The sequence below is a fragment of the Lygodium microphyllum genome, chromosome 8 (genome assembly GCF_053477565.2).
Source record: "Lygodium microphyllum isolate KBCC chromosome 8, Lygodium_microphyllum_v1.1.10, whole genome shotgun sequence".
In the NCBI taxonomy this organism is placed as follows: Eukaryota; Viridiplantae; Streptophyta; class Polypodiopsida; order Schizaeales; family Lygodiaceae; genus Lygodium; species Lygodium microphyllum.
Window position 1 is genome coordinate 139,860,441 of NC_141142.1, and position 72,089 is coordinate 139,932,529.

Here is a 72,089-nt window from a genome sequence, read left to right on the forward strand (position 1 = left end):
TAACATGTAGGCATTCAATACGTAGACAATCATTATGAATTCTTGACGTTTAAACTTTGCTACAACAAAGAACCCTGCAAATGTTGAGCTATTCAAGCTCTAATTGATCCAAGAAGCTTACCCAACAACATGGAGCATTAAAAACATATCACAAGCATCATATGAGCCATAGGCATTCAAATGTACATTGCCCACAAAGTATTACAACATGTCTCTCCTGAATCATAGTCAATGGCAAGGTGTTCAACCTCAAACCTGCAAATGGAGCTCGAGATGGAGTTGGAGAAGCCAAGAAAAACCCTGAAATGCTGGGCAACAAACAAGAGGAATGCCATAGTAGTAGGTTGATGTTGTGAGTACAAGTATAGTCCCTAAAATTGTGCTATAATTTGCAGGCTACTATCATGGGATTGTTGTAATGGTGATCACAAGCTCAACTGCCAAGACCCATGGACCGCTTATTGTTCAAGCGTTTCAAGGGAGCACTAATGGTTAGCTCTCACATAGCTGATGCACTATCCCTCTCTACGAGTGTAGTGAGCTTACCTTGATGCCCGATTGAGTTGCTTCCTCTCTCAAGCACTCCGATAGCTCCACGATTTGTAATGCGAGCTCAAGCATCCTCAAGCCTCTCCCTCCAACCTCCATCCTCCATAGCCATGCGCGAGACAAGAGAGGAGAAGAGAATAGAAGAAGAAGAGAGGAGAAGGTGGAGAGCTTCATCTCCAACATCCCTCACTCTCACAAGCTCACTCCCTCACTCCTTCACACTCCCTCCCTCAAGCACTCACAAGCAAGCAAGAGAAGAGAAGGAGAGAAGAAGAAGAGTCCACTTTGCCACACACCAAAAGAATGAGCTCTCATTCACTTTTTGAACTTTATATACAAGCTCTAAATCTCATTTGGGCGGTCATCCCCTTTTTACATGGCTGGTCATAGCCTAGGTCCTTTTTTCCATTGTCCTCCTATCTTCCTAGCTTCCTTCTTACTGCCCATCTACATTTACAATTTGCACAGATCAAAGCCCGACGCTTTTAAAATATATCATGATGTGCTTTGCACTATTTTACAGAAGTATTGGCTTGCACTTTTTCTTGAGCACCTCTCCTCGATTTAGGACTTTTTCACACTTCTTGTGATTCCTGATTTTTCTTGGTGTGCCTTCATTCTCCATTGCGCTTTTGCCTTGGCTTTGTCTTCTACTTTAGATTTTATGGATTTTCCACCTTGTTCATTTGAGGGTTAACATGACCCCCCTCCTAGTTGAGTGCCAGTCCCATGGCACTCGATGGGTGATGAGTTGAACTCTATTGTTGGAGTAGCCAAGTGGCTTTTTGAGTTTGTGTATGAGCCATGTTGGAAGGTGTGTTGGAGGGATTAATGGAACTGTGAGGCCCTTGAGTTGGAGATGATCCCTTGTCTTGGAGGGATTTATGGAACTGAAAGGCCCTTGAGTTGGAGATGATCCCTTGTCTTGGAGGGATTTATGGAATTGAAAGACCCTTGAGTTTGGACTAAGCCCTTGTCCTAGAGAGAGACTGGGACGGATCTGTTGTTGAAATTGAATATTGTGTTGGATGGATCTGTCACCTGGCCCTCCGCGGTGACCTTCTTATGCACTGTTTGAAATGAGCTTCTTCATTCGCATTTCGATTGGGGTTGTTGTGTCTGCCCCTTGGTTTGGTGGGCCGGCATGGTAGGGTGATTCATAAGATAGGGAGCACATTGCATGGATGATGGGGTCACTAGTGGTGGGGCCTTTAGTTGTACCTGGGAAGAAAAGAAAGGTGCATTACGTGTGGGTGTGTGCCATTGTCGTGTGGTTCATGTGCACATGCTAGTGGAATGGAGCTTAGGGTGACAAGTCTCTAACCATAGGTGAGCGTTACCTCCCTGGGTGTGTCCTGCCCTTGATGTGCCCTAAGCGAGAAGTGTGGGATCAAAATGAGGCTAGGGGGTTAGGAATAGAGCCGACCGACTGGGGCCACCGGGTGCACCTAGCTTGAGAACCCCTAGGTATAGTGACAATGATCGATGTGTAGCTTGCTTTTTTTTTTTTGAATAAACAGTTTCTTGAATTTGGAGAAGTAATACAAGATGACAGATTCATTTTCTGGATTCTTGGGCGTGGGATGGGGAAGTTGGGGGCTTTAATGATTTGTTAAGGAAGTGCCTACTTAGCATATACCTTTTTTGGCCTATTCTAACATGGAGAGGTGTGGTGGATAAGAATGGATGTCTACATTTGGTAAATTGACTATCGTTCATGTCCTCAAGAAGGGCCATGCAAAAGGATTGGAGTAAAGTAGTGCGCAGCATTAGCCGAGTCATGGTGCACCCATCTATTCCCACATTAATGTTAAAAAAGAGCTGCGAAAGATGGCATTCTACCAGTGCAGGGGGCTGCTGGAGGAGACTCCTAAGCAATCTAATATAGTTACATGTTATTACAAAGGCGGGGTCTGGGCAAGAGGAGAATTCCACTAGGAAATGGGTCATGGAGTCCCATAGATCTTGTTCTGAGAAGGCGAGCGCCTCCTCTAGTTTTGTGGCATTGACATTGTAGATTCTCGGGAAGTCATATCGACCATGGATGTCTGGGTTAAAATCTACTCCCACCCTTCGAGGATATGGTAGATAGATCGGGTCATTCTGTTCAAAGAGCAGGGAGCCAAAAAACGACATCCACGCGTCCGTGTTGCCGTTCCAGACTCTTCTCCTCCACTTAGGTTGGGATTCGTGGCCTTTCACCGTATGGGGTACCTCCTCAACCTTGTTTTCCCAATAATCTGGGGACTCTGTTGCCCAAGCTGTTGGATTTTTCTCTCTTTCAAAGAGCCACCTTTCACCAAGCCTTTTTCCCATGGTGATTACCTTTGTTACTACTTTGGTGGATAATACTTTGCTCAAACCCGTTGGATATCGAAAGGCGAAGTCGAAGAGTTGGCGACAATTCTCCCACTGCTCCTATACTAACAGCATTGTATTCTAGCTCATGGGTAAGCAATCCCTTTCTAGTGGGATGGGTGGCTATGGAACTACAAGTGGTTGTGCTTGAGCTCTTTTGCGTGCTTGATCTAACATTCTAGCCCTCTTCTTTTTTGCTTATGCCTTCCTTCTTGCTGTGGCACCCTCTTCTTGAGGGGGCTCTGGTTGTGGTGAGAGGGGTGGTGGGATCCACTCCTCATCTTGTTGCTTTCCTTCATGGCTTGACCCTACCCCTACCTCTTGGGGTTACCATTCTTGAAGTTCCAAGGTGTCAATCTCCACCGGTTTCAAGCCTGCTCCTAATCGTTTCTCTTCCTGATCTTGACTGATCGAGTCGAGGCTTGCATCTTGGATCTAGGAGCACAACCCTTATTTTATCGCCTTCCGGGCTATTTCTAGTTTTCTTTTAAGCACATCAATTGCCTCCTCCTCCTCAGAGAGTGTGACGTCTAAGATTGTGCTGAGGAAGGCATGTCGTTGGATTTCGAGGCTAGCTTGAGCAGCGCATGCCCTACCTTTTGCTAATATTCGACCTCCCTCTGCCAGGGCCAAGCGGCTCGCTAGATCCTTCACTTGCTTCTCACTCTTGGCTTCCCATTCCCTTGGCTTCTTTCTCATTTCTTCCAGGCCCTCGCTTTGCCTTTGTGACAGCACCGCTATCACCGGCTCTTGCCTTTTCCATTTTTGTATAAGGTCCTCTTTTTCTTTTGTTAGGCGCCCAATCTTCTCCTCTAGTGTTGCTCGTTCTTTCCCTTTGTCGTTGCATTCCACGTTCTACTTCTTATCTCTCTCTTTTCCATTCTTCATGCTCTTGTGCTCTCTTTGCTTCCAGCATAGTGAGCTCTTTCATGCCCTCTTGAAGTTTTTTCACATGTGCTTCGAGCTCAGTTTGCTATAGAACCAGGAGCTTGTATTCCCTTTGCATTGCGACCAACTCCTAGTTCTCTTCCTCTAGTTTTTTTCGCCACTATTTTTCGTCGCCTTCCTTGGCCCTTAGCTCTGCATTCAACGCTTAGATTTCTTTGTGTTACAAGGCCACTTGGCAGGTCTTTTCTAGTTGGGAGGCATTTGCCATTTCCATTTCTATTTCTAGCATCGCCACTGCCGCTCTCTTCTCCTCCTTTGCCCTTTCCAACTAAGCGTAAAGCTCCCTGGCATGCTCGTCCTGGTCTACGGCATGTAGCTCCGAGGTGGTAGCATCTACCTTTGGTCACTTGGGTCCCTGTTGAGACTCGGCATCTGCAAGGGCTAATCTTTTCACTCTTGTGGTTGGGGTTCCCGCATTAGAGGTGGCATTGGGGTATGTGCATGATTGACTAAGAACTGCACCCATGCCATGAGGTTACTGGCATCCGCTATGCCTAGGGTGCTTAGCGTTGCTATAATGGTTGGGGTAGTGGACAAGAGGGTAGGCGGGGTCGAGTAGAGTGCGACTTTGCCCTTTCCTTTAGAGATGGGTGGAGGCAAGTCTTCTGCCACTTGGGCACTGGTTTCCGGCCTATCTTGCCTAGTAGGCGGGCTCATTGCTGCTAGTTCCTTCTGCCTACATTGTTGTTCAATGGACATGTGTACAGCTTGTGCCAGGTTCTCCTCTTCTTTCCTTCTCAACTCCTCTTCTTGTTCCGCAGCTCTTTTTTACTCAGTCTTGGCTTTAAGTAAGTCTGCTTCTTCTTTTTTCTTTATCTCTTCCTCCGCTTCTTCTTTGTTGCCTTCTTTTAAGGCGTCTTCACCTTCCATTTGTTGCTGGATTGAGCTTCTTGCTCTTCCTCTTCTTCATTAATCGTCCTCTCACTTGATGGTTCTTTGTCTTGACGAGGAGATGACTTCTCAGGTGTTTCATCTGATCCCTCTTCTCCATCTTGTGCCTCTTTTATAGCCTCTCGGATAAGGGCAGTCAAGACTCCTCCATACCCTATGAATGTGGCCTTGGCCGAGGGCTTCTTCCTATCAGTTCCCTTTGATGCTGGGAATTCTCCACCTGTCGGTCTACTTCCGAGGTTGAGCGTCTTGGCTAATTGGTCTATGGTTTTCCTAACATAGCCGTTCCAATCCACTTCATGCAACAAATGAGCTACCACGTTCTCCAACATGGGCACGCTAATTCTATGCATGAGCAAATTGTACCTTAGGCTAGAGAAGAGGGTGTGGATCACCTTTGGTTGCAATCTAATCTCCGCGTCGGGGATTTCATGGATGCTTATGCCATCATTCGTTAAGATATTTTCCTTCTTTATCCCTAGCATGGCATAGACGTCTCTTTTTTGTGCCTCTTCTCCACCTTTGGTTCCAATCCCAGTGCCCTTTCCATTAAGGTCTTGCTAAGCAGGACCGACACCTACTTAGTTCCTTCCCTGCTTGCCAAGGACAGTGTACCACTCTCCTTGTCAAGGTCATACATCCTCAGGAATTCCACACACCTAGTGTGGCCATGCTCTTGTCCTAACTTTTCGATATACGTGGTGAGGTTGCATTGATCCACAATTTTCCTGATAGCTTCTTCGTTGGTCACCATTCCTTCGATATTGTGGATGCTCCTAAACTTGAGCTGGTTGTGCACCCGATTTTCAAGGGATAGGCCGTACTTTGCTCTTTCCTCTTCCATAAAAGGCAAGTGGTGGGCTCGGTCTTGCTGCGACATCTTCAACTCCTATCATAAGTCATGGTTTGCCATTAGTGCTTTTCCACCTAGCTTTACCAAAAGACAAGATTTCATGCTGGGCAGATAAACCTATTTCTAGTACATGATTAGACTTTTTCCTTCAACAGTCTAAGTCCATTACTTTCAAGTTTTATTGTCAATTCCTCAGTCATAAGTTACTTCATCCTACCATTGAGGTCCCTCATGTCCTGCATGTGTTATTTTCCTTTATGGTTCTTGTTATATATTTTGGTTTGTTTTACCATACCTCCCCCTCTTTGAATTGAGAAGAATCCTTCCTAGGATTAAAGGGTTAGAGGATGACGGCCATTTAACACCTAATGTGAGAGTATTACCTTCACATGAGCCAGGCATAGAAATTCGGATTATACTCGAGATTAGCATAGTTGTCCATGTCGAAAGGGCGAATGCCTACGTGCATGTTAACCCCAAGTCAAGATGGCGGAAAATGGCGGAAAATGAAGGAAAAAGCGGAAAAAGCATGGAAGAATAGCAAAGACACGCAGGCGACCTCTAAAAGCTAAGCCGAGACCAAAGGAGCAATTTTAAATGAAAGGCGCCTCAAAAAACTTGGAAAACTCTTGTAAAAGAGTGCTAGGCTCCCTCCTGTGCCAATTGTAAAATATTAGACGGGCATAGGCTAGAGGCATAAGACTAATGGGGCCGATGAAGTCAATCCCCCATTTCTCGAAAGGTTATCGTGAGATAATTGGGGTTAGCTTCATGTGATCTTTACGGATAGGTACTTTAGCTCATTGGCACTCATCACAATGCTTCATGAATCATGTTGCATCTCAGAAGAGGGTAGGCCACCACAGCTAGGACTGCAATACTTTGTGGACTGTTGTGCCTCTGTTGAAATGTCCTCCTATGACTCTGCCGTGTGCCTCTATCAGTATGTCATGCATCTCATGCTCACACACGCATTTGTGCAGTAACCCGTCTTGTCCCAGCTTGTAAAGTTGGCCAACTATCAACCGATAAGGTTGGATTTTCAAGACAAGTCGCCTAATTCGAGCCTCTTCTATCGGTCATTCTGGTAGTCTGTGTTTAAGCACTTGAACTATGTCATCTACCCAATAAAGTGTCATGTCAACTCTAAACAAATCTTTTTCGCTAGACAAGCGTAATAGATGCACGTCTGGTGATTAATCCACAATGCCTTGTCCAACCGGTTCTCCTGTGGGGATGCGAGATAGATGGTCAGCCATGTAATGCTCGTTCCCCTTACGCACCGTCATAGAGAAATCAAATTCCAAGAGCACAAGAAGCCATCTGGCAATGCGTCCTATGGCACATGGTTTATTGACCATATACAACAAGGCTTGATGGTCAACAAAGAAAGTAAAAGGCATAGCCAAAAGATAGTGCCGAAATTTCTTTATAGCAAACACCATGGCCAAGCCCTCTCTCTTCGTTGTCGAGTAATTTGTTTCAGTCTTAATGAGTTGTCTGCTAGCAAAGCTCACTGGATAATCGAGGTTCTGCTCACCAGGTTGGCACAATATAGCTCCTACGGCAAATTTCGAAGCATCGATGTGCACGTGGAACATGAGTGTCCAATCTGGGGCTCCTACTATCGGAGCAGTGGTTAGAGCCTTTTTTAGTTCCTCATACGTGCATTAGCATTCCGCAGACCATTCGAATACGATCAATAGGTTGTATATAGGCCGAGCAATCAATGCATAGTTTAATACAAATCGTCGGTAGTACCCCGTATGTCCTAAGAAGCACTAAACACCCTTGTAATCAGCTGGGGATGGAAGATCAACAATGACCTTGATCTTTGAGAAATCTGTGGCCATGCCATTCTTTGACACCGCGTGTCCTAAGATACATCCATGCTTCACCTAGAACTAGCATTTCAAGGGGTTCAATGAGAGGCGGTATAGCCGACATCGTTCAAAGACGGCTTGGAGCCTATCTAAGTGTTCGCGCCAAGCAAACTGAACACAAAAGTCGTCCATGAAGTCTTCTAACTCCTTTATCATCATATCTTTGAATATTGTACACATCAGTCATTGGAAAGTGGCTAGTGCATTAGTCAATCCAAAAGGCATGACGATGTAGGCAAAGACTCCCCGTTTAGTGGCGAATACCATCTTATGCCTATTGTTAGGATACACTTGCACCTGATTATACCCAGAGAACCCGTCCAGAAAATTGTAGGCCTCCTTGTCATCTACTCTCTCAAGCATGTGCTATGTGTACAATAGTGGGTAATTATCTCTCTTCGTAGCTACGTTTACCTTCTTGTAATTGACACACACTTTCATCTTTCCATTCTTCTTTAATATGATGACTATGGGGGAAAGGTTGCATCAGGTGTCATGGGTATGTTGTAGGTCACCGCATTAGGGTCCACCCCCTTAAGTTCTTCTAGGGGCCAAGCAAACATGTCTATATACTCTTGCAAGAGATTAATGAGACTTGCCTCATCTTACTTAGCCAAATCATTGGCTATAAAGAAGGTTGTGGGATTTCCCCCTCCCTAGCTAAGTTGACCTCCTTGACCTTGGCGAGTCCCTCAATTGGTTCGCTTGCTTGCCCCTACCGTTTGACTCCCAGCAAGATCACCACCCTATCTCCCTTCTTGAACTTTGTGAATCATTTCGGTAGGTCTTGCTATTTTCGTTGTTCATCTATCCGCATTTCTTTGCTCAATGCATGTCGTTCCTCCTTTAACCGTCGGCGTCATAGGTGGACGGGTAGGTCCCCCTTAGTGCATCTAGTCTTGGAAGGCCGAGGTATTTCCGAGTCACTATCTGAGCTGACTTCTGATTTGGAATCGAACTTTCCGTCTTCGCTAGAAGAGGGGCTCTCCCCTGGCGGTCGTAGCTCAGAAGGTGACTCCATTCGCAGCAGTGGTGCATCATGCGGTGGAGCTAGGCCTGCCTCTGCTCGTAGTCAATTGCACCCATGTGCTCTAACCAAGTTTGATCACAACCCTTGTGTCTAACTCCTTTCTCCTCTCTAAATGCACTCTTATTGCATGGTCTGGGGTCTACTTGTATTTGTTCAATGATATACCCCCTACTGTCATACTCTAGGGTATCGACTTCCTTTTCGCTCTTGTCATTGAAGGAACAACAGTCCTCATATTTGTTATATGAGCTGTCTCTGTCTGGTCGCTCATTAGCCTAGCCTGAGAATTACCTTCTCGTTGGTCAAGAAGTAAGGCCCAATTATACTTCAAGTTCAAATTGTGCACCTTGGACCATCGCCATTCAGGCTCATCCAAGAGACCTTGGAGTGGCTTGAGGTTCATCATTGGATCGCCAATCAACTTATTGGTTAAGTATCTTAGGATCTCTTGGAGCTTGTGTCTATTACTCGGGACTCAGAATGCATCCTGAGTGGATTTTCCACATAGACTCTTGGTCATCATGTAGACTGGCACTGAAGGCATGTCCTTGAACCTGTCAGTTGCCTTGACGGTGTGTTTGTACTCCTCAATATTTGAGAACAATAGGTCGATGGTAGCAAGAACGTGCATCCAGTCTAGCTTGTTCTCAGTGCACGGGATATACTTGGTGAGAGCTCCATAGGATCCCCTGGTCTATCCATCGCCCTTCAGCATGGTGGAGATGGCGTCTAGGTTGACTGGCATAGTCTTCCAAGTGTCCATCTCTACTCTCACACCTTCTATTCGATTGCCTAAGAAGATAAGTCCATTGCCCCAGTCTTCTATGACTCTCGCATTGCATATCTAGGGTCGGCCTAGGAGGATGTCATAGTCTACTCCCTTCATAACTATGAAATCTATAGAGAACTGAATCCCTACAATCTTCACTGGCCAATTTTTCAACACTCCGAACGGCTTCACCTTCATCCCATTTGCCAATGTGACATTAAATCTAGCAGTCTTGAGTGGGTTACCCCAAGTTTGGACTACCGCATGACTTAGCACACTCACTCCTGCCCCTGTGTCCAAGATTCCCCTCTTGGTGATGTCCCCCAGTGCTAAGACTGATAGGACTGAATGCATTTCCGTGCCTTCCCAAAAGGCGTTAACGTGTAGGGATTTGGGCATGGAGTGTAGTGCCAGACTTGGTATTTGAGTTTCTGCATCATGCTCAAGTAAATCCGTGGCAACTAGCTCATTTGGTTCTTTGACCCATTGCTTAAGCTCCTGCCATAGTGTTGGGTGCTACCTAAGCAAGTCACTTAGGCTCAGAGTTACTGGAGTGATCACTAGTATATTGAGGAGGTTGCTAAATAGTCACTCGCCTCTCTTCTAGGTCTGTGGTTCTTGGCCAATGGCCCTAATTAATTTGCCAGCTTGGGGTAGTTAGATTTTGTCTAGGTGGCCCAGCTTCTGGTTTCCTCGTCTCTTTTGGTTTTGCTTGTGGAAGAGAGACTAGGGTACCTAAGCTTGAGAGATCGTCAATCTCGTCCTCCAGTATGGGCTCAGCATCTTTTAGGTGCTTATGGGCCTCCCTCACCCATTCTTTCACCTTCTTGATGGCTTCGAGTTGGCACTTCAGGTTGGGGTACTCCCCAACCTTAGCACTTCCCTTTTCAACCCTTTTCAATCGTCTAAGGCGCCGACGTCTCTTCTTCTATGTCAATGGCTTTCCCTCCAACCGAGAGAGTCGTGGCGCTTTCGGTTTTGAGGGGACCTTAGCATCTTGTCTCTTCTTCTTTCGTCTCCGACTCTTTTTTCCAACTAAGGTTGCGTCAAGGTTGCTAGGCCCTGACAATGATATGATAGTTTGCTTCGTTTGTGCATGGATCATGACATGCAAAGGGATACTCAACACTGAACAATCCCAATGGAATCGATGGCTCATTTGCTGAATTAGAGGATGGTCTCCGCCTAGGGCAGTCGACAAAGAGATGAGTAATTCCACACTCAACGCATCTCAAGTCAAACTTATCTCTGTTTGCATGCTCCCTCTCAAGGTAACACGAAGAAATATGTCTTGGGTGACTGTAAGTCCAATACATGATTGGCTCTTGGGCTTGCCCTCTTAGGCCCCTGCATCTCCCTTGTCCCAAGGCCATCACTAGCATTAGTCTATAGTCCATGAGGATAGCATTGCCTTCCTCATTGTATGACACTTATGGGCTTACATACTGCTTCATCATTGCTTGGCTCGTTCGCATAGTGGACTAGAGTATCACTCGGTGGATGGGTCACGTAGGGTCCAGGCGGTCTAGGGATACGTGTAGGATTTATTTCCATCCTAGGATGGTCAGTTTAGCATCATTCGATGCTGGAAGAGCGAATGGGGCTCCCCTTCCAAAGAAGTTCAGTGGCCTGTTAGCAAGGTGGGGTTGACCGTAAGGCTGCTAGTATGAGAGCCTCCGAGGTAATCGACAATGCATGGTATCATGGCCAAACCTATCACAATTAGCACAAGGTCGTGACCTAGGGTCCTAGCACTCAATTGACAAGCAGTTTTCACCACATGCACACATTGGACATGTGGATGCGTTGGCCATCTCATCAACTCTTGTAGTTTGGCTATGTCCATTCTAATCTCAGCTAGCTCTTGTCCCGACTCAGTGCCCTTCCCTTGTCCTGAGTGCTTGAGTCTGCTCTCTCACTCGGTGCTAAGGCTCTCTCAGAGCTCCTGACACTGAACTTTTCTTGATTTGAGCCTCTAGAGCTTCTTTCCTTGAGCTGGTCATCCACTCTAATAGCTTCTTCAAAGACCCTTGCTAGTGCATCTCATTGTAAGCTTGAGTTGCCGGCCAAGGCTTTGTAGAGCTCCTCACTTCATATTCCATTGATAAATACAGTGGATATCGCCCTTTTGGTTGGTCTCTCACCCATGGGGATTCTCTTGAAGAGGCTCCTCATATGGGTCATGTAATCTCGAATATCCTCTTTCTCTTTTTGCTTGACATTCATAAATCGCACTAACAGGTTATCGAAGTGTCCAGATTCAAAAAATCTCTTAATTAAGAGATTTTTCAAGCCATTGAAATCGGTACGATGTGCAGCGTCTGGACTCGTGTATCAAGTTTGACCCTTGTCATCTAAGCATAGTTCGAAGGCTTGGGAACGCTGAGTAGGATCAATGAGGTTGTTGGCCTTGCAAACCTGCTGGAACTGTTCCACGAAGCTATATGGGTCATTGGTAGCTTTGTATTTGTCCAGCTATTTTTCTACCACATGGATTTTTGATTGGCTCTTAGAGCCTTGGTTGACCCCTAACCCTGTCAGTAGCGATGCTGCCAATGCTGCAACACTTCATTCTGCAGTCGTGTTATCTAGCAGCTGCTTTGTCAAGAGCTTGCTTAGTGTGAGATCTTCTTCTAGCGCTCTCTCTCTCTGACCGATTCTTGCCTGCTAGGGCTAGCACTCTCTAGATCTCTCGCATTTCTAAATTCTGGCATAAGTTCCTAGTTTGTTGGTCCTGGTTGTACATGGCTAGGCCTTGCAAAGCCCTGCGGGCCAGCTTTCTCTCCTCCTCTAGGTCTGCTATGATGTCCTCTACTGATCTACCACAATGTTCTAGCCAGATTTGAGCGTCGTATTTGTTTACTAAATGTTGCATAACCTCAGGAAAGTCTCCTAGGTTAAGCTCCTCGTCGCTTCTATGGCCTGAGCTGCCTCCTTCCATGTCTAGGACCTCCCGTTTTGCCAAGTTGTCGATCAAGTTGATAAGGTCGGGTAGATCCACTTCCGCGATATTGCCTACCCTTGTTGCGTTCAGATTATAGGCTGTGTCCTTCACTTGGCCCTACTCTTTGGGGACTCAATCCCCTTTCTATATCCTTGGATCTTCTCCTACTGGTGGGTTTTTTCGAGCATTTAAGTCTGGGTGTGTTCCTTGTTACTTACAACCAATCCTCATTTTACCCTCACTCTGTGCATGTGTGCATGTGTGTGCTCTTTTCTGTGCATTGTGCGAAATCAGGCTTTTAGCTTTTCTCCATCGTGCTTTGTGGGCTAGAATTCATAGTGAGTGAGAAGACAAGTGCCTAAATGACTCTATCGCTCTTGTCGTGGGTTTAGCCTAATAGGCTTGTATGTCCAGTTTTTGGCGTCCCTGCTGATTTGTAGGGTTCTTGCTAGTCTCCCCTCCCAATCACAATTCGATAGTACTTTTAGACTCCACTCTATGCTACTATCAAGCAGAATCACTAGATGGTCGGCTAGTGTTGCCTCTATGCTTGAGTCTCGCCGATCTCCTTGTTCGTTGTGCCGGACTTTTTGACACTTCTTGTGATTCTCGATTTTTCTTGGCATGCCTTCGTTCTCCATTCCGCTTTTGCCTTGGCTTTGTCTTCTACTTTAAAATTTCTGGATTTTCTGCCTTGTTCGTTTGAGTGTTAACAATTATCCTATCGGGAGGGGCATGATCAATGGTGAAATGGTTTGAGCTAAGTGAAGAGACAATGAGACTGATGCATACATTGGTGTGTGGCCAGTGTGAAAGCTTAAGGTCAAGCTCTTCTTCCCGAGCTAAATGCAATGTTAAAGAAGCTCTTTAAATGCCATTCTGATACCAATTGAAAGGTGGAGCAGGAGCAAAAGCAAGAGAGAAGCGAGAGCTATGGAGCTTCAAGTAAGAGAGAGCAAGATGGTGTGTGGAAACTCCAAAAAGTCATAATACATGACCTACTGTCCCTTAGTCTATTGTCACGGAAAGAATAAAGAATAAAGTGATGGTGACAAAAGGCCGCCATTTGCACCATTTTCAATGTACATGTGCGAGTGTAGTAGGTAAATCTAGGCAGTTTGGCACAAGCAGCCTTCCCCCCCTTAAATAAATTATTTTGTATTAAATATCTAGCTTTGTAACGTAACTTATGCATTGTCTAATGACTCTATAGAAGCTAGTGTACCATGGACCAATTTTAAAGCTATCATGTTGAGAAAAAGGGCAAACTTAACCATCACCCAATGCAAATAAGAGAGGATGGGAGGGAAGGAAGCAAACCCATAAGTCATGTTAGAAAGTGAGACCCCTAGGAAAACAAGATAAAGGTTTATTCAATTAAAGGTATTACAAACAATGCATTTCAACTCTCTTAAAGACCTAGTATTGATTTTGTGAGTCCAAGCTTATTTTATCTCAAATTTAGTTCACCTAAATTACATAATTTACATGATGTATATTATTTAGATTGCATTCTCCCTGGACCTAACCTAGCTCTAGGTTCACGAATGTTTTGGTCTACTAATGGTACTTGAACCACACAAGCTACATTTACAAAGTCTCTCTCCCAACTAACTCTATCTAAAGTTCAACTATGTTTTGGAGGCACCATTTCACCTCGTGCAATGATGGGTGAGATTGTGCTCAACATGGAGCAAGTAGATGATCTAGTGGTTGCACTTTCACAATAGGAATGGCAATAGAAGATTGTACATAGCAAGCATTAACACCAATTCATCATTGCTCTCCTCAATCAAAGACTCAAGGATGATTGTGAGGGCATTGAAGGACAAGTTGGACTCTCTGAATCAAAGAGCATAAGCCCTTTTGATGAAGTAGATTCGAATAGCCGTTCCAATATCAATGGTCCTAGAGAGAGCTTTGTGGGGCCAAATAGAAGACTATGATACCAATGCATTCTAGAATGCACAAACACCATGTTAAATACATGTGGACTTGGTGCTACATTGTTGACAAATGAGTGGGACCTTCTCGTGAAACCAACACGAGAGCATTAATAAGATGGACTTGCTTTAGGTTCTAGAATTAGACATTATGTTTATGGTTAGAGATTCCATGCTACACCCTAGCTCTTTGTTGACCCTCTTGTAAATTGATCTAGGTGATGGGAGGAAGTAAATCATACTTGAATACTTGAATAAGCACTTTGACGATCACATTGAGTTGGAGGCCCTACCTCTAGAATGAAATAAGTATCTTCATTGTCAAGGAATTCCCAAATAGAATGTTTTATTGTTTACCTTTTATCAATTTTTCAAACATCCATAGTATCTTGGAGCTAACTTAATCTTAGGATGCATTTGAATATTTCAAGTATTCTCTTATTAACATGTAACTAGACAAAATTTTATTCTTAAAATTGCATGGGTGGTTATCTGTAACATAATATCCCCCCCATTTTAATAAAAATTTTAAAATTATTTCCTCCCCAATTCATGCCGCCAACCGATGGACGGCGCAAGGGGGGACTACCGTGATGACAACGAGAGGGGGGGGGGGCTACCGCATGTCGTGGGAGGAGGAGGGAGGGCCTCCATTACTAATACCCCCCCCCCCCCCCCCCAAAAGACCCTATAAAAAGGGCTTAAGCGTGGGAGGAAGGACCCTTCACACTGGAAAGAAAACGAGAGAGAGAGAGAGAGAGAGAGAGAGAGAGAGAGAGAGAGAGAGAGAGAGAGAGAGAGAGAGAGAGAGAGAGAGAGAGAGAGAGAGAGAGAGAGAGAGAGAGAGAGAGAGAGAGAGGAAGGAAGAGTAAGAGGAAAGAGGGAGAGTAAGAGAAGAGAGAGAAAGAGGGAAAGAGAGAAGGAAATAGTTTTTTTATTCCTCCTTGAAGAACTCCGAGCTTCTCGCAGCTTGCTGTCTTCTTTCTTCCCCCTCTTGGAGAAGGTCCTTGCAGACGAGTCCCTTCCGCAAGGAGCCGTCTTTGTCGTAATCAGGGTGCATAGCCGTGAAGCAAAAGCCAAATCATACAAGGCCTCCCAAATGAAGTAAGGTCCAATCGAACACGAATCCCGCCTCAATCGATGGAGCTACGGGTCAAGGAACCACGTCACTTGGTAATCAGGTGCATCCCATACACCCTACCATGATGGGAGGTCTTAAGGACATAGGCCGACTTCATTGGGAAGGGAAAGCTATTCGGCGAAAGTCTATCATAACTAACCACCATTTAGTTTACATCATTTTATCATATTGGAAATTGTGCTTACTTGCACTTTGGCATGTTTTTGAACGAGTAAATTGCACGTAAGATTTTACAATCATGCACGTAGAAAAGAAGAAGAAGAAGCAAGGACCTTATTGATTATGCTCGTAATACTTTAGATTATGGACTAACATTAGCATGCTTGAAGGTATTGAAAAATGGGTTGTTAAAACACTTATGCATATTTGTTAATTAAGCGGAAATCGTACTTTTTTTCTTTGCATCACAAAATTTGTGAAATTGGAAAGGTAGAAATGACGGTTTGAATCAAGTACATGAAATTCCTGAATTACTACGATGACGTTTAAGTATATCTAGGCCATTGCAATACTAAAACAGGTATTAGGCCCATATAAAGCTTCAAAGGGGAGTGGTTTGCTTTTGCCTTAGTCCTAATAACTTCATGTCCTCCACCCAAAAGAAAAAAAATACAAGTCTCTATTTGTGTTTTGCATAAGCGCATCGAAATGAATTCCCAAAAGCAAAGGCTTGCATTGCAACATTGTCTTAGGAAAGATACGCCTCTAAATTGCGTAGCATCATGATCAATTTCAATTGCGCGGCTAGGGATTCATCTTGAAGATAACTGTAAACCGCACATACGAAATACTAATAATTGCTCAAGAGTCATTCAATAAAAATGAACCCTATATACGCAAGGATAGGGCTCAACTCAACTTATTTAGGGTTTTAAAGAAATTAAGACAAACTATTGTTACTTCATAGGGGGACGGAATGAAGGAATTCCCTATCCTTCGGAGGATATTGGAAATTACTGCTAAGGCAAGAAGGACAAACGCTAGGGTCAAGAGAGGGACCCACCCTAGTAGATGTCTCGAGCACTCACCTACACCTTTGTTTGTGCTTGTAAATTTAGGAACACTACTTCAACTAAAAAGAAAAAAAAAAAGGAAAAGAGAGATTGTGTAACCCCAAACTCATAAATGAGTGTAGTGAATATCAGGTTGAACTTTTGGAGGGTGCACCAAACCACCCCCAGCTAGCCGCCAACCCTAGCCAAGGGGGTTCTAAATAGCCGTGATGGGAACATGGACTGAACCCGCCACGAGAGGTCTCTTCGTAGATTGGCTTGAATGTAGGAGACGCTTGGATGCTAGGGGGGACTCTAGCCGTAAATTCCCTGCCTCCGAGTCCTACTCAAACGATCAGCGTGACTCGGAAATTCAAGAGGCCCTTGTGACTAGTGTAAGGCGAAAACTTAGTGGGAAAAAAAGTGCATCCTTAAGGATTGCAGATATTGTCCCTTTTGAATAAGATTTGTATATTTGATAAATTGCTAATATTAGGTACTTCAAAGGATCCTGTTTGAATTTGTTTTCGTGTCAATGTCATAAGATTACGTGAATGAACCCTGTCCTTTTAAAAGGCTAATTAAGGAAGCTATTTTTACATGTCACACCTAAAAGTGATAGGGCTAAGTAGACAACTAAAATACGCGAAGTGAGGGAAGTGGGAGGACGGAACCCCCGACGGGTCTATCCTACGACAGGGTGGTCCTAGAGAACTAGGAACCTTCTCACAAGGTTAGGTTTTACTGACAAACGATGCTTACAAATCGTTAGGTTAGAACCCCGATTCGTGCCATTTTAGGGGATCGGAATGGGGTTATGTCCTATGGGCAGAGAGGTGGAGTGCTGCATCCCTCTCATTTCCCATTCTCGTTGAACCAAGTGCGGCATGGATCTGCTTCGGCTTGGGTATCTTTGCGTAAAGTAGGATGTCTAGAACCCGACGCTAGAATGCTGTCAGGAGACCTTGACCACTAGGAACTCAAAATTTAGGTCAATCCTAGTGGGTTCGGCCGCAAACATTCCGTTGCGAGGCGGACTCGAAAACCCCTAGGCGACAAACCCCGTGACCATTCCATGGGAGTGCCGGGCGACGTCGCTTAGACTCCTCTCTCGATGGACCGCTAAAAACGTGCTTGGATAGCCAATAGGCGGTCATGTTACATTATCTCTTATTGGTTTATGTAGCATAATGCAATGGAGGTGTTCTTGATCTTATGAGTCACTTCTTATAGATGGCAAGATGAGGAATTTATAATGGGGATACCTAAAGCTATAGGGACATAGCGACTATAATTTTCTTGCTATAGACTATCTCAAAAGTGATTATTATTCTTTCCTTGATGGCCTCACGGTTAGGTGTTGAAAAATGTGATATGAATTATTAATCATTGTGACTCTTTGTTTTCTTTAAACATGTGGATCCATATGAGCATTTAGTGCAGTAATGATGACCTAGGAGATTGGTTGGATGAGTATATTTATGAGGAGGAAACAACACTATAGGACATCCTACACTAAAAGCATGTCATTGCAATGCGAGTTCATTAGAGGTATGGGATGGGTTTGAACATGATGCTACTAGTCACATCAATTTTCCAATACATGTAGCCACTAGAGAGAGTGCACAGCTTTAGAGTAAAGGCATTAATGTTGATGAACATGGTCATGGTAGGCAAAAGTCACACACAACATGTATACATGGATTGAGAGTCGTTGAGAAGATGATAAGTTTTTATATAGATCGTTATGTAGTCATTTTCAATTGCAATACATGGGTTTTGCATACACATTGTGTGTGAGGTACAATTAGCTCATTGCTATCTTGTACTATTTTTTATTAGCGAAGATACATACTATGCTCACTTGTCTTTTGTTTAATTTCTGTGTTGAGTAGTTTAGTTTGATCTCATGCATATTATAGCCACTTAGTCTATGGCTTGAATGCTTTTCTCGACGTCACTTTGTCATATGTCAAGTCTCATTGTCATTCATATATGTATGATTACAACAATCGATACTTAATATTGAGTATCTTGAAAGTTGGCTTGCAACCCAAAAATATCAATCATAATTGCAATGCAAAAGATAAAAACAAAGGCTATAAAACTCAATGAGATAGCAACCAAGTGAAAGAATTTACATGGTCATCACATATGAATGATAAACAACATTTAACCTTCCCTGCAAAAGAAAAACATTTAGCCACACCACATGAGCCATGACAAACAATAAGTAGTAGTGTAAGGTTGTTTGACAGTAAACATAATAAGAACCAATACAGTGGGATGGAAATCAATCAAAAGAAATAAAACTTTAAACAATATGAACAAAATAAGTGACCTTTGCAAAAAGTTAACTTGTCGAACAAAAGAAATTAGATAAGACCTCACCACCTTAAATGAAAAAAGTATTCTACTATACCATGCGAGTCACGACCACCTAGTGGCAATGGAATAGCGAGCCGTGACAACTAATAAGTAGAGATTGAACATGATTCACATGTAAAAACAACATGAATACAATTGTCGTAAATGAATAATCAATTGTTGCCTTAGAGAACAAATGCTTGAACCGATCTTCAAAACCTTTGGCATACAACAAAAAGACAACATGAATGTTTACCAATCTTGAGAACCTCTAATATACAACAAAAAGACAACATGATCAATAAGGTAACACATTTACCATTTTACATTGCAACAAAAATATATATAGTTACCTAAAAGCGGAATGAGATCAAAGTTTCTCCTAATCGACAATCAACTACAGTGATTGTAGGGAGAACTACAAAATAGAAGGATGGTAGGTATCGATGGAAGCCTTGGACAATAAGAGCAAGCCTATTAGACTAAGAGGAAAGCAAAATGATCATGACCAAAAAGATGGGGAGGTTGAAGCTAAGTAAGCATTTTCAAATACCTCTCCCTAGGCGATATTTAAAAACTCAAAAGCAAATGTTTGCCTTAGATGCAAAAAATTAATTATAAACCACCATAACAACCATTTGCCCTGGCCACTCAAACAAAATGTTGCTAAACTTGCAAGATCCAACATGCCGTTTGATTAAATAGGTATTCTAGTTATGCCAAAAGATTGCTTGCATTGTCCTTTGCATTTTTGGTCTTATGAATATAAACCTTTCTTACAGTTGCTTCTTAATGTTGCGAAGGAAAGGAGAAGGTAGCACATTCATACAATTATCTAAAGGCTAATCCATCTCAATATTAGAATAAGTGTTAGTTGCAAGAGAATTTTGCAATGTGCTACCACCATTGTAGGGAGATCATTTCTTGGGAATTCCGTTGTGTGCAATTATAGGAAGATCATTTCCTAGATGTGCTCCCATTATTGCAAATTGTTGTCGGGAGATCATTTTTTATCAGGAATTGTGGTGTGTGCTCCTAGATATGTCTAATGTGGAAGCTTTAGACAATGTTTGGGTTTGCTTAGATATGTGAGTTGGGAAACCTTCACACAACGTTTGTGTTTGCCTAAGTTGGGAAACCTTTACACAACGTTCGTATTTGCCTAGATATGATGATCAAGAAGGAAACCTTCATACAACATTTGCATTTTGCCTATGGGCGGCCAAGGGCCAGAGAGAGATTAGCTACGTGTAAGTGGTGGATTAACGATTTGGTAATCCCAATTCGGAGTGAGCAGGAAGTGACTTTAGAGTCGAGTTCCCCATATCTCTCTCTCTCGTTTCTGTTTGACATTGCTGTATTTTCTCTCCGTGTCCAGCTTTTTCCGCCCCGGCAAAAGCCATCGCCTTCATCATCGTCATCATTATGGTGATGAATTCTCAACACTGCGGTCCTCCCCGAGGTGTTCCTCCCTGCAAACCCTAGCCCCGTCTAGTGACACGCTCTCGGCCCCCACCCCCCACCGCCCCGCCCCCCCCGCGTCCTGTCTTCGTCCTTACAGTCATTTCTCCTCTTCCCCTCCCCCCTCGCATGGTTTTGCCCCATCGGCCATTGCGCCTCCCCCTTTGTTCCCCTTGCTTTACCGATTTGTTGCTCAGAGCTGGAGTCGGTCCGGAATTATCATGCCCCTCTCGCAGAACGGGGCACCATGGGTAGCACAGAAGAGCCCGAGCGCAAACGGCGTCACCTCGGCACTTCCATGTCTCCAACGCACAAAAAGCAGACAGTTTTGCAGTCTTCAGATGACAAGAAGGTAAGCTTCCTTCCACGCGTTTAATCTGGAATAAACTTCGAGATACAACTCTCTTATTGTACACCAACTAGGGTTTTAAATACCACAGTGAAACATATCAGCCAGGGTTGGAAAATTTTTCTTATTTCTGTTCCGCGTTTTGACGGAACAGCAGTTTAGGAAAGGGTACCGCCAGCAGTTAAGGAACTAGAGATAGGTATTGATGACCGATACATGGGGAGAGAAGCTCATTGCACATCAAACTGGAGGCAGACGAATGCTTTGGTATTCGGTATATGTGGGAGAGTTTTTACCACTTAAGAACATATCCACCCATATAGTGTTCAGTCCACAAGGATATTTTTTGACTGTAGTAACTGATGCAGCTTGATGCATATTGGACATGAATGCTTTGAGTTTTTAATATCATGGTGAGCACTTTCCACTGAAAAACATAGATGCCCAGTTACCATCAAGTCCAGTAGCCTTTCTGCATGCTTCTAGCAAACGCCATGTAGATAGTGTCTTTGTGCAGCAGGGCCCACAGCTGTTGGCAAAAATGAAGGCGTGATTTGGCTGGGCACTAAGTCGCAGCTCTTTATGTGTTGTATATATTTTGAAAAGAAGGCAACGTGCTCTATAGAATTCTCCAGAAGTTGGAATTCAAGCTCGTAGAAGATAGAAATACTGTTTGCAAGTCAGCTGGGGGATCTCATCTATGGCTCTTTGCATATTTGCACATATTGGAAGAAGAAGAAGAGAAGGAATAATTTGAGCACGAAGGATTTGATCAATCTGATCATGACCTGCATATTTCTTATTGTACATGGTTGCTCCTGTGTGTTAGGTGATATGCTTGTACTCCATATCTAGGGGTTTTAAAATACTGTGAGCTATTGCTTCACAACTTTCTATGGCGACTCCCAACAATATGTAAGTTATCAGTCGCTATCAGAAGCCTCCTTGATAAGATTGATTACACTTTACAGGTGGATCCAGGGATGCTTCAGTACCAGAACCAAAAGCTTACCCAGCAGCTGGATGTCCAAAGGGATGAGATTGCTGCACTGCAGAGCAAATACAACAAGCTCAAGAATAAACAATCTTCTTATGACGCTACATTGACGTCAGTTCATTATGCTTGGGGGCAGGTCAGCTCCAAGACTTTGAAAATAGAAATTATTGCTCCAATTGTGTTGGCATTATGGAGGATGCTTTTGCAGTTAATTGAGTTTTTAAAGTTTGTTAAATGGCCTGTATTTTCGCGTGTTCTGTTTTGTGCTCCTTGGGCATGATTTGCATTTATAGAGTGCGCTCATGCATGTCCTGGAATAGTACAATCACATCCGAAATGCTTTGTGATAGTTAACCAGCAAGCTTGAGCTACTTGCGGAGCAAGCCAATACTTCAAACTGCACGGATGCTGATGCTGCAAAAGGTAGTGCTTCGTTTGCTAGAGCTCTTTTTTTAGAAGTTGAAACTCGACATGGGGAATATAGAGATTATAACAAGTTTTAAGATGCTTACAGATAGTATCAGCCCTCCTGCTCTCCCTGAGGAAGCTTTCCTGCACAGATTGTTGGATAGAGGTGCAACCGACTGCAGCACTAGGTGCAATGATGATATGCTGGTACCATTGGCTTCTAAGTCTAGAAAGTCTGCTACATTGAAAAGCGTGGAATATCTTGTTCGTGCCATTGATAATCAACATGCTGTGAGAGAGGAGCTCTTTCGCAAACTCAGGCAGAACACACCCAGCCAAAGTATGTACTTGAGCTAATCGGCTTGCAAAGTTGCTCTTCATGATGTGATTTTTTCATTGAGACAATGCTTTATGTGGTCCCTTTCTGATCACTGCTATGCCAAATCAGGTTCTGGACAGCAGGTTCTGAAACTTCGTGAGGAGCTAATGGAAGAGATAATATCACTAAGATCTAGTTTGGACACACTCCACTTGAAGCATAATGATCTTGCTTCACAAGTTCGCTTCTGGCGGACTATGAATGCGCGAGACCAAGCTGAGATAAAATGTGTCTCAGGTATTGCTCCTGGCAAGCCTTCTACAGTTGATTGCTGTATACTTGTTTCACAGCTTTGACGACAGTGCCAAACAAAAACAGGAAAACTTGTCTCCAAATTGTGGATGGGTTCTTGCATCTCAGTTTTCTGGAATTTATTATGTAGATATATTTCTTTTTGGGGACTTGAAAGTACACAGTGCTAATTAAGATTGCTCCAGTATTCTATATTTCAGTATAATTTAGGCATCTATAATTGATAAGCGTCCACCTGCAGGTTGTCACTTGTGCTTGTACTTCCTGTCTAGTAGATTGTTCCAAAGTTCATCTGGTGTTGGTTAATCTTTATTTCCATCAAGAGTGTTCTGAGGTCCAGCTGCAGTTGGTTAACCTTAGTCTTGGCTTGGAAGGTGAGCTGCATGAAACCATCACAGACCTGGAAGCTATTCGACAGAAAATCTCTACTTTGAGAAATCAGAAAAATTCACCTGCTTCCGCAATAAGTGGAGTTGGGGAGAGGGCTGGGGAAAAGCCTTGCAGAGATGCAAAGATGCTGGAAATGGCCATTGAGGAAGCTAAGGTAAAGTAGGCTTCAGAGTTTCTGTGCGGTATAGATAAGAGGATCCATGTTGTAACTCAGAGTTTTCCTTCACTCATGGATGTGTAGATTGTAGCTTCTCGAAGGACATCTGAGCTAGAGGAGGCTTCGCAAGAGAAAAGGGTCTTGTCTCAGCGGCGACAGCAAGTGCAGGTAGGTAATGATTTCCCTTGTACCATCAGGATTTCTTAATGAGTAGCTTACTGGAGAAGTTCTAGTCAGAAGCTCTTTTAGTGTTCTTCCTTAAATTGCTCTTTTGTTGTGGTGTCTGAACATACAGGAGCAACTAGCAGCTGATAAACATATAGCTTCATCTCATGTGCTTATGTCGCTTACTTCCCAAGTTCAGTTCTTGAGAAAAGAGGTGGAACGATACAAAAGTCTAGTTGACAGCTCACAGGTAAACTCAGAGCCGGAAGCCCAAGCTTCTATGCCATACTTTACTGGTAATGCTAGTATCAATGCGGTGGATGTTTGCATCTTCAGGCAGAAAGGGATGATGCCATAAAGCGAGTAGAAGATGCAACAGAAAAAGCTGAACTTAGTGAAGCTGTACGTAAGACAAATCTGATATCAAGCACCACAGTAGTTGAACTGGAGGCAAAGGTGCATGCTTCCTTACTAGAGAGGAATAACCTGTTTGTTAGGCTAGAGGAGACTTCTCATGCCTTAGGTAAAGATTCTGAATGCAAAGCTTATTGAGGTTTATTGATTTCTGTGCTTGTAGTGACAATTTTATTTTTTAATTGATGCTTCAGAACGACAAGATGAAGTTGCAGAGTTCAAAGTGATGGTTTCCACTTTAGAGAAAGAGATGTCTATGATGCAGCAGCAACTTGACAAGTACAAGGAAGCTGTGTGTGGAGCGGAGTCCCTTCGTACAGAAGTTGAATCGACTGGCATTCTGCTTGATAGAAAGGTTCTAGGATTTACTGACTGCCATAATCTAATTTTCCTTGAAAAAAAAAATGGTTTGTTGATCTGTATCACTTTCCAGACAAGCGAGCACAGATTTCTTCTCGAGAAAATTGCAGATCAAGATCAGGAAATGACCTTGCTTCAAGATGAGGTATGGGTTGTCTGTAGAACGATCTCATGCATAGATACTTTTTAAAATTATTTGAAGGTGTGTTAGATACAATGCTTTAAATATTTTCCAAGTGTGCCAGAAATGATGCTTTTAAGTGTGTTCCTTCCACTTGTGATAAGCCCTCTGCTTGGTTCACAGACTTTTGATTGGTTCAATAAAAATTTCAATTATAGATTCTAGCAGGACATAATTATTTTTGTGCCACAAACTTGGCCTTGCAGCAACAGATTTTACTTTATTTGTAAATATTAGCAAGACTCTGTGATTTTCAATGCTAAATGATAAGAGACCTCACCATATTGAATGTGATAAGAATACATTGTGACCATTGATCTGTTAGCAGAGTATTTGTCAGCTCATGTGTAAGTGTGAGCTTGATTTGGGCTGGGCATTTTTATTAGGTATTTTAGGTTTTTTCTGGTGTGGCATTTTATGCCAGTGGAGCATTTTTATGCACCAGTCGGCCAGTATTAATGCTGTCCGACCAGCATTATTGCTCCCCACTTTTTCAGCCTATTTATACTCAGTGCTCCTCCTCAGTCAGTATTATCATCATCTTCACCATCTGCAGACTCTGTGGAGAGAGGAGCCAGAGCCAGTGCCAGTGCTAGTGCCCACGCAGCCTGTGACTCACTGTTGTATGCGACTGTCTCGTGTTCAGATATATGGATTCCATTCCCCGTGCATACATTTGAGTTCTCATCTGTATCGTGTTCTTTTCTTTTCTCTTTTTGTCTTGCATGTCAACAATTTATTTCAGCACATGTTTATGCTTCCACCGCTGCTCCACTTCTGACATGATCTTCAGCCTTTGCCTCTTGCGCACTCTTCAATCCCTAGAGCATACTGTAAAAATTACATGGTGCAGCGAACAGAATCTGAGAAAGAGATAGAGAGTACACAATAGATAAGAGGAGAATAACAAAAAATTCTTTAGCTCCAAACAATTAATACAAAGATGGCTCTGTCCACCAGTGTGCTTCCACCGTGAAGCTTAGATGGCAATCTAGACGGAAGATAGGTGAAGTGCTTAAGGCTAGTATGTTGAAATTACTAGTAGCAAGCATTATTACATGCAAGGTGACTCTGAGGGGTCCTCATTTGTAGTATGAAATGTCCCCGTCCAAAAGTTTTGTAGCTATGTGGGAGGCTGATTTTACAGTACACTTTAACATCTTATCTTTCTTAAGAGAATGGCTGGTTTTGAGAGATCTCAGAATGCACCCTGTCTTTATCTATCAGATCATGATTGTACTTTGTGCATGCACATTGTGTTTCGTTCAAAGGTCTAGAAGGTGCAAATTGGAGTGATTGTGGAGCTGCTAATTGCTATTATTAACAAATTAACTCTAGATTGCCATCCAGTTGCTAATTTTTGTGTTTGCATGCTGTGTGGTGCCTGCCATTAGTGAGAGTTTTGAGTATTCCTAGTATTCTAAAGTATTTGCATATGTTTTGAGCAAATGTATTTAGGTATTTGTACCCTGTTTTGGAACTTCATATTAAAACCGGTGTAACAGATGTAGTTATGAAAGTTTGTTGATAGAGTGCTGCAAAGCTTTTATTTTGAAAAGCTCTATCACACAGTGATTGGCTTGCATAGTTATCGTGTACTTTGTAGTATATGCTTCTATTTGTTGTATTTGTTTATGGAGACTGTTATATTCATGCTAGTCTATGGTTGTAACGTGGGGTATTATACTGAACGATAGAAGGATGTCAACATACCCTAGTTAGGGTAAGTTGTTTGTATTCATCCATTGAGATTTGGAGTCAAAGTTTTGAATGATAGACAGAGGCAAAATCCATAGATCGAGAGATCGATATGGGGTGTAGTGACTGCCCTAAAGTGTGATAAAGAGTACTTTATTGGAGCTCTTGTTGTTAGAGATAGATTGTTCTCCCTTGCTTGGAATGATCACCAGCTATTCTATACCCGACATTGAATGGATGCATGGTGACAATACATGCACAACGGATGCTCTGGTTGAAGGGATTAAATGGGAGCGCAGATGCATCGTGCACAATCGGATAAGAGAGGGGCTACATAGTGTGTGATCGGTTGCATGCAGTGTGCGGTCAGCTACACATAGTGTGCGGTCGGCTACATGCAGTGTGCGATCGGCTTCGAGGTATTTTGAAGATAACCATAGCTGCTGCGATCCTTGGATCCACACATCTGATCTCATGTGGGTGGAAAGAAAATGTCCTAACATGCCTCACAATCATCTCCTCAAAACACTATATGTTTGGCAACTGGCAAGCATGTCCTTCAGCATTTTAGAAGTCAACCTTCTAAATAATGTCTCTCTTATTATTATTGTTGCATTATATAAGTCAAATCATGTGAAAGACAGGATGGCCTACCAGTTGTAGGGTTTCTGGTTTCAGTCAATCTGAGTGGAGTGAATCAGCCCCTAGGGGACCCTGAAAAGGCAACAGTTGATGGGTAGGAAGCTGCTTGGACGACTAAGCCATGCATGTCAATATGCATGTAGCATACACAGCATGGATTGTTGTGCTGTGTTGTTGTGAAGGTCCCTAAATACTGGTGGTCCCTCTAAGCCATTTTGAACTCTGCCACAACTTACAAATCAACAACCAGGTCTTCCTTGCAATTCTGTTACTGCATTGGTGGAAGCTTGCTTGTTTATGTTCTTTAGTTCCTTTTGACATCCTTGAGCATTGACCAACAGTGTAGATGCCAGACAGTCTGAGACTCTATTGATGCCATTTGGAAAAGGGGATTTCATTACTAGTCAAGTTTTGTCCACCCATTCAATTCTTGTTTCCTTTCTATCTCTCTACCTAGAATTTAAGTATAAAGGCTGAAAGACTGGGTGACATGTAAGGTTTATTTTGCTTTCAGAGTTAACATTTGGTTGGGCTGGAAAATTGGCAGCTACTTCAATTCAGCCCATTTTCTTTACCGTCTTGTCTTTACACAGATCTACAATAAAAGAATGTGGCCTAGAAAGTAGGTCATTTTGTGATGATCATGTAGTGATCTCCAGAAGGGGCTTTTTTAAACTGAAAGACAGTGTGATTGTTTCTGGTCTCTAAAGGAATCAAGGCAGGTGTTTGATCTAGTTCTTGATAGAGTTTAGGGCTTGAGGATTAATAGCTTCCTTCGAAGATCAATTTGGGTTTCACACAAAGGCAATGTTTATAGAATGTCCTTACTTTCTGGCACCTCTCAGCATTCTTAGTTTTTCTGCACGTGTTTGCTTTTTGAAATTTGCTTCAGCTGTGTGGACTGAGAGGTGCTGGTATTGGGAAGCTGGGTAGTGGAGGGTTATTATGACTGAGTATGTTAAACACAATGTAGGCACTTGGTAAAACTGTTTTCTGATTTGACTCTGTATGCTAATCACTCTGCTTTCTGAATCGACTGTGTATGCTAATCATTGTGCAAATGAAAATATTAGGAATGGTCTTTTTTGTTTTGAGATGACTGAAGGCCATTGTGTGATTGTTATGATCTTTCCTTGAAAAAATGATGGATGTGGGAAATTGATATGCCTTTTGGTTTACACAAACTGACTGTGGATTAAGCTGAACATTTCTTGTGCTTTGAGCCAATTGAGGTTGATACAACATGGATGGTTCCTCTTGGATTTGGCAAGTGCATCTTATTTGTGGCCTTGACAGCCTGGTTTCCAGCAAGATTTCATAGGTTGAATGAGTTCTTAAGTCATTTGTTTGGGAAAATAAATAAGTTTTTAGTTAGAAGATATTTGTTATCGTTATATTAATACATTTTTGTTGTCGAACTGGTACCCATTCAACATTTAATCCATCTTTAAGACTTAATATGGCTTAATTGGCTAGGCAGCTAATATATATGCACTAAGGTAATTGAACTTTTGCAAAATAAGAAATGATAGTATCTTCAGCCACCAAGGTGTTTCAAGCTAAAGCTGTAGCTGTATGACAAAATATTGTATTTGCCTGCCATACAGCCATTCAAGTTTTCTCAATTGTGTGTCTCCTTAGAGTATCCATTTGTAGGCACTTCCATGTATTAAATGGTTACAATAAAGGCTTTTTAGAATATTTGGATGTTTTCTTGGTTGTGTCAGTTGGTTTTTTTTGGCTTATTTCGTCAATCCACTTTTAAGGTAAGGGAATTGTTCATGTGATTCCTTAATGTTTATCTTGATCTCATAGGTGAAGCTTTTGAGGGGAGTGAGGGTGATATTGCCATTCATGTGAGAACTAATGTGCTTTTGTGTTCTCATAGGTGAAGCTTTTGAGGGAAAGTGAGCAAGAGCTTAAACTCATAATAGACATGTATGGAAGTGAATCATTGGATGCAAGGTGAATATTTTAACACAAGCTATAGTAATAGCAATATCAAATATTGATGATTTCTCATGGTTTTTGTGTATTAGCTTTTGATAGATTGTAGTGTATTTGATTGTTTCATTTTGCGCTCTCTCTTTTATCTTATGCAATTTAGAAGCTTGGAAAGGCAATATGTATTGCTCCATAGCAATATACAATTAACAAGGATGCGGATAATTGATTGTAGCAGAGGAATTGTGCACAATTTAGCTTATTAGAGAACATTGGCCACTTTCCCATGGGGTAATATGTAGATATTCATTTGTGAAAGAGTAGGACACTTTCTCCATTTGGTAGATCTTTTGAATAAACTTTTGAGAACATATTTAAAGGGGACTATCTAAAGACTTAAATGTCCACATTCAAAAAGGAATATACTATGGGTAGGACATTTTCTCGTCTTGGTAGATCTTTTGAATAAACTTTTGAGAACATACTTGAAGGGGACTATCTAAAGACTCAAATGGCTACATTCAAAAAGGAATATATTTTGAATATATTACGATTTTAGGTGAAATTAAAGATATTCATATCAAGGGTTAGAATTTCCTTGTAATGATCAAGGTTTATTTTTCAATTTCATTAGCTACCAAAAAGTACAATAAATAATATGTAGATATTCATTTGTGAAAGAGTAGGACACTTTCTGCATTTGGTAGATCGTTTGAATAAACTTTTGAGAACATATTTAAAGGGGACTATACAAAGACTTAAATGCCCACATTCAAAAAGGAATATACTATGGGTAGGACACTTTCTCGTCTTGGTAGATCTTTTGAATAAACTTTTGAGAACATACTTGAAGGGGACTATCTAAAGACTCAAATGCCCACATTAAAAAAGGAATGTATTTTGAATATATTATGATTTTAGGTGAAATTAAAGATATTTATATCAAGGGTTAGAATTTCCTTGTAATGATCAAGGTTTATTTTTCAATTTTATTAGCTATCAAAAAGTACAATAAAATGATAGATCGTGTTGCCAAGTTTCACTATTTGGCATAGATTCATAGACAATTACAATACAAACAAATTATCAATATTTCTTAGTAATGATGAGTTACGCGTGTTTATGAATTTTGCCAAGTCTCCCTTGATATAGCTATGACTTTAGATAGGATAAAAGATTTGCAAAGTGATCAACATTTGGGATGGTTGCAGGTCACAAAATAGTTCACCTATTCTATAAAAATCATTCGCATTGCTTGCAAATCAGCACATATGCTGATGTCTTTATTTGATAAGATTAGAGAAAGTAATAGCATACCTTAAGGGACCTAGAAGGTGTTAGCTAAAGGATGTGACACCAATGCTTATGTCTATCAATAGCTCTTTGCTAAGCAAAGTTGTGGTGAAATGTAGAAATGGATCTATGTGGGATTGTATTAGGACTTGTAAGAGTGATGAGATGAGTCCGTGGTATATAGTCTAATGTAGTGGGTGTAGTAGACCAATCACTCAAACCTTCAAGGGTCTTAAAAGGTGTGGGTGGAGGAGGTTGTTCACATGTCACATGTCTAGTAGACTAGCAGGTGGTGTGAGTTGCCTAGGGAAACTATTGTCAAAAGATGACGTACCAGTGAGACAATAGGGTTTGCGGGGAGGAACACGGAGTGAACTCGGCAAAGTTCAAACATGGAGAGGAGAAGAGAAGAGAGAAGAAACTCTGATGAATGGAATGATGAAGACGTGAATCATGGAGTGAATGTGATACAAGGGAACAAGGGTGCCGTAGCACAAGGAAGATGATGAAGACAACCACGAACCACAAACCGTAATGCCCTCCTGAAGGGGTATGAGGGTAGTGGAGAGACTGGAGAGAAGAGGTGACGGGCTGAATGAATCAGCTGTGGTGAATGAATGAGAGAGTGGCCTATAAATAGGCACAGTCTGTCTAGGATGGCGCCCCTTTTTGGGGTTACAAACCCTAAACACAAAACGCAGAAATGCAAAAAACGCAAACTGCGAGTGAAGGGTTTCTCAACACCCCCTCTCAGTCCCAAAAAAGGGAACAAGAGAAGTGTGAAGTGGAGATGCAATGCTACATGCTGAAGAATGCTCATGCAGTAGGTGCCACTTGGACAGTGTCCCTCGTGGGGAAATTGTTCACTTGCCCAAGTGCCCTAGTACAAAGATGATGAAAACATGCAATGCATAGGAGGAATGTTGGACTTTGTGTGTTGGCGAGAACCATAAGAATATGCTCGTACTCGATCTTGGGAGGTGGCTCCATGCTGACTAAGTGACGAAGAAGATCCACCCTATAATTTGAGAATACCATTTGAAAGGAGACCTTTGAAGATAGTCAAGAGACTGGATGAGCTTGTTAGCGATGTCAGATCCTGTACGGCGACTGGTCGGATTGACCAGTTGGACTGCCACGTGGCAGTCCGACTGTACTGCGCCAGTCGGCTGCATTTAAAACAGCCGACCTGCCTATTTTTAGCGCATTCTGGCTGGCTATTTATAGCCGATCTTCAACATTGTTTCCCACACTTCTGATCGCAGGTTTCAGGCTAGAGATTCGTGCAGATTACATCTCTGTTTGCAGATTTCAGGTTGGAGATCGTGCAGACTGCAGCGGACTTCGAGGTGAACAGCAGGTTGCATCGTCGAGGTGGAGACATGCAGTCCCGCGCATTGCGCCCGTGTATATATCTGCATATCTTTGTATACAGCATACTTTATACAGCAGATCTTCATCTTTCATTGTCTCTCTCTCTCTTCTCTTTGCGTTCTCTCTCAGTCTTGTTCCCACGCTTCCGCATCGCTGTACTCTGACAGAGCTATAGAACCTGAAACTCAACCTCGGGAGAGAAGCCACTAGCTCCGTGACTCCATGCTGGAAGGAATACGAAGGCCTAGCCACCAAGTCGCTGCTGAAGACCCAAGAGGCCCAATCTAGGTAGACCCTCTAGATCTTGGGTATCAGTAGAAGAGATGATTGGTCGAAGCTAGCCACACAAAGAAAGTAGAGGATGAGTGAAGAACTGCATGTGGAGTAGATTCCCCCTATGAGGTGGGAGGTGGAGGGCCCCCCAGTAAAGTCGAAGAAGCGGATGCCCCCTTTGAGGGTAAAGAAATAACATCCCCCTCTGAATCCCCCTTTGAAGTAGATAGGGAATCCAAAAACTCATGGATCATGGACTCCAAAATGTCTGAGGATGAAGGAAGTACCGCCGGTCGTGCCGAAGGTATCTGGGGTGCCGAAAAGCTCCTAGAGGTAGCCTGTCGAACCTGAGTAGTCAAGGGTGGGGAAGGGTGGGGCTCAGAATGAGCAAGAGGTGGGCAATAATCGCTGTCTTTCAATGGAGCAGATTGAGTAGCCGAAGAAGAGGAAGGAGTCGAGGAGCAAACTGACGAGGAGACGGTATCAAACAATCACTGTCTCTCGATGGAGCAGACTGCACATCCATAGGTCGTGGAAGCCATTGTACCTGAAAATAAGTGGGAGAAGACTGCTGCTGGCATTGCGACGATCTCTAGGAGGTCGTAGCGCCAATCCATTCTCCATATGCTCGAAAGGACTTGGTGCGCATTGGATGCGTCTTGTTGCCTTGAGCATAGTACTCTGATAGCCGATGCAGAACAATCTCTGTGGCCCAGAAAGGAGAGGTGGCACAAGGAGTGCTTGGTGGAAGACGCATATACTCCGGGGGTTGGGGAGCAAAGGTTGAAGTCCGTAAGCATCGGTGGTGTGTCCGGTGATGCCACAGTAGGAGCACCCAGTAGTTTGATCATCTCTTGGTAAAGAAGTCATCGATACCAGTGTGCCTTGTTGAAGAAGGAATTGGTCAGCCACCATGAACCATGAACCGCAATGTCCGCCTCAAGGGGTGTGAGAGTGCGAAGCATGAACTACAATGTCCGCCTCAAGGGGTGGGAGGGCAATGGAAGGGTTGGATGTGAGCTTCCTGTGGGAGGAGGATGCGACCAGCAGTAAGAGATTGCAACCAATAGAAAAACGTAGGTGAGGAGAGAGAAAGACTAAAAAACGCAGGCAACAGGTGAGAGAAAGACTAAAAACGTAGGCAGGACAGCTTGCGAGAGAGAGAGAGAGAGACTAAAAACGCAAGCAAGACAGCTTGTAGGAGAGAGAGACTAAAAACGCAGGCAACAGGACTGTGATGATGTGGCAGGCTATATGGCAGCAGGTCTGCACAGGAACAGTAGTCGCCTGGCTGGAATCAGCTCCAAATTGCGTGAAGAGGGCTGGAAATTAGGCGCCAACTGATGGAGACAGCAATGGACAGCTTGGACCGCGATGTCCTCCGCGAAAGGGGTGTGGGCAGCAAGCTGAAAATACCTGAAATATGCAAAAACGGGATTTTGATGCAGCAGAAGAAGAAAAGTGGATGCCGAACCCGCCACCGGTCCTTGCTTTCACTGGAATGGAGGATCTTTGCTGCTGTTTGAGCAGATCCAGCTCTGATACCATGTCAAAAGATGATGCACTAGTAAGATAGTAGGGTTTGCGGGGAGGAACGCAGAGTGAACTCGGCAAACATGGAGAGGAGAAGAGAAGAGAGAAGAAACTCTGATGAATGGAATGATGAAGACCTGAATCATGGAGTGAATGTGATACAAGGGAACAAGGGTGCCGTAGCACAAGGAAGATGATGAAGACAGCCACGAACCACGAACTGCAGTGTCCTCCTGAAGGGGTGTGAGGGTAGTGGATGCCGAACCCGCCACCGGTCCTTGCCTTCACTGGAATGGAGGATCTTTGCTGCTGTTTGAGCAGATCCAGCTCTGATACCATGTCAAAAGATGACGTACTAGCGAGATAGTAGGATTTGCGGGGAGGAACATGGAGTGAACTCGGAAAACATGCAAACATGGAGAGGAGAAGAGAAGAGAGAAGAATCTCTGATGAATGGAATGATGAAGACTTGAATCATGGAGTGAATGTGATACAAGGGAACGAGGGTGCCGTAGCACAAGGAAGATGATGAAGACAGCCACGAACCACGAATTGCAATGTCCTCCTGAAGGGGTGTGAGGGTAGTGGAGAGGCTGGAGAGAAGAGGTGACGGACTGAATGAATCAGCTATGGTGAATGAATGAGAGTGTGGCCTATAAATAGGCACAGTTGGTCTAGGATGGCGCCCCTTTTTGGGGTTGCAAACCCTAAACGCAAAACGCAGAAACACAAACTGCGGGTGAAGGGTTTCTCAACAAGTACACCCATGGGTGAAATCGTGGTCTGTCTTGGAGTGGATCTAGGTAAAAGGCCTTAGGTCTTATAATGTTCTTTGTTTATACGACTTGAGTGTTAGTATTTAGTGCAAAACCTATGCTTCTTAGGGAGTTGCTACTAGATAGGTCTAGATCTTTTGGTTCTATCTATGCAAACTACTCCCTTTGGTCATGCAAAGTGGAATGTATCCTTGACACCTTCGACTTGTGGGAGCTTATTACTATCCCAATCCCCCATCCAATGCTGGATCCTTGCATTCGCTTTACAATGGACCAAGCAGCCTTTTGGGATTGGCTCAATCTTAGAGTGCAATGTTGTTTAGCCATCAATTGTATCCACGATTGTTCTAGCCCTTGGCGCTTGTTTTTTAGCTGTCCCCGGCTCTCAAGAGGTGCCAAACTGCCACGTTTGCTGCCAGCTCATCATCGCCAGCAGCTGACTTAAGTTCTTCTCTAGTCTAGCCTGCGTTTTTGCTGCTATACAAGACATCTTGCTTGAGCACACCCTCAGCCTTCCATTAACAGCTTTGGTGATCAGGTTTCCAGCTTTTGGTGGGTGGTAGCCTGTTGTGTTTGCTAGATTCAGCCTCTAGACTGCTGCATTTTGGTGACCAGCTTGCTGCCCTTCCACATTCGGCACTTTAGCTCTGAGTGGTGGTTATAGCACTCGGGGTGCATGTGCGGTGGATTTACGACTATGTGATGTCCTCAACTACATTCATTGCTCTGCCTTTGAGTGTTTAGTACACTCTTTTCATCATTTACAACATTGATTCATTCAATTCAAAGTTCTCTTTTTGAAACTAGCCTTCTTTCTCAGAAAGGATAGTAAATAACCTGATGAAGCACTAATTACAACAAGCTTAAAATTCACGTAAACTGAAAATGCAAATGTTACCACTTAATCTTGGACATTGGATACTCGATTGGCCCCAAAATTGGCGCCCCTTGTGGTACTTGTTTGTCTTGTATTGCAATTTGGATGGAATAGATTGAGATTCCTTGAATCTCCTCCGCTCTCAAAATGCCTCTTGTTGTCAGAACTGACTAGCAAGGCTTCAAATAAATTTGGCCCTTGGTTTGCTTGGGGATTAGCCTCAGTCTGCTTCCTGGAAGGCAAATTTTGCCCTTGACATAATGTTGGTTGGCCGGCCTCTTGGAATTCTTTGAAATCCTCAAATTTCAGTTGTTGAGTTTCAAGTAGTGCGCCCCAATGTTTGAGCACTCTTCTTAGGGTGGTTGGGAAATCCTAATTCTTGCTGTAGATTAGGGTTTAGCAGTGGAAATTCTTCAGTTGCACCCTCTTGGGACTAGAATTGTCTAAGATCTTTTAAGGGAAGCTATGATTTGGTTGAGAGAATGGAGAGGAAGCCAGAGAGAGGAATTTCAAAGTTTCATCGCTAAAATTGGTAGAAATTTAATATTGCCTTGTTGTGAAGGGCTAACTTACGGCAGCCCCACATGTAGTCACTTATCCTTGTGGGTCCCAAACTTACTGTCACTTTCTTGTTGACAATCTACAAGGGCTGTCACTTGCCTTCAATGGTCTCGAATGGCCTCTTCGACATCCATTGGCTTCTCAGGGTTATTGGCTTGCCATTCTTAAACTAACTTGTATATCACATGTGCACCTCACATTTGTACATTTGATTAACAACTTAATCAAATGCTAAGCAAAGTATTAATTTTTTTTGTCTTGGTGACACTTTCTTCCTCTATTTGTGTTTGAGTTTTTGCAATTTGTGTTTTGAGTTTTTGCATCGTTGTTTGAGTTATTGTGTTTTAGTCATGTTTGTACATTTTGTGTTTTCTCAATGCAAACCCTAGCATATCTTCACAATACATGAGTTCGTGTTCCTTCCTTCATATCCATGTGATTAAAGTTCTTCATTGAAAGAGAATGTGTTAAAGGTTTTCTTTCAAGGCGTTGCGAATGGTTCGAGAGCTTGGGAGAAAGGCAATAGCCTATGGGATTCCCTTCAAAGGCTTCTAAAGTGAGAAGTCTTCTTTGTTGGTTGTCTCGTATTTAGAGAGACCTTGGCTCATCGACAACGGGGCTTTGAGTCATAGGACTCACCGACAACGGTGCTTTGAGTCGTATGACTCCTTGAGGAGATTTGTTACAAGATCTTCGTTTGTTGCAAGATCTTCATCTATTGTAGAGTGTAGTCATAGTTAGACATCAGTTGCCGATGATTGGTGTTGGCACTTTGCTGTTATTACTTGATTGTCCATCAAGCTCCATTATGGAAGTCTTATGTGTTCCAAATATGGGCTTTTTACTCCTCTCACAGCTCATAGTATTAATAGATTTGGTATTCAGGTTGTCTTAACTAAGCCTGGATTGTAAGGAGCTTTTTCATTGATGGGTTACTTGAACAGATGTCCTCAACATTAGCATTTCTTTTGTCGACTTTGGATCCATTTCATCTTACTTCACTTTTTGCCACATCCAGGATTCGAGAGGGGGTGTTTAGCAGTCATGAGTGTTTTGCACAATCATCTCCTACTTGTTAGCCTTAGTCCAAGTCAAATTGGGACATTAGGAGCTTTGACACGTAGTTGGCCACGTGTTTTGATGGAGAAGGCAGCTTTGTTTAGAGCATGAGTTTTTAAAAAAGTCAGTTTTAGGTGTGTTCACACTTGTAGCGGAGAGTTTCCAGCCCTTTGCATTTTTCTTTAGTGGTTGGAGATTTAGTCCATACTGGGTAGGGGCAATCAACATTATTGTATTGGGATTTGCATTTTTTTGATGGTGACTATTTTTTAGTTCAAAATATGTAATTGGCCAGTATTTTTGGATGCTGTTGGTGGCAGTCAGTCAGTTTCATTATTTTTTGGCTATTTATACTCTTCCCCCACTTGGTTGCCATCATTAGCATATTATTTTTTGCAGGTTTTAGAACCTCCAACCTACCTTTCGACATTAGCCTTATGCGCTATTAGCTATCATGTTTGTCGTGAACTATCATTTCTTGCTTGTGAGCCTCAGTCTGAGTCAAATGGGGGCATTAGGAGCTTTGACATTTCTGTCATGTGCTTTGATGGAGGAGTCTGCTCATTCTAGAGTTTGCATTTCAATCTGTGTGTGTCTTTGCAATTTTGCACCCCTAGATGGCTGCAAACTGCAACATCATCATTTACTGTGCAGTTGCCAGCATTGATTGCTGCCACATCAGCAATCACTAGCAGTTCATGATATCACATCAATATTTTATGCAGGTTGGACAGGAGTTATGGCCTTATTTATTACTGGTCGGCTATTTTCCAGCATATTTGGCTATTTATAGCTGTACCCAGCTGGCTGGTCATTCATTCACTTTTGGCACATAGGTGCTCCTTTAGGTGGTTGCAGTTTTCTATGTCTTTGGCATGGAAAGCAGGCTGCATATTCTCTCTGTCACTCCTTTGTTTAGTGTAGATCATTCTTTTCTTTTTGCTTTCTCTTCTTCTCTCCTTTCTCGTGTTTGTGATTCCCTTCCATTGCGCACTCTCACATGGTATTAGAAACAAAGTGAGTATACGGAGTTACCCCATCGAGAAGAGACCCCTCTGGCTGAAAACACAGATTTTCAGCTATCTGGTCCTTGCTAGAAACACTGATTTTTTGCATACGATTGCTCCATATGACTCAGCAAGGCATCTATAGTTTTTCCTTCATGAAGATGTAGCCAATTTCCACCGTTGGAGACCATCTATAGCAAAACATAGATTTTTGTGGGTGTTTGCAAGTATTGTAGATATGAATACAACCAATGCAATACATTGAGGCGATCAATCTTTCATTTGGATTGAGAAATGTTGAGATCTAAAGACTGTGAAAATTGGATACTACAAGGATGATTGTGTTACTAGCATTGCCTCGGAGAGAACCTGATGTCGAAGTCGAGTGTACCAAACACCTGAAAATAGAGAAGATCATAGCATGTCTCTGTGTCCATCATCAATGTCTCGCAGGAGCATACAAGACCATCCTGTCAAAAATGCCCCTGAACATAGGTGACCATGGATTCCCCGCCTTTGGCCAGACCGCCAAAATGTCCCCTCATGTGAGCTCCAGACGAAAGCCTCCCGCTCTCTGTCAGATAACCAGCTCAGCATGAACCTGGATGTCAATCCTAGCTCCAGGATTGGATTCCGCCAGACTGAAGTCGATGCGTCAGGGACGTCCCTCTCTGGAACCTGTGCACCTGTATAAAAGTATAGATGAGGCGCGGCTGCCCCATCTGAACACCCGCTCACACTCCCTCTCTGGCACAAGAGAGTCGTGAGGGATGACCTCATCACCACCACTAGAAAGCAGCCGAGGAAGGGGCCACCAAGCCCTTCCCGCGATCCGAAGAAGAGGATCCCTTCCGCGCCTTGGACTTCACCTTGGTCGGAGGATCGGAGTCGGAGTCTGATGAAGGAGAGGACTCATCGGTAGAGTCAACATCCCGCTTCGTCTTCTGCTGCTCCTTCCTGGAAGCCGCTAACTTCTTGCAGTCCTTCCGCAAATGTCCCTTCTTGCCACAGTGGTAACACTGGGCCTTCGACTTCTTCTTCCCGTCACCCCTCTCTGAAGCTACATAAGCCTCACCTCCATAATGTGCCGGAAGCCGCCCCTGTAATCTCAAGGATGCCTCATGCTCAAGAAGCATCGAGGTCATATGTGTAAAACTGACAGGAGTCGATGATGTCTGCGTCCGCAAAGCATTGGCCACTCCATCAAACTCCGGGGGGAGCTTGTAGAGGACCGTTCCGACGAGATGCACCTCGGGAAGAGCAGATTGCATGTGCCGAAGCTGGTCTTGTACCTGCGTAACACGAAGAAGAAAAGACTGAATAGTATCTTTCGGCTCAAACTTCATCTGCTGGAGCTGGCCATAAAGTGTGACGGCCCGCATGGTGGAAGGTGCCTCGTACATCTGCTGCAACTTCTGCCATACTTCAGGAGATGTCCTACAGGAGGTAACCGCCGGTAAGACCGCTTTAGAAATACACCGAAGCAACGCCGAGTAAGCACGGGCATCGTCCGAGTCCCATGTGAGCACCCCTTCCTCATGATTGTCCTCATCAAAGTCTTCAGGAAGAGGAAAAGGACGGAGAGGTCGAGCAATAGCTCCACAGACGATGTACCATAGCCGCTTCTGCACAAACCAAGCTTTCATGACAGCACTCCATGTGAGATAATCAGGTCCATGTAACTTATCATCAGTGGAAGTGCACGGAGGAGCCATATGGAGAGGATAAGAAGAGAAGTAGAGAAGAGATGGAATTTAGAGAGGAAACACAGCCAAAACACAAGCACAGACTACAGAAAAAGAGAGTTCACATGCAATAGAACCCAAAATTTGATCAATAGAAGACAAAAGCTGCTGCAGAAAGTCAAAAAAATCAGTCAAAAACCGCCAAAAACAGAGAAAACGGCCTGAAGGAACAGCCACCCAGCCACGAGAGATGCTGAATCAGCAAAACGCAGGCTGTAAACTGGAGAAAAACAGGTAGAAAACTGTCGCCAGCAGCTGCAGATGAAAAACGCAGGCAGCAGAGGGTGCGTAGGCAGCAGAGGGTGCGGAGGCAGCAGGCAATGGCAAAACTGCAAAAAACGCAGGCTGAAAACAGCCCCAAAACAGGTCGCCTGGCTGCGACAGCAGTCATCTGATCAGCAGGGGTACAAAACAGTCCTGAAATCAGCAAGAAAACACAGCAGAAACACAAATCCTGAAAACTGATACCATGTCAGAAGTGGAGCAGCGGTGGAAGCATAAACATGTGCTGAAATAAACTGCTGAAACACAAGACAAAAAGAGAAAAGAAAGAACACGATACAGATGAGAACTCAGATGTATGCACGGGAAATGGAATCCATATATCTGAACACGAGACAGTCGCATACAACAGTGAGTCACAGGCTGCGTGGGCACTGGCACTGGCTCCTCTCTCCACAGAGTCTGCAGATGGTGAAGATGAAGTGACTGACTGAGGAGGAGCCACTGAGTATAAATAGGCTGAAAAAGTGGGGAGCAATAATGCTGGTCGGACAGCATTAAAGCTGGCCGACTGGTGCATAAAAATGCCCCAATGACATAAAATGCCATACCAGAAAAATACCTAAAATACCTAATAAAAATGCCCAGCCCAGATCAAGCTCAGACTCACACATGAGCTGACAAATACTCTGCTAACAAGAGAGCCTACCTTGGTGACAAAGGTTTTATAGTCCGATCATTGGCGGAAAGCAATGGAAGCCGAGTTGGATGCTATTGAGAGGAATCTCACTTGGTACCTTGTGCCTTGTTCCTCTCATAATAAGGTGATTGGTGTCAAATGGGTCTTCAAGATCGAGTACCATAGGGATGGCTTTTTGGACAAGCACAAGGCCTGCCTTGTTACTAAAGGTTTTGCTCAGCGTCGAGGCATTGATTTTCATGATATTTTTGCCCCCACTGCTCGTATGGCGACGATCTGTGCTGTTCTTGCCTTGGCTGGTCATAGGAGATGGCCCGTCTTTCAGTTGGATGTGAAGTCGGCCTTCTTGAACGGCGACTTGAAGGAGGAGATCTATGTAGAGTAGTCTCTTGGCTTTGGATCTTTAGATGGGTGGGTTTATAGGTTGAAGAAGGCCTTTTATGGCCTAAAGTAGGCTCCGCGTTCTTGGAACAAGAAGATTGACTCATTCCTACAAGAGAAGTTGGGATATTGGTGCTCTAAGGTCGATCCGCAGTTTTATGTGCACACTTTTGAGGGTGGTTGTGTATTGTTTGTGTTGATGACTTGATTGTTATAGGTGACCATGCACAGAAGGTCGAAGATGTTAGAAGTGGTGCAACAATGGAAGCATAAACATGTACTGAAATAAACTGCTGAACACAAGACAAAAGAAAAGAAAGAGATAACACAATATAGACGAGAACTCAGATGTATGCTCGGGAAGTGGAATCCATATACCAAGACACGAGACAGTACAGATACAATGTGAGTCACCGGCTGTGGAGGCATTGGCACTTGCTCCCTCTCCCCAATAAGTGTCAGGTGATGAATGAATGTGGAGGAGGGAGGCTGACAATAAATAATCTAAAATAAATTTCTAAAATATGACAGGTTGGCCAGGATTAAATGCTGGCCGACTGGCTGTAAATAATGCCAATCCACAATAAACAATGGCAAGTAAAATGCCTAAAATGTCTTTGATGCTAGCCTACTGAACCACAATTCTAGACTCAATCATGAGCTGACTAATCTGCTAACAGAAGAGACGAAGGCAACCTTACATCAGAAGCTCGAGATGACGGATTTAGGACTTCTCCATTTCTTTTTGGACCATGAGATTTATCAAACTTAGAGGGGGATTTTCATCTCTTAGTAGAGATATGTACAGGAGCTCTTGGTGAATTTTGAGATGGAGGATTGCAAGTCCATTTCTACTCCTATGGATCCGAATTGGAAGGCCACTTCACACTTAGGTTCTCCTTTGGCAGATGCTATCTGCTACCGTCCTAGCCCTCTTAAGGTCACACAGATCGGAGCAGCCATTTCCCCCCATCTTCATGTCTCCCACAGGGCACGTCCTTTTGGCCCTAGGATGCCTATGATGGCATTGTCAATGCAAGTGCATGTTCTTCCTTCTCTTTGCAAAGAAGACCAATTGGACGGATCGAATTATTTGCTTTGGTCATGCAAGGTTGATTGGGAGTCTGTTGCCCACCCCATTCCCAGTCTTGTGGAGGATCCTTGCAATGGGTCGATGATGGATCATGCACCTCTATGGGATCAGCTCAATTATAGAGCCCAATCTTTCCTCTCTATGAGCTTATAGGATTTTGTCCTAATGCATGTGCACAGGTTGTGGTAGGTAGTAGAAGTGTGGACAAAACTTGTTCTTTGTACTATCAGAGGACATTTGCCCATCGAATCACTTTTGAGAAGAAGTTATGAATGCTCACATTAATGACTCTCCTTCCATTCTATAGGATCTTTGTCAATATTAGTCATTGTTGGTGACATTTCTATAGTGCCTATTAGTGGTGTTGGCACTTAGCCATTATTGCTAGCTTGTTCCTCGAGATCCATTCCAGAAGTCCTATATGTTCGTAGTCTTTATATTCCTCTCATTTTATGGCTTTACTTGACTTGGTACTTGGGTTGTCTTCACCAAGCAAGCCATGCTATTGAGGATTCTTATTTGGGAGCTGCTTAACGATAGGTTGGCAAGGGAGTGGCCTCTACAAGCTCCATTTACCTTCTCTTATGTAGGGTCCTGTGAGGCAATTCTCTATTGCTGCACTCGTTCTTGCTTGTGCACCATCTATTCTATAGGTTCTTTCCCATCCCCTACCCTCCCATTTGGTTAGCAGTCATGTTTGTCATGCCCATCATCTCTTGCTTGCGGCCTTCGGTTTGCATCTGACGGGGACATTAAGGGCTTTGACATGTCTACCGTGTGCTTTGATGGAGGAGGCATCTCCTTCTAGAGTCTGCATTTCTTCTTTTGATCGGTGTCTCGCATCTATGCAACACCAGATGACTGCAAACTGCCACATCAGCATTTACTGTGCAGTTGCCATCATTTTTTACAGCCACATCAGCAGTTACCAGCAGTTCATGATGCCACATGAGCATTTTATGCAGGTCGGATAGTATTTATGGCCTTATCTATTACTGGTTGGCTAGTTTCCAGCATAGTTGGCTATTTATAGTCATATCCAGCTGGCTGGTCATTCATTCACTTTTTCACACAAAGATGCTCCATCCGGTGGCTGCAGTCTTCTTTGTCTCCAGCCTGGATAGCAGGGTGCATACTGTTCATCACTGTCACTGTCGACGATGCTGTCATCATTATTCAGCCTGATCCGGTGCCCTCACTGATGTCTTGGGCTGCATGTAGGGTCCTCATTGTACTCAGCCTTATTCTTTGTTCAGTGTAGATCATTCTTCTCTTTTTGCTTTCCCCTCTTCTCTCCTTTTCTCTCTGTGCTCGTGATTCCCTTCTGCTGCATGCACTCACATCCGGTGCCCTCATTCATTCTTTGACTATGTGCAGGGACCGATCTTTCATTCTCTTCTTTTTCTTCTTCCATTCTCTTCTTTCATTGTAGTTTTTCTCTTCCCTCTAAAAGAGAAGACCACACTAAGCTTGCAGTTTCGAGCAGATCCGCCATGAAGAACAGAGATTTTCTGCCTTATTTGGGTTTTTACAAAGTGTTCGGGGCATCTACAACTTCTCTTTGTAGGGTGTAGCTGATTTTCCCTCTGTTTAGGCAGCCCAACACCAAAATGCACGAGTTTTTGTGTGTTTACAGGTCTATTTGAAGAGTTATAGCTGCTTGTGATGTTTTGAGATCTTGATTGAACCCTGAATGTAGGGAAAAAAATTTGGTCTATTTGATTATGGACCACTGTTCTCTTCCCTACATATGGAGGTCAATCAAGCTATATTGGTCAAATAGAGCTCCATGCAACAGCATAATGCAAAGTTTTCCCTCGGGCCAAACTATCATATGTCCATGCATAATATGAGAGAGAGAGAGAGAGAGAGAGAGAGAGAGAGAGAGAGAGAGAGAGTGTGTGTGTGTGTGTGTGTGTGTCTCTTGTAACCGAGATTATAATCTACAGGGATATCAGAGAGTTGAAAGATGCAGAGTGCAGAGTGTGGGCTGAAGTTGAGAAGCTGAAGGTGTCACTTGAAGATCACAGCCTTGAGCTACGTGTAAAAGTTGCAAATGAAGCTGAAGCAGCCTGTCAACAAAGGCTTGCTGCAGCAGAGTCAGAGATCACGGAAATCTGGCAAAGGCTAGATGCTTCTGAAAGGTAGTTTCCACTTGTTCCGGCTGTGTTCAAAGTTTGTAATGAGGTGACTATGCCAAGACTTCTCGATGGGAAGCTCATTGTGATCCTATTTTTAGAGTGGTCATGGAACTTAATGAGGCTGCAAAGATGAAGAATGAAGAACATGATGCTTACCTTGCGGAAATAGAGGTAATCCCTCTGGTTGATCTTGTTATTTAAAAAAAAATTGGCATGTTGCTTGTAGAGCAAACTCTTCAATGATGCCGCTATCAATTTTCTGAGTTTGACAGACCATTGGGCAAGCGTATGAAGATATGCAAACACAGAATCAACGTCTGCTGCAACAAATCTCTGAGCGGGATGACTACAATATTAAGGTGAACACATTTCTAGGCATTGTTCAAAATTTCTGCTGGACTTGGTGTGACCAAGCTCACCATATGCCTTCTCCATTGTTGCAGCTGGTCTCAGAGAGTGTGAAAGCAAAACATCTTCAAGCTTCTCTGCTTGACGAGAAGCAGGCTCTTGTTAATCGTATCCAACATGCAAGCTCACTTGCAGATGCACACAGACAAAGAGTCGAGAAGCTAGAGGAGCAGGTTTTATTATAGCTTAATCTTAAAAGTGTCTGAACTATCCAATGTAATGGAAATGTTAGTCCACCTAAGTCAACTCTACATTTTGATTTGTCTTAATTTCAACATAGCAGGTTGGAACATATATTGAGCAAGTTGGCAAGGCAATGGAAGATGCAAGGAAGCATGTAAATGCATTAGAATTACTGAAGAGGCGGTCAACTCAGGGGGAAAAGGAGTGTTCTGTGATAAAGTCTTCTGTTGAGGCTGTCCAAAAAGAGATTGAGATGCGTAAAGTCAAGACTCTAGACATTCAGGCACAACTGGACAAGGAGAAGTAAGTTAATGAATTTCTGTTTGGAAGTCAGTTGTCTGTGAGTGCACCCGTAACATCACTTGTTCTTGTTTTCAGGCTAGCAAAGAAAAAGGCCCAAGAAGAACTTGCCTCCTTAAGGTCCAAAGCAGCACGCTTAGATGTTCAAAATGAAGGTAGTCCTCTAGTTGATAAACTCCAGGAGGAAATCAAAGAGTACAAGGCCATCCTGAAGTGCAGTGTCTGTCATGATCGGCCCAAGGAAGTAAGCACTGTGCATTTGACTTGTAAGCATGGGCTATTCTGATGTGAATCATATATGTTGGCTTTGTATCTTTGGGTTGTGGCGTATGCTACTTTGTTCAGTGTTACAGACAACGGGGATCTAAAGTTGTGTAGGGTTGAACATGTCCATGTCCATTTACCATCTTAACTTGGCATGAGAGATCTGAGGATGATCTATGGGAGTTTGTAGAAATCTAGGAAAATAAAGTTGATTCTCTGAGAAAAAGCTTGGTCTTGAATTATAGTAACGTAGAATTTTGGCTATCTAACGTTGAGCAATTGGCTTCCATTCAGTGTCCAAGCATACTGTACAGTGACTTTGCAATACAGGTGCTTAGCCTCGCAAATCTATGTGGGGTATGTATGGGGTGAGGTGGGTTGTGGTGTTTTCACATGAGTTGCAATGGTAGAGGAAATCAAGGAAAAACAAACTTGAATTTCAGAAAGAAATAACTGGCAAGGGTGAACTTGTATGAATAAGGAAGGATAGGTCTAGCCCGTGATGAAGCATGCTGAACAAGATTCAGATTGACTTTTCACACTCACCACAACAGCATGCTGGACCCTAGAAGGATGCGAGTTGTTGTGTGCATATGCTAGAGAAATTGTCTTGGACAAATAAGGCAAGGTCTATTATACAGACATATCCATTTTTGTTCCAAACCCTGTGGGGTTTTTGATAACCTTGCAAGAGGAGAATGCAATTGCTCTAGATAGCATTTATTTGGCCTTGTCTATGAAATATGGAAGATATTTTGTTGGGTTCTTTTTAGTTCTTTGTCCAATGCTGCGAACTTTTCTGGTCAATCATTTGACTGTCCTGAAGTTTATTCTGGTTTTGAGTACCTGATTAGCTGCCTGTTGTGACAGGTGGTTATCACAAAATGCTACCATTTATTCTGCAGTCCCTGCATTCAGCGAAACCTAGAAATACGCCATCGCAAATGTCCTGGTTGTGGAATCAATTTTGGGCAGAATGATGTGCGCAATGTATACATATGAACTGGAAGGTGGTGGGAAATCTGATTGAACGTCCACGTATGTAGTGGCCCGCTCAAGATTGCTGCCCGGAAGGAATGTGCCTAAGTCTGCTTCCAGATGTGTGGACTCCACAAACAGTGCCATTTGACATTACTCGGATTCTTGCAGAACTTTCATCTGTGTTTGTCGGTTACCGGCCCCTTCTCCTGGCAAAAGCTGTATTGTAAGCTTAACCAGACATGTTGTGTGGCTGAGATTCAGAGTGAATATGGTTAGTCATATTTTAACTGGATCTCTCTTCAGCCATCAGCAACATGGTGGATGTGTCTAACGAGCTGGCTGTGTATATAGTCTTTCAATCCCATCACGATGCAACATTCAAATCAGTCAGTCTTTGCAATTTTTAACGAGAAAGATCAGACATAGTTTTCAATGTCTTAGGCACTGTGCCTTACGGAGGTGCTGGTGAGTGCCTTGGTTCTGCATGGATTAGTTGTTCAGTCTTTGTAATTTTTCAGGAGGGGTGACCTTGATTCTTATGCATGTGTTGTATTGGCGCACTTCCAAATCATCTGTTGGATAGTCCTCATTATTGATCGTTCTAACTGTTTCACTTCAACAGTGTTTCACACTGTTCTTATTGTGATATCAAAATTTAGTTTGCCACCAGTCATATTCAAGTTGGCAAGAACCAAGTCCAATTTAAAAAAATGAAGTCTTGACAAATGTCAATCTGAGAGCTAGAAAAAAGGCCAGCTACTTCAAAGAAGGAAAAGTTTTTAAATTGAAGTCTCGACAAATGTCAGTCTGAGAGCTAGAAAAAAAGTCAGCTACTTCTACAAAGGAAAATATTGTATTCTGTACTGATTATACTGCCTTATGGGGTCAAACAATGCATCTCTCAATAACGAGTCATTGTAATCTGAACTTTATCTCTACGAAGCATTTTAGATGCAACTTCTAGCTCTTTAGGTTGGTTGCTTACAATCTAGTAGAGGTTCTTGGTATAGATGTTGACAAAACAGCTAATTTTGAGTTGCCTTGTAGTGAACTCCAGGGTACACTCCAGGCCATAGCTTGTAGTGAAAACTTGATCTTGTGAGATGTTTAGTCATGTGAACGATGCTCGGTTTGATGGGAACATCAGTTGGCAGATTTTGATATAGCCTGGATATGGGTTAAGTCTTGTCTATTTGCTTTAGCTGATATCAGGAACAAAGCATGTTTTGTAAGTCTAATGAAGTTTTACTTGCACTGTTGTAATAGTTATGTTTTAAGACCAAAGTTCACGTGTGTGAAGTTGAGTTACAGTTTTGGTAGGTAGAAAGGTTTTTATTTTTGCCGAGCTTACTTACAAATATAAACAAGTGTTTGAAGTAGAAGGGTTGCAGTTGTCTTATGATGAGTTCTCGATATCCACAAACTGAAGAATGCACAAATGTTTGCCCTCACAGTCCCAGAAGACGGTTCAAGCATACATGGTATTGGCTTCAAACTACTGAGTATAACAGCTAGGAGGCAGAATGGAGCTTGTTATAAATGTGAATCATTTGTACATTGCTTTCATTTAGAAAAATGTCCATTTGGACTAAGCAGGTATGATTGTACGGTTTCAATATGTTAGAAAGTCCTGCTTTATGAATCTCTTTTGTTACTGAAGCTCGTAATGGGTGCAGATAATTGTGGCTAAATATTTGCCATTAGAAGAGGTCAGGATGTTGCAATGAACTTTTTCAGAATGGTAAAATTTGCTTCTTTTAATGGCACATTATAGGTTTAGGTGTTGAAAGCTGGAGTTATTGTTCTCACATGCTTGGTGTTTTCTTTGGGACTACACAATCTGCTAGCAAGATCATGATGTGTTTTGAGAAATCCTATTCTTACTCTTGCAGCCTTCAACATTGATCTCATTGCTGGTTGAATGGAAGTCTATCTTTAAAAATCATTATGTAAATGGTGAGCTTACAGTGCTCTAGTCAGGTCAAGAAACAGTTGCAGCAGCTGGCGTGTAGATGGTTGACTGAAAAGACTTTTGAATGCATGCCTCTTGAGAGTTAATAAGTGGATGCTTTCAGAGAAATACTCGCTGCAGATGTCCTAGGGACATTTTGACAAGCGTTTTGTGCAGAAGTGGCTGCATAGCAGCTTGGACAGCCTCATTTTTCATGTTTAGGGAGTCTCTTGGGCAATAATGCCATAACTTCTTTTCTCATGTCAGCCAAACTATCCTTTCATCTGGGCTGCATGTCTATTAACCCCTTGCTCTTTGTCAGTGCACCTTGCTAATTACGCAAAATTTTTATAGGTTTCTATGATGAGACCATGGTTGTATATTCAGTTCTTGGGGTATTATTACTGCTGCTTATGTTGTTCAAAACCAGAATTTATGACTATAAATGGGACTCTCATTGGAACTTATGATTGCAATCAAGGTTCTCATATTCTCAATGTTGCAAGTGTTTTATATCGACCATTGCTTACGGAACATGTGCAATTTTCTATTGAAGGCATGACGACAAACAATTTGTATTTGTATACGTGAATTCTCACAATATATATTTGGATTAGACTATGTACCACCTTGGGATCTTTTACATCGCAGCCTGTTAGCTTTCTAGTCTTGAATGAAGGTGTGTTAAGTCTTAATTGTTAGCATTTGAATGATGAAATTGAATTAGAACTTGATACTTTGGATCGCCTTGGGATCATTCACTTCGCAGCTTGTTAGATTTCAAGTCTTTAATGAAGGTGCGTTTAGCCTTAATTGTTAGCATTTGAATGATGAAATTGAATTATAACTTGATATTCTTACCAATTGGAAGGTTGATTCTTTTGATGCCTTGTGCATTTGTAGAAAAGTGTAGTGCAAGGACATTGTATACATTAAGCCTACATATAACTAACAAGTTATAGATTATGCCAAACAAGTGTCTTGTCAAGCACCAAGTCACTAAGAAAATCTATAAGAAAGGCTAGAAAGACTAGATTTTAATGACACCACATTGACATTCCACTGCCTACATCAATGCTAAAATTTAGTCTCATTGTTTTTTTGTGTGTCAAGTCATTTGACATTTGTTCTTAAAATATGTGAATGTTTACTTGTACAAAATTTGCAAATGTTCCAAGTGCGGTGAACACATCCTTTTTTATGGTGTCTTTGAGGACACATTGTTAGTAGTTACTCTTTGCATCGACGTGTGATCCATGCTCCGTAGTTGGTGCCCCCATTTCATGAAGCGCAACTCTCATTGGCCTCATTAAGGGGCATGGTAGAAAGACCCAAAGGTGTACATTGAAGGCACTATTGTGGGTAGCCATGGCTAGTGAATTTTACATTGATTTAAAAAAAAAAAGCTTGCCTTGCATAGAGCTTTTAGCTTCTAGTTCTCTTGGCATTTAAATTTACTTTTTTTGTGTTTTGACCTTGCACATTCTTGTATGTGCTTTGACCCTTGGTTTGGTTTCATAGTCTTATTAAGCGATTTGGTTGCCTTGGGTCCCTTCAGTTAAGGGATGTGCGTGGGAATATCATTGTTGATCGTGCAAAAGTCACTCATGGAATTAGAGGTGTACATGAATCGCTTGTCAATCCATGATGTACTATTGTGGGTCATCATGACATGCATTTTACATTTATCTTATTTTTTCATATTGTCTTGTCTTGTATAGAGGCTTCATCTTCTAGTTGTCGCCCTAGTCTTTGAATTTGATTTTATTAGGCCTTCTTGGACTTGATGTTAGGCACTCTAAGAAGTGCAATGCCATCAATTCCTTGAAAAAGTAGGGAGCATGATGAGCCCTATGAATCTTACATCAAAACCTTGTCGTATGATATCTTGTTGGAAACCTTTAAGGTATCTTACTTTCATAACTTCTTGTTATGAAGCTTTTTAAGTTGGTTTTTTCTACATCTCAATACTCACATCCAAACCTTATCATAATATTATATATTAATGGAAAGCACTTGAGAAGTAGGTTATAAACATTTAAAGTTGGACAATATTGAGTTTGACTTGTGATTTTTTTTTTTTTGGTGGCCCCATTTCACGTAGCAAAATGTGATGTATTAGTTTTTAGAGGGCCCAATATTTAGTTTTAAAACGAGTCTTATGCTTGTGCTTTTTTATGTTTTGCCCTTACTTACATTCTCATATGTGCTATGACTTTGAAGTCCCTTTTGCAATCTTAACATGTGCTTTGGCCGTCTTGGGTCTCTTTCTTCATATTGTAAAGCTATTAAATAACTTTCTTGCTTTCTTATTTGAGGTTTTATTTTGATTTCCCTCCTAATTGTTGATGGTATCTCGATGTCCTTCTTTGGATTCTTCAATCATTTGTGTTGTCATTCATTTTTGAAGCTTCTGGATATATATAATTTCTTAAGCATAACATATACATCATTTGATACATTAGACCTATACCATTCTTTCCTATTGTGCTATTTAAGGTTAAAGTTATTTAGTTTCAAATAGGATATGACATGTCAACACGTTGCCATTAATGTATTTTATGGCACACACTAAAAACATCTCTATTGTCAAATATAGTTAAGGCCATAATTTCATGCCCCTTTATTGTTGACGATTGTTGAGCCTATAATAAGTAGATTACACAATATTAGTAAGTCTTTTTGAACATCTCGTTTACTATCATGTTCTTATTGAGCATAATGGTAATGCATGGCATGTCTAAGATAAATTAATGTACGAGTCAAAACCTATCAACAAAGGAGCATGTTAATAGCTTTGAGCATCAAGTTTTTTTGTTTGTCATATAGTAGCTCGCTCCTTATTATGATTGCGGTTGGACTGCTTAGGTGATTGTTAATACCATAAACAACTTGGATTTTTTGAGTTTGCAATTGACAGACAAGAACAATCTGTCAATTTAGTATGAATATATTCCTTAAAACAATTGATGTGTCTATTTAAGGAGGGTCAATGTTGACAAACTTGCACATATGAAATAATGGACATTTAGAGCTCTCTTTGGAAAAAGAGATAAATGGACCAAGTTTCTTCAAGTCACCTTAGACAACACTATAGATAACCATGTATTAGCCCTTATACCACCCTAGTGTCTTGATGGATATGCTATGACCATTATCATAAGTCCTAGTGAACTTATTCTGCAACTCAACCACATTGACTTGGAATACACGATTCTGATAGAAACTATTTGGATAAAAAATTTAGAAGATATGGATTTCACCAAAAGCACCACTTAGCATGAAACTATTGAAGGCCATCTTCTTGAGATTTAGTATTGGACTATGATACATGCATGTTGTTATTTGGATATGGTGTGTTATCCTTTAGAAGGTGTAACTATGAAAATTGACCTAGATAAATAAGAACCCTATGAAATCCTTGGTAGACAAGTTGCATACATTTGTAACACATGTAGTCGCATACAACAAAGAGCTTCCTTCGCATGATATTGCACCTTTGAGTAGTTGGTATGATCAAGAGTATTGTGACACATGAACTTAGTTATAGTGGAAGATTTGTACACAAAAACAAGTGAGGATGCTTTTTCAATGTGTAGTGTAGAGAAAGGAACACGACTACTTGACCAAGCTAGAGGTTGAGACTTTCTAGTTACCCTAAATAGGACAACAAGACAAATTGGCATCACAGCATCTCCAATCTCGACTATGCTAGAGCTTAATACAACACCCATGACACCTAGACCAATTGATAGCACCCTCTTTACACTAAGAATGGTCATATATGCCATTGATAGATCATATAGGGAGATCTTTTGACCATGATGGCTTAAACGCTGAGTACTTTTTATAGACTTTTGATATACTAGCTCTATTTTTGGTACGTGTTCAATATGCTCATATGAGAAGGATTTCTCAACAATTGGATTGATTATACTATTCTCTTTCAAAAATTACAAACCCCATGAACCTCGCTACCTATAGGACCATAATGACTACCAAGATCAACAACTCTATTGTCGATATGAATTTAGAAGTTAGTTAGCATGATGGCTTCACAAGGTGATACACTATATTGGATCATGTACATGTAGACATAGGAGATGGATATACTACTTTATAGATTTTCGCAAAGGCGTTTGACACTCTACCACAAGCTAGGCTTATGAGGAGACTACATGGCATCATAGTGCCAAATGAGTTCTAGTGGGGGGTTATATGCTTTGTATGAGTCACTGATGATTGGTTGAACGTGTACACCAAAGCATCATGCAAAGTGATTAGCACCATTAGGGGTGCATGTTGTTACCCATTTTCTTTGGTTTCTATATTAATGAGACAACAACACACATAGGGAGATTGGGAGGCCCTTGTGCAAGCCTCATTGGTATTCTAGTAACCATTTTGCTACATGTGGATGACATCGTACTTGACTTAGACATGGATCATATGTGCGATTAGGAGTGATCATAGAGACCTTTTAGTGAACCTTGGGAAGACAAAGGTTACGGTCTTTTACACCACACAAGGTTGGCTGATTTGATCAAATTACCAATTGGCTTTTGAATAATAACTCATTGAGATGGTTAAATCATGTTTATGATTGGGAGTTCAAAGGGCCACAATTCTCGATGCAGAAGGCCACAAGGGCTAGGCTAATCATAGGCTTTGCAACACTTAGAGTAGAGTTAGGTGTTCGCCCTATGATTATAAAGGCTCTCTTTTAGACCATGACATTCCTTCGAAGACAAATGGAGGCCCTACAATAGAGATGTCCCCACTTGACATGTCATGCCCTTTAGATCTCAACCAACTCTAGGGTTAAATCAAGTAATCAAGATAGATATTTTGAGATTAGATTCTAAGAGGACTTGGCTAAGCCATGTGTAATAGTTAGGCATGAAAATGGCATAGTAATAAGCCCATTTCTTACCCCTTTCTCAAGATGTATGTAATGAATACCTATGCATGGACACACACCTTTCGTACAATATTAAATGTGAGATTGGTTAGAAATACACCTTTGACACACTAGTTGCTAACAAACATAAAAAATATGAGGGTATTGCACTAAGGGACCACTTTACTAGTTCCTAGGACTTAGAGTCAAAGGAGCATTACATATGCCATTGCATTTTGTATGGCAAGATTAGAGGGGAATACTAGACCAATATATTGGCTCATGGAGTTTTTCCACATTACTAAATAGGAGTTTTTAGGTTTCTTTTAAGCAAATAATGATTGTTCATGATGGAGAGGAGCTAGTTTCCATATAAGAGAGCCAATGCTCTTGTATCACCTTTATGGAAAAGCTTTGATTTTCAGTTTCCAACATCATTACTAAGCTCATTTGCCCTACATAACCAAGTGCTATTAAGTTTTTAAAAAATACTTGGCTTTTGCCAAATTTCCATTTAGCTAGTCCTCTTTATGGATTCACTATTTGTTTAAATGGAGCCTACACAAAGAAAAGTAAAAACTCTTTTGGTCTTCCAAACATTTCATAAAATCTTGTGGGATTGGTACTTGAAACTTTATTACATCTTCAAAATGTATTGGTTGATATGTTGTACTTCTACATGGTAATGTTGGAAAACTTAGGCTACCTTGAATGAATTGACTTTATTTGACAAGCAAAACACCAACCTTTAACAAGCATGATTAAAAACATGCAAAGATTGAGATAAGTTCGGACCATGGAGCCCACTAAGACATGATCGTACCAAAAAAATATCTGAGGAAGGAGTGGATAGGTGAATAATGCTCCATGGGACTTTCTATGACATTGTAAAGAAGTCAACAGATTAGAAATGAAGAGCTAAGTCATATATCACACATGCCCAACAACACTTTCTTAGTTGTGAACATATACACCAAGTGTTAGTTGTAACTAGGCGCTCTGCACCTAGATGCTCCTAGTGCTTTGCACCCATTTTAGGCCAATCTTCACACTAATGTTAGTGACAATTAGGGAACTTTTGATTAGAAGGTAGGATTCATGTGGCAAGAGGGTTAACAGGAAGAGATCATATTTTGATTCTGAGGCTCACATATAGAATCATGTGATATGCTCCCCTGGTCGTTCCAAACTCTTGAATATTGGTTAGGGAGCATCCCCAGAGGAATGAGTGGTGGAGGCACGAATAAACTAGCCTTGAGAGACCCCAAAGTGCCGAGCATTTCCATTTGACTATATAGAAAATAAAATTTATCTAGGTCTCAATAAAGATATAAACTTAATGGATGCACTCACGTGCATTTTATCATGATAAGGCTTGTGCTAATTGAAGGACTTGAATCGTAGGATAAAGAGAATATAATATTATGGATCAAACTAAAAAATCAAGGATTATGAGAGGTAAAAATAATAGAAAGTAGATTGTTAAATCAGGTAATTGAAGGTTTCAATGCTTAGATTGAGAAGCATAGAATCTTCTTGCTTTGAATATTATGAATCAATGATTATGATAGGGACAATAACACATGATAAATAGTTGATCATAACCCTTATACCTCATCAATTCTGATACTTTTCCTCTAAGAGCATTAATTGGAATAAAAATGGGACATTTATTATGATTATATGAACTTTTCTACACAATCTCTCACAATTAAGGCTAATTGGTAGTGTCAAACTATACAATTGACTACAATTTCTATTTACATTTATATATGAGTGCACATATGCACACGTGTGCGCGCATGCGTACGCGCGCGCGCGCACACACACATGTTGCTTTTTCACCCTATCTCATTTCCTCTCAAGGATTAGAATGAATAATGATCAACATTGTCATGTCACATTTTGTTTATACGCATCAAAAGGATACAAAGATCCATCAGTCATTGCCATAAGGGCTATCTAACCATTGCTCAAATACTTTAATCCTTGGTATAGTTGCACATTGTGGGTAAAGCTTTGCATTATTGGTGCTAGCAATACTAACTTCATTGAAGTAAGGCAAGCTTTGCATCATTACTTGCCATTAGGTGTGGATGCAACCATTGAAACACATGGAAAAAGAGGAGCCTCTATGGACATGTAGAAGTAAGAGACTCCTTAGAATGTGACTCTTACATCCCACTATAGGGGCATGTGTTCAGCAAGGTTGGATAGCAAAATAATAATATTCAAGAGTCACTTTGAGTTGTTTGCTAGTGCCGCATAGCCTTCCATTTGTTATTTTGCTATTTATAAGTCCTATCTCTAATTTGAATTCAAGCTAGAATTTCAACCTAATCAAGGTTGTATTTTCTTAAAATTGACACAATGGAATCAATTGCTTTAAGTTGAAGTTTCCCACAAAGCGACAAAACAAATAAAGCACAACCATAGGCCACTCTCCTCACACTTCCTCACTTGCATCCACTATTTCCAAATATTTTTATATTCAAGTAACCATCATGGCCCTTTTGTGAAAAAGATACATCATCACCATCATGGCTTTCTAAACATATTTGGCTAGGTGACTACCTTGTTAAGGTTGAGTTCATGTCCAAGTTTATAGTCATAACAATGATGATTTCATGATTAATAGTGGAGTAATGAGATTAATGTTTGTGTGATATCCTGTTACAATGTATATGTTGTGATGCAGCCTAATAATTCTTTAAAGATGAACTAAGTGCATATAATTGGTAGCCAAATTTAGACATTCCATCTCTTACGTCATATATAGCTTCTTGGAGTATATATACACCATTTGGTTGAGCACAAACAAGTCAACACGAAACAATGGTACCTTGTATATGCACATGCATTCCATGTAAAGTCCTCAAACTCTCGACCCATGGGCTTGCCTCCTATTTGAGCATCAAACTTAAAGAACACCCACTCCTTACATGATGATAGTCTTGGAGAGAAATGAAGGAGTCAATTTGCATGTAGTTTAAGAAGAGCATGCAAGAGCTGCTAGTCTTGGAGAGAAATGAGGGAGTTGAGCTACATGAGGGTGAAGAAGAGCATGCCAAAGATGCCAATTTGTGAGGTAGCACATGGAGATAGCTTCTTGGAGTATATATACACCATTTGGTTGAGCACAAACAAGTCAACACGAAACAATGGTACCTTGTATATGCACATGCATTCCATGTGAAGTCCTCAAACTCTCGACCCATGGGCTTGCCTCCTATTTGAGCATCAAACTTAAAGAACACCCACTCCTTACATGATGATAGTCTTGGAGAGAAATGAAGGAGTCAATTTGCATGTAGTTTAAGAAGAGCATGCAAGAGCTGCTAGTCTTGGAGAGAAATGAGGGAGTTGAGCTACATGAGGGTGAAGAAGAGCATGCCAAAGATGCCAATTTGTGAGGTAGCACATGGAGAGAGAGAGAGAGAGAGAGAGAGAGAGAGAGAGAGAGAGAGAGAGAGAGAGAGAGAGAGAGAGAGAGAGAGAGAGAGAGAGAGAGAGAGAGAGAGAGAGAGAGAGAGAGAGAGAGAGAGAGAGAGAGAGAGAGAGAGAGAGAGAGAGCTAGGGTAACCCCTAGAAGCTTTGTCCCTCATCGTCTTACCCTCTGCGAAAAAAGAGAAATAGATATAGAGGTAGGTCTTGTCCTAACTCCCACAAATCTATAAACCATTATGCTATTTTTTTCTACTCTTATTTAGAGTAGGTTCATTTGGGTCATTTCTTCTTTTCTTCCATAAGTTTCAACCTCTCACACTTTTCTCGAAGGTTGCCATGTGGCAACACTCAAACCTTCCCTTAACCTCTCACACTTTTCTCTAAGGCTTCCACATGGAAATCACTTAAACCTTCTCTTAATATATAAGAAAGAAGAAAGAGGAAATATTAATATATAAGAAAGATGTCCCTTCAAAAAGATATGGTTATTAAAAGTAAGCTATGTTGAATAATATGTCACAAATCACATGGTGGGGGGACTTGCTTATGCTATTGCGCCAAACACACACCATTCACACAAGAGGAAACTCACTCAAGTACAAAAAAAGAAAGATGGAGGCCAAAACGTTTCCTTGCTGGTTTCTTCTTATTCTTTTTCATAATATAATGTATACAAAGTATAGAGAAGATACAACATAAAGGAAAGTGGCATACTAAGTCAAATAGTGCAAACTGACCATACTAATCGACTAGTGCTACAACTATGCCAGCTATAGATAGGTGCAACAAACTTAATATAATAAGTGATAAGTTAGTGGCCATGTGAGGATCATAATGAACATTGACATGCTAGGTATAGACATGTAGACCCATCTAACCAAACTTTCCATCATCAACGTCTACATAGGTTGAGCTTGCCATCTCAATACTCCCTCTCAAGCTTTTAACTGTATCTCTATAACTCCAGGCAAGCTTTGAAATTTTTGAAGCTTCTTTGTACCCAATGCCTTTGTGAAAATGTCAGATGTTTGATTCTGTGTTGCTGATATATACCAAGTCAATATCTCCTGCAAATACCTTCTCTCTCACAAAGTGGTAATGCACCTCAATCTATTTTGTCCTAACATGGAACACTAGGTTCCTAGCTAACTGTATGTTGCTCATGTTGTCACAATGAATGAGAACTAGACCATGTCCTTACACATCCAAATCACCCAATAACTTTTGCAGTCATACCACCTCACATGTTGTCACAACAATACCTAAGTACTTAGGCTTTGTACTCGATAAAGCGATCGTAGTGCTCCATGTAACTATTGCACTACCAAGGGAAAATATGAATCCGTTGGTAGATCTTTGGTCAGACATGCTACCCACCTAATCTACATCTATGTATCTAGACACATGTATATCCTTACTTGCCTCATAAAGAAGTCCATAATGTAAAGTGGACTTCACATATCTCAATATGCGTCTAACAGCATCCAAATGAGGCTTTCTAGGCATATGCATAAACTAGATGACAAGGCCAATATCATAACTCAAGTTTGGCCTTGTGATCGTCGTGTAAATCAAACTCCATGCTACCCTCTTGAGCATAGTAGGGTCTTCTAGCTCATCCCTATCACAAGCACTCAACTTCACATTTTGCTCCAATGGGATTAAAAGAGGCTTACATGTTATCATACCATACTTGGATAACATATCCTAGGCATACTACCTTTGGGATAGCCATATACCATCATCACATCTGATCACCTTAATACGAAGAAAGTACCTTAGCTCACCCAAATCCTTAATCTCAAACTTCTTCTTCAAAATGTCCTTAACTTAAGCAATCCCATTGTCACTATCACCTGTAATAATCAAGTCATCCACATAGGTAACTATGATAATCAAACCTCCATCTTCCTTTCTCACATAAAGTGAGTGATCAGCACCAGAAACATAAAAGACAATATTGAAAAGATACTCTTCGATCTTGTTAGACCATGCTTTAGGTGCTTGCTTTAGCCCATAGAGTGCCTTCTTTAACCAGCACACATATGTGGGATGCTCTAAATCCCCATAACTTATCGGCTACTCTACATACACCTCTTCTTGCAATTCACCATGCAAGAAGGCATTCTTGACATCCATTTGTTACAAACTCCAACCTTTGAATGCTGCCAAAGCAATCATACATCTAACAATTGCCATTCTAGCAACTGGACTAAATGCCTTATCATAATCTATGCCATATGTTTGAGTGTAGTCTTTTCCAACCAGCCTAGCCTTATATCTACTAACAAAACCATCTGCATTATGCTTGATTTGTAAACCTACTTATAACCAATAGCTTTCTTGCCCTTAGAAAATGATACTAGATCCTGAATCTTATTGGTCTCTAATGTAGCCATCTCCTCATCCATTGCTACATCCCAATGAGCATAACCAACATCATCCTCAAAAAAAGTGGGCTTAACATCCTCAACCACCTTTACCATATAAGCATAATGGTGAGCTACATAACCTTCAAAGCTTAATCTTTTAATAGGGTATTTGACCTTGCTAGACTTGTGTACCACTGGATCACTTAGTGGAGCCTTTACATTACCATGTGCTCTTTGTACACTTGGTGTCCTAATTGAAGGAATACCAAGCTCATTATCCAAACTCTTTGAACCACTAGAATCTCCATAAAATCCCAAATGACCAGCAAATGTATCATTACCATTTGACACTCTTATTTTATTTGTCTTTACTTGCAACACTAGTAGATGCACTTAAAGATGTGGGACTACTCCTTAGTCTCCCAAACCAAAGGCAAATTGTAGATGTAGTACCATATGATGTTTCTGGTCCACTAAGGCTTCGTGATTCTTACTCTTCTTTCTGCACATAACTATCATGATCATGATCATCATCCAATGCATTACCACCACTAGATGCATCCCAATTGATCATCTAATAAAAAATAACATCCTTGCTCACTCTAAACTTACTCGTCAAATGATTATAACAATGATACATTTTCTACTCTAAAGAGTATCCAATAAAAATAAATTTTTTAACCTTTCGATCAGGATTTTTTCATAGGTCATTTACCACATGAACATATATAATACAACCAAACACTTTCAAGTGCAATACATCGAGCTTCTTGCCCATAAAGCATTCTTTGGGGATCATCCCATGAACTACAGCCATGGGAGTTTGTTTGCAAGATCAATAGTGGTATGAACAACTTTACACCAAAAGTATTTTGTATCCAATAGAAATATATTTTTCAACCTTTGGATCAGGCTTCTTTCACATGTCATTTACCACATGAATATATATAATACAACCAAACACTTTCAAGTGTAATACATCGAGCTTCTTGCTTGTAAAGCATTCTTTGGGGGTCATCCCATGAATTGTAGCCATGGGAGTTTTGTTCGCAATATCAATAGTAATATGAACAACTTTAGACCAAAAGTATTTTGGAATATTATTTGGAGCCATCAATGCCCAAGCACCTTTCGCAATATGCCTATTTTTTCTTTCTGCAACCCCATCATTCGAGAGGTACTCTTCCCCTCCATCTAATCTCAAGCACCTAACTTTTTACCTTGTTTCTATTTCAACAACAATCTTGAAAGTTTTGAAATACACCCACAACTTTCTTGAGTAAGCATCCATAATTATGACAAAATGTCTGTTGCCACCAAGAGATATGTTTTGTGCAGGACCCTAAATATCTGTATGTACAATATCAAGTATATTTCTACTCAATCTTTATAATGTGAAAAAGGTTATCTTGCTTGCTTACCAAACTTACATGCTTTACACACTCTATGAAATTTTGTAACTCTAAAAGCAAGCAATCCAGTAATCAACCCTTTGGACTGCATTAATTTTAGCATTTGCAAATTTTGTATGTCCAATATGTTTGTACCATATTTCAATGTCTGCAACAACTACTCATTTTTCTTTAGCTTATATAGCATCATTGTAGAGACGAGCTCAAGCTCACCACCAAGACCCACTGACCACTTATTGTTCAAGCATTCCAAGTCGAGCACTAATGGCTACCTCTCACATAGCCGACACACTATCCATCTCTATGAGTGTAGTGAGCTTACCAACATGACTGATTGAGTTGCCTCCTCTCCTGAGCACTCCGGTAGCTCCACGATCCAAGTGTAAGCTTCAAGCGAACTCCACCCTCAAGCTCCATGCTCCAAGCTCCATTGCCGTAAGCAAGAGAAGAGAAGAGAAGAAAAGAAGATGGAGAGCTTCTCCACCACGGTCCCTCACCCTCACACACTCACTTTCTCACACTGTCACACTCCCTCTCTCAAGCACAAGCTCAAGCAAGCAAGAAGAAGAAGAGGAGAGCTACTTTTGGCCACACACAAGAATGAGCTTCTCATTCACTTTTCAACCTTATATAACCCTAAGTCCCTTTTGGGCAGTCATCCCCTTATCCCCTTTTTTACATGGCCGGCTCTTTTTCCCATTGTCCTCCTCCAACAATCACAATGTGTGATTGGGCCTTCCTTTATTCAAACTCTCACTAAAGGAATAAATAATAAAGTGACGGTGACGGGCGAGCAAGAAGAGAGAGAGACACAAATGGGAACTCCAACAGTCACAATGTGTGACCGGGCCTTCCTTTATTCAAACTTTCACTAAAAGAATAAAGAATAAAGTGACGGTGACGGGCGCCTGCCACACTACAGTGTGCAATGGCGGGTACTGTCAGTGTAGTAATACATGGGCGGCTAGGCAAAGGCGACTTTACTCCCAACAACCTTCCACTTAAAGGTGAATCTGCCCCAATGAGGAGTGAAAAGAAAAAGAAAAGATAGTACAATGTACACATGTACAACAAGATGAGGAAAAACGTAATCTCATCCAATGTCCATCAATCTCCTAAGGAAGGCAAAGCGCTCAGTAGTGAGGCTTTTCGTGAGGAGATTTACAGGATTTTCGTCAGTGGAGATCTTGACAAGGTGAATAGACTTGTCCTCCACGACCCCACGTATAAAGTGATACCTCACCACCTCAACGTGTTTCGTCTTTGCATGGAAGACCGGATTCTTGGCTAGTTGAATAACACTCATAGAATCCGAATGCAGCGTAGGTATAGTATCAATCCCAAGGTCATGAACCAAATGGCCCAACCATATGGTCTCCTTGCAAGCCTCAATGGCCGCAACATACTCGGCCTTAGTGGTAGAGAGAGCTGTACACTTCTGAACTCTGGACATCCAAGAAACAGCACCTCCAGTATAGGTAAAGACATAGCCAGAACTGGACTTCCTACTATCTGCATATCTTGCATAATTGGAGTCTGTGTAGCCCACAACTCCTGTATCCTGGTGGCTGCTATAGCAAATACATATATCTATTGTGCCCTTCAGGTATCTCATGATACCCTTTACGACATCCCAATTCTTTTTGCCAGGTGTAGCCATAAAGCGTGCCATAACACCAACTGCAAATGTAATATCTAGACAAGTGGCTATCATGGTATACATCAAACTACCCACAACTGATGCATAAGGGATCTAGACCATCTTGGCCCTCTGCTCATCCGTCTGTAGACAATCAATCTGTGAAACCTTCACATAAGAAGGTAATGGACACCCAATAGGCTTTACGTCTTGCATGAGAAAATGCTCAAGGACTTTATGAATGTACTCCCTTTGTAAGAGGCAGAGTAGTCCTTGATGCCTATCACACTTAATGCACATACCAAGAATGTGAGAGGCTTGTCCCAAATCCTTCATTTCAAAGCTCTTATTTAGCTGAGATTTAAGAGCATCTAGCTCATCATAAGCTTTCCCTACTATCAGCATATCATCCACATAAAGTACCAAAATAAGCAATGAGCCATCACGGGCTTTCTTCGTGTAAAGACATGGATCCATAGCACTTCTGCTGTAGCCCTGTGACTGCATAAAGGCATCAAACTTATGATACCACTCCCTAGGTGCTTGCTTAAAGCCATAAAGACTTTTTTGCGACTTGCACACTAGGTGCTCCCTGCCAGGTTTTGCAAAGCCCTTAGGCTGCTCAATGTATATCTCATCATGCAAATCCCCATGCAAGAATGCAATCTTGACATCCATTTGGTACAAGTACAAGTCAAGCTGCGCGACTAAGGCCAAAACCAAGCGTAGGGTGGTCATCTTGACCAAGGAGAAAAGACTTCATCAAAGTCAACTCCATGCTCGTGTTTAAAACCCTTAGCGACAAGTCTTGCCTTATAAGCCGGCTTGGGGTTTTTGGGATACTTTTCAGCTTGTACACCCATTTGCATGGCAAAGCCTTCTTGCCCTGAGGTAGTGCAACCAAATCCCAAGTCATATTCTTGTGCAGGGAGTCTATCTCAAATTGCATAGCCCTCTCCCAGGAGTGATTGTCACCTTGTGCAGGGAGTCTATCTCAAATTGCATAGCCCTCTCCCAGGAGTGATTGTCACCCCTGCACATAGCTTCATCATAGGTGAGAGGCTCTCCTACATTTGTAACTAAGACATAATGTATTGAGGGGGCTCAAATCTATCAGGTGGACGTCTATCTCTAGTAGACCGTCTCATGGAAAGCTCTGCGACTAGTCCAACACCCTAGCCATGTGTACCAACCACTGCTGCAGGTTGTCCAACTGGATGTGTAGGAGCACGTGGCTCCTCTTGGAATATAACCCTGCGTATCTCTACCACCTTCTTAGGCTGCCTATGCATCTTGTCTTCATGGAAGACTATATCATGAATGCAGATGACTTTCCGCGCTTGTGGATCCCAGAGGCGACAACCCATCTTGCATGCATCCCCATAGCTAAGGAAAATGCATTTGACACTCTTAGGATCCAACTTAGTATGCTTGTCTTTGGGTAGATGGTAGAATGCCTCATATCCAAAGACAAGTAGATGTGCATAAGATAGAGGTTTCCCAGTCCATACCTCCTTTGCAACTTGGAAATCCAAACCACTAGAAGGTGATCTATTTATGACATGCACAGCTGTACTGACTGCCTCGGCCCAAAAGCTTTGTGGTAAGCCTGCATGGCTAAGTATACTGCATACATGCTCCTGGATGGTTCTATTCATCCGCTTAGCCAAACCATTCTAGGGTGGGTATAGGGGGTAGTCAATTGACACTTAATACCCCTCTCGTCACATAGTTGCTCAAAAGCATGCGACACATATTCTCTCCCATTGTCAGTCCTAAGGCATTTTAGCCTATGCCCACTGGTTCTCAACCAATGCAAGCCATCTCTGAAACACAGTCAAAACTTCGGACTTAAGCTTAATGGCATAAGCCCAGACTTAACACGAAAAATCGTCAATGAACGTCTTAAAATACTTTGTACCACCCATAGACTGGCAAGGCATGGGTACACAGACATCCGAATGTACTAATGCACCATAAAGACAATGCTCACATGAATTAAAACATGCATAGTCAAGGGGCGGTAAGTACTGCAAACCAAAAAGCATTTCATTCCCTTTAAGGACATATGGCCCAAACGGGCATGCGAAAGAGATACATGTGGGATGGAACCTACTGACAAAAATGGTCAACAGAGGATCCATCAACTACTACAAGAGGATAGAGGCTGCCAGCTTTGGCACCTGCAGCACGCACAAGTCTACCATGGGTGATCTTCCAGGTAGAATCCCCAAATGAAACATGAAACCCAACATCATCAAGCTGCCCTACAGACATAAGATTGCATGTAAGCATAGGTACATGACGTACATCCTGTAACAAAAAAGTACTGTCAGTAGAGAACTACAATCGTACATCCCCAATGCCAGTAATAGCAAGTGACCTATTATCACCCAAGCGAACTAAACCAAAGACAGTGCAGTAGGAGTGGAACCACTCACGGCATGGTGTACAATGAAATGGAGCACAAGAATCCAAAAGCCAGCACTGTGCATACATAGAGTGAACATCAGTCAATGACATAGCATCACAAGAACTAGCTGCAAGTATGAACTCCTCATCGGAGTCATCAGTCTGCATAACATTTATCTCCTCGATTTTCACACTAGATTTCGCAGGCATAATGCTGCGATCAGAGAAATTTTCCTGTACTTTGCCTTTTTCCTTTTCTTTGCGCTTCTCATTGCGCAACTCATGACACTGTGGGCGTATATGACCCTTTTTTTTCGCAATGATGACATGTCACATTAGCATTTCTCCCATGAGACTTGCTGCGTGACTTACCGCGTGACTTAGACTTAGACTTCTGCGAGTCTTTGCCATGGCCATTCCCATGGTCATTCTTGCCATTACCATCTTTGCCTGTAATAATCAAAGCATGTGACACACGAGAGGCATCCGAGTTCTTAAAGTTGATCTCTTCTTGCAGAAGAGCACTCTCTACATCAGGCAAGTTCAAAATAGTAGTAGGAGCACATAAGGCAGTGTGGAATACATCCCATGACTCACTTAGAGTCCCAAGCAAAAACAATGGAGTAATCTCATCATTAAAGGTAATACTCTACGAAGTCAAGTTTTTAAGAATAGGATGGAACTGGCTCAAATGAGCAGACATTGTCATATTCTCCTTCATGTGCAGGTCGATAAGCTGCTTTAGCCAATACATCTGACTTGCTAGACTTTTCTTGTCATAAAGATTTTTAATTTTATCCCAAAGTTGCAAAGCACTCTGTGCTTCCTCAACCACATTGTAATGCACCTATTTAGTGAGAGACAAGATGAGGGTGGACTTGCATAACTCATCAAGCTCATCCCATTCGTTATCAGTCATAGTTTCAGGCTACTCGCCATACATCCTTAGTGGTTTTATCTACGATTTTTGCACCAATACCTGCCAAAATTGGTTCTTCCAATAGGCATAATTCGTACCATCAAGCTTAGTGATGTTGAAGATATCAATGTCAATGGAAGAAGAACCCAAATGTAGTCCAAAACAATGTAGATAACTCAAAACTACTTGCTGTTTTTTGTTGTAAATAGCCAAAACACCACCAAAACCAAGGCAAAATGACCACAAACTGATAGCTAATGATGCTACCCACCAAATACCATCAAAAGTACATAAAATCAGGTGATTCACCATGAAAATTCCACATCAATCCATACATAAGTACTTGCTGTAATAAATTACAGCCATGTACAATGAGATCAAACTGTAGGCAAAATCAATGTACCAAGTCAACACTGACTATCAAAGCATAACCAACATCAAGCGGGCATAAATCATCATATGATAGTCATGTCAAACAAATCCGTCAATAAGCTGGCACACCCCCTGTGTAATATGGCAAAGCGTATATAACACTGGCAAGACCTGACTCAAAGAGGTGTATGCTTAGGGAGTGCAAAGCCCAAATCGGCCCAAGTACATGTATGCGGACCACGACATGTCAACCATCCAACATCCAAGTGAAGAAGATCCTAGTCTCAGAAGACTCAAAGCTCAATAGCATAAGCCACCTTCTCAATGTCTGTCAAACATCCAATGATGCTCCCACTAGGACAAAAGCCATATGGATCAAGCCAAGAAGCTTAAAAAGGGCATATGAGAGCACCAGTGACAAAAGATTCAAGATCGGACATCAATAAGATATCATAAGCATATAGGATCTGCAGCCTCCAATTAGAGCATTCATAGACATCAACTGTATCCCAAATACAACTCTGGCAAGCCAAGAAATATCCCAAGTAAGTTTTGGGAAGCCAGATGCAAGCCAAGACAAGACATTAGTAGCAATCGACTCCAAACAATGTAAGTAGCATGTAGTAGTGGCATAGGACAATCATGTCAAGACCGGTCAGACGTAGGTAACAATACATGCCATATGTACATCCAAGACGGAGCATCAAATGCATTCCAAAGCTAACCTGGATTTCATACTTCGAAGGTCAATACTTCATTGCATATCCCAAAGACATAGCTCGAAACTAATAGGCATAACCAAACTGGAGGTAAAATAACATGTCAACCAAGGTAGCATAAATCCCAACCAACAACGAAGTGTCCTTATCCAAATCAAGTCTCAATAGCTCTCAAATAACATATCCAGGCATAAACCATGACGACCAAGCATCAATACATCCAACAAGTCACCCAAATGTTAATAAAGAGCATTATGCATAAGCCGCTCCCCATGATAAAACCTTGTAGCCCAAACAATGTACATTAGTAAATCCTTGTATAAATCAAGCTATGGAAGCTTAAACCAAGTCCTAAAGCATCTCAAATCATTGGGCAAACATCCCCAAAGTATCTGGGCATCAAATACCAAGCCTCGGGAGCATCACATAAGCTAAGAGCATGACATTTTCCTGCTGTAAATCAACTTAGATTTGTTGCAAAAAATGATGTGATTAGAATTTGGTAGATTTTACATCGCCATCATGTCTAGAGTGTACCAAAACCCCAAGTTAGACTCTTACCTTGCCTAAATCGGATTTCGGATGCCCAAGATATGAGAAAAAATGGGATTTTTGAGCCAGATTTTGAAACAGGCGCAAAAAAAACGTGAGCTGACTGTGGGGCCTGCTGGTTATGTTGAGGATAAGGGAAAAAATGGGGACATACAAGGTGCCCAATGAAGCCAAGGAACACATGCAAAGAGCCTATGAGGGCCGGGGAGAGGCGGGAGATGAAATCTTACCTTGGGGGGAAGAAGCCATGGCTGGCATTGAAACTCCAAGCTCTAGGTCTTCAATTCGGGCTGAAGTAATGCCGGGCCAAGCTCCATGATCAAGCTCTAATCCAAAGCTTTGATACCAATTGAAAGGTGAGAAGGATTGAAGCTTGTTTGGAAGTGAGCTATGGCGGAGAGCAAGAGCAAGAAGAGAGAGAGACACACAAATGGGAACTCCAACTGTCACAATGTGTGATCGGGCCTTTCTTTATTCAAACTATTACTAAAAGAATAAAGAATAAAGTGACGGTGATAGGCGCCTATCACCTGCAGTGTGCAATGGCGGGTACTGTCAGTGTAGTAATATACGGGCGGCTAGGCAGAGGCACCTTTACCCCCAACACTTCCTAGCTTCTCATATTCCACGATGGATTCCGTGCCACGGTGGATTCCGTGAGGTTTTACGGAGGATTCCGTAAACTTAGATGACCGGGGCTCATACACAAAGTGGATTCTTTGTGCGAGAAGTTGATGGGGACGCCCGTCCTTTTCGGGCGTTTCATTAATTTAGTGTGTACATGGGTGATTCCATAGCGGGTGATTCCGCAAAATACATATTAAATTAATAAACGTTTATGAGTTTAGAGTGCGCACTCGTAATAAATTAAGGTTAGGATTTATTTCTAACCAGTTGATTTATTTATGTAGCTGAAGACTGCTAGGTATTTACTTTTGCTCTATCTTTACAATTTGCATGGGTGAGAGCTTGGAGCTCATAAAATAAATCATGGTGCGCCTTGCGCTCTTTTATAAAAGTATTGACTTGCACTTTTTTTTGTGTGCCTTTCTCCTTGATTTAGGACTTTTTTGCACATCTTGTGTTTCCATATTTTTCTTGGCATGCCTTCATCTTTCGCTTTAGATTTTCCACCTTGTTCGTTTAAGGGTTAACATTAACCCCCTCCTAGATGAGTGCCAGTCCCATGACACTCATCGTCATAAGTAGTAGGTGTTGGCATGCACAAAGATGTGGGTGGAAAGGAAATTTGTGGTTTGCAATGGAGGAGTTTTGGTGGTGGTGTGGATGGAGGTCGTTGGGGGCATGTTGTTGGCCTAATTGGCTGGTAATAGGGTTGTTGAAGTTGGTGATAGAGCTAGTTTTTGTTAGAAGTTGCACTCGTGACAGGCACATGTGTTGATGCTCTAGGATTCTGCGGGTGACGATTATTTGGTGGGCTTGTAGGATGATTGAGGATAAGAATTCAGAGTTGAGTGTTGATGAGTGAAGAACTGACGGTACTTTCGTTGGAGTCTTCAATATCTACAATTGAAAACCTCTCATATGTGGTCTCTCCTTGGGGGTAGAGCTGGTCTTCTTATCGTGCACAAGACGTAGTTTGATTAGTTTGGGAGACAGATAAACTCTAGGCAAGTCGAGAGTAATATCCTGCACTTGAGGACCCAAACTGTATATAGATTGTGGTGCAAATATTATGTGAGTGTACGTGCATACTTAGATATTACATAGTTAGAAGACTATTGGTCTGGTTCCTCGTAGCAATGTGTGGATGAAGCAAGGGTTCAATGGGGTGAAAAAAATTGTTGATGTTGAGGAGAAGTACACTTGAAGGCTTCTTGAGACATCTTTTGTGATTTTGTCAACACGATGTAGCATAATTGAGCTCATTGACGCCTTAGCTTTTGGTATAGATGGTGGCTACTCGTATTGTTCGAAGAGTATGGTGTACTTTTCATGGCCTTTCATGCCTTGCTTACCACTATTGATTAGAATGGTATTGAGATGGAGTGCAAAAAAAGAACCGTGCAAATGGGTGAGGGTGACATGTCTAACCATAGACAAGCTCTCTAGGTATGTCTTGCCCTTGATGTGCACCCTGAACAATTGTGGGGGATGTGTAAAGGACTAGGGGACTAGGGATGAGCTAGCCGACCAATGTCACTGGACGTACCTAATTTGAGGACCCCTAGGTGTGTTGTGCTGTGACAGTGGGTGCCTTTCTTCTTTTTTCCTTTCCTTTTCTTTTCTTTTCTTTTCTTTTTTTTTCTCTCTTTTTTTTGATAACATGAATACAACCATTGCAATACGTAGAGGCTATCAACCTTTCAGTTGGATTGGGAAATGTCAAGATCCAAAGGCTGTGAAAAATGGATATTACAAAGATGATTGTGTTACTAGCCTTGATGCTGTCAAGAATCACGTGGTGGGGGGACTTGCTCGAGATGATGCGCCGAACACACACAGAATGCACAAGGAGAAGGTCACTCAAGAGACAAGAAGAGAGATGGAGGCCAAAACGTTTTCTTGCTAATTTCTTCTTCTTCTTCCACACACTTTACAATGTACACAAAGTATAGATAAGATACAACATAAAAGGAAAGTGGCCTACTAAGTCAAACAATGCATAACCGACTACACTAGTCGACTGGCGCTATAACTATGCCAGCTGTAAATAGGTGTAACAACCTGAATATAATAAGTAATGAGTTAGTGGCCATGTGAGAGTCATAATGACCACCGACGTACTAAGTGTAGACATATGGACCCATCTAACCAGGCGGTCCATCATCAATGTCCGCATGTGTTGAGCTTGTCATCTCAACACTCCCCCTCAAGCTCAACTGCATCTCTGCAACTCCAAGTAAGCTTTGAAACTTTTGAAGCTTCTCTGTACCCAATGCCTTCGTGAAGATGCCAGCTATCTGATCATGTGTGCTGACATACACCAAGTCAATCTCACTTGCTAGTACCTTCTCTCTCACAAAGTAGTAGTGTACCTCAATATGTTTTGTCCTGGCATGGAACACAGGGTTCCTAGCCAACTGTATATTGCTCATGTTGTCACAATAAATGACAACTGGACCTTCCACCTGCATATCCAAACCAGCCAATAACTTTTGCAGCCATACTACCTCACATGCTGCAACAACAGCACCTCTATACTCAGCCTCTGTACTCGACAAAGCAACTGTAGATTGCTTTTTGCTGCTCCAAGCAACTGCTGCACTACCAAGAGAGAACATGTATCCGCTAATAGATCTTCTATCAGACATACTACTAGCCCAATCTGCATCTGTGTATCCAAACACCTATACATATGTACCTGCCTCATAGAAAATTCCATAATGTAATGTGGACTTCACATATCTCAATATGCGTCTGACTGCATCCAAGTGTGGCTTTCTAGGTACTTGCATAAACTGACTCACAAGACCAACAGCGTAGCTCAAGTCTGGCCTTGTAATGGTCATGTAGATCAAACTCCCCACTATCCTCTTGAACATAGTAGGGTCTTCTATCTCATCCCCAACATCAGCACTCAACTTTACATTATGCTCCAACGAAACTGAAAGTGGTTTGCATGCTGTCATACCATACTTGGACAACATATCCAAGCCATACTGTCTTTGGGACAGCCATATACCATCATCACATCTGATCACCTCAATGCCAAGGAAGTATCTTAGCTCACGCAAATCCTTCATCTCAAACTTCATCTTCAAAGAATCCTTGACTTCACCAATCCCATTATCACTATCACCTGTAATAATCAAGTCATCCACATAGATGACTATGATGACCAAACCTGCATCTCCCTTTCTCACATAAAGTGAGTGATCAGCATCAGAAACATAAAAGCCAATATTGACAAGATACTCTCTGATCTTGTCAGACCATGCTCTAGGTGCTTGCTTGAGCCCATAGAGCGCCTTCTTCAACCTGCACACATACATGGGATACTCTAAATCTTCATAACCTGCTAGCTGATCCATATACACTTCTTCCTGCAAATCACCATGCAAGAAGGCATTCTTCACATCCATTTGCAGCAACCTCCAACCTTTGGCTACTGCCAAAGCAATCACACATTTGACAATTGCCATCCTAGCAACTGGACTGAAGGTTTCATCATAATCTATGCCATATGTCTGGGCATAGCCTTTTGCAACCAGCCTAGCTTTGTACCTACTAATAGAACCATCTGCATTGTGCTTAATCTTATAAACCCACTTACATCCAATAGCTTTCTTGCCCTTTGCCAATGACACTAGATCCCAAGTCTTATTGGCCTCTAATGCAGCCATCTCCTCATCCATTGCTGCATCCCAATGAGTATGACCAACAGCCTCCTCAAAACATGTGGGCTCAACATCCTCAACTAGTTTCACCATATAAGCATAATGGTGAGCTGCATAACCTTCAAAACCAAATCTTTTAATAGGGTGTCTCACCCTGCTAGACCTGCGTACCACTGGATCACTCAATGGAGTCTTTGCATTAATGCGTGCTCTCTGCATACCTGGAGTCCTCACTGAAGGAATGCCAAGCTCATCATCCAAGCTCTCTGAGCCACTGGAGTCTCCATCAAGAACTGCATCAATGCCTTCTGACACTTTATTCTTTCCTTTTTCTTTACCTGTAGTGCTACTAGATGCACCCGAAGATGTAGAGGTACTCCTTAGTCTCCCAGACCTCTGGTCCAGTTCGTGATTCTTGCTTTTCAGCCTGCACATGAGTGTCATGATCATCATCATCATCCAATGCATCACCATTAGATGCATACCAACTACTTATTTCATCAAAGATGACATTCCTGCTCACTCTGAACTTACATGTGATAGGGTTATAACAACGATACCCTTTCTGCTCTAAAGAGTATCCAATAAAGACACACTTTTCAGCCTTTGGATCCAGTTTCTTTCGCAACTCATCTGACACATGAACATACGCATTGCAGCCAAACACTTTCAAGTGTAAAACATCAGGCTTCTTACCTGTAAAACATTCTTCAGGGGTTATACCATGAACTGCAGCTATGGGAGTTCTGTTCATAATATAAACAGCAGTATGAACAGCCTCAGACAAAAAATACTTAGGTATTTTCTTTTCAGCCATCAAGGCACGTGCAACTTCTGCAATATGCCTGTTTTTCCTTTCTGCAACCCCATTTTGCTGTGGGGTATATCTGCATGTGAATTGTCTCTTTATCCCATGAGACCTCAGAAAATCACTGAACTCATTGGAGAGGTACTCTCCCCCTCCATCTGATCTCAAGCACTTTACTTTCAAGCCTGTTTCTCTTTCAACTGCAGCCTTGAAAGTTCTAAAGTGCTCAAATGCTTCACTCTTTTCCTTCATAAAATATACCCACAGCTTCCTAGAACAATCATCAATAAATTTGACAAAGTATGAATTTCCTCCAAGAGATACATTTTGTGTAGGTCCCCAAATGTCTGTATGCACAACATCAAGGATATTTCTGCTTACATCTCTGTCATGTGAAAAGGGTTGTCTTGCCTGCTTACCAAACTGACATGCTTCGCATACCTTATGAAATTCTGCAACTCTAAATGTAGGCAAACCTGTAACCAACCCTTTGGACTGCATTAATTTCAGCCTTTGTACATTTGCATGTCCAATGCGTTTGTGCCAAATTTCAATATCTGCTACAACACCTTTTCCTTTAGCATACATAGCAGCATTCATAGTAGAAATTCCAGCATCCAGAGTAAACATACGTCCAACTCTACTTCCC

The 72,089-nt window shown here is 41.9% G+C and overlaps 1 protein-coding gene across 4 annotated transcripts; it reads left to right on the forward strand.

Moving 5' to 3' along the window:
• Window positions 1-19,985: 19,985 nt before the first annotated feature.
• LOC148032937 (E3 ubiquitin-protein ligase BRE1-like 2) lies at window positions 19,986-48,069 on the forward strand. 4 transcript variants are annotated; one of them, XR_015691688.1, is made up of 21 exons: window positions 19,986-20,481; window positions 21,450-21,611; window positions 21,826-21,898; window positions 21,990-22,223; window positions 22,332-22,499; window positions 22,889-23,058; window positions 23,146-23,229; window positions 23,357-23,476; window positions 23,563-23,749; window positions 23,835-23,995; window positions 24,074-24,145; window positions 28,410-28,486; window positions 43,309-43,503; window positions 43,599-43,671; window positions 43,773-43,859; window positions 43,944-44,081; window positions 44,189-44,394; window positions 44,470-44,635; window positions 47,091-47,232; window positions 47,313-47,377; window positions 47,529-48,066. XR_015691688.1 is itself a non-coding variant. In XM_087683620.1 (19 exons), exons 1-19 carry the CDS (start codon window positions 20,377-20,379, stop codon window positions 47,136-47,138), a joined length of 2,526 nt encoding a protein of 841 aa, XP_087539746.1. In that variant the 5' UTR covers window positions 19,986-20,376; the 3' UTR covers window positions 47,139-48,069. The 4 variants fall into 4 exon arrangements, 3 of the variants coding, with proteins under 3 accessions (XP_087539746.1, XP_087539744.1, XP_087539745.1); XM_087683620.1 differs by having other exon boundaries at window positions 47,091-48,069; XM_087683618.1 differs by lacking the exons at window positions 47,091-47,232; window positions 47,313-47,377; window positions 47,529-48,066 and adding an exon at window positions 45,526-46,177 and having other exon boundaries at window positions 19,987-20,481.
• The last annotated feature ends 24,020 nt before the right edge of the window (window positions 48,070-72,089 follow it).

Excerpts from the sequence above, each read along its gene's own strand:
- LOC148032937 (XM_087683618.1), top strand. The coding sequence starts at position 20,377 with ATGGGTAGCACAGAAGAGCCCGAGCGCAAACGGCGTCACCTCGGCACT. Across the intron at positions 28,487-43,308 it reads AGTGAATCATTGGATGCAAG|GGATATCAGAGAGTTGAAAG; the intron begins GTGAATATTTTA and ends TATAATCTACAG. Across the intron at positions 43,504-43,598 it reads AGGCTAGATGCTTCTGAAAG|AGTGGTCATGGAACTTAATG; the intron begins GTAGTTTCCACT and ends TCCTATTTTTAG.